Source organism: Schistocerca cancellata, chromosome 1, assembly GCF_023864275.1.
Source record: "Schistocerca cancellata isolate TAMUIC-IGC-003103 chromosome 1, iqSchCanc2.1, whole genome shotgun sequence".
Lineage (NCBI taxonomy): Eukaryota > Metazoa > Arthropoda > Insecta > Orthoptera > Acrididae > Schistocerca > Schistocerca cancellata.
This window is the reverse complement of record NC_064626.1, coordinates 224,830,712-224,902,800: the sequence shown is the minus strand read 5'-3', so window position 1 is coordinate 224,902,800 and position 72,089 is coordinate 224,830,712.

Below are 72,089 nucleotides of genomic sequence, written 5' to 3'. Positions count from 1 at the left end.
GCTCGCGTTGGTCGAGATCCAATGACTGTTAGCAGAATATGGAATCGGTGGGTTCAGGAGGGTAATACGGAACGCCGTGCTTGATCCCAACGGCCTCGTATCATTAGCAGTCGAGATGACAGGCATCTTATCCGCATGGCTGTGACGGATCGTGCAGCCACGTCCCGATCCCTGAGTCAACAGATGGGGACGTTTGCAAGACAACAACCATCAGCACGAACAGTTCGACGACGGTTGCAGCAGCATGGACTATCAGCTGGGAGACCATGGCTGCGGTTACCCTTGACGCTGCATCACAGACAGGAGCGCCTGCGATGGTGTACTCAACGACAAACCTGCGTGCACGAATGGCAAAACGTCATTTTTTCGGATGAATCCAGGTTCTGTTTACAGCATCATGATGGTCGCATCCGTGTTTGGCGACGTCGCGGTGAACGCACATTGGAAGCGTGTAACGTCATCGCCATACTGGCGTATCACCCGGCGTGATGGTATGGGGTGCCATTGGTTACACGTCTCGATCACGTCTAGTTCGCATTGACGGCACTTTGAACAGTGCATGTTACATTTCAGGTGTGTTGCGACCCGTGGCTCTACCCTTCATTCGATCCCTGCGAAACCCTACATTTGAGCAGGATAATGCACGACCGCATGTTGCAGGTCCTGTATGGCCCTTTCTGGATACAGAAAATGTTCGACTGCTGCCCTGGTCAGCACATTCTCCAAATCTCTCACCAACTGAAAACGTCTGGTCAATGATGGCCGAGCAACTGGCTCGTCACAATACGCCAGTCACTACTCTTGATGAACTGTGGTATCGTGTTGAAGCTGCATGGGCAGCTGTACCTGTACACGTCATCCAAGTTCTGTTTGACTCAATTCCCAGGCAGTCTACTCATTAAGATGTATAACCTTAGTGCAATGTCCTTATTTGAAAGTATTGGTAAAGTTAGATGCAATGTTCTTTCATGTGTGCATGCATGTGCAATAAAACAGACACTGCTGGCGATTTGCAGCCGTATTAAATCATGAAATTCACTCTCAGACTACGAACACTTGACCACCACAGCTATACAACTTACTGGAAACAAATGAAAATCATTTGTGCCGGGCCGGGACTCGAACCCGTATATCCTAGTTTACAGAATGAATCGCCTTAACCGCTTCGCCTATATGAACAGGCTTCATGGGGAGACCCAGACTTCCGTATGTCACAGTGGCTGTTACCCGTAGCGTTCTCACAGTGATGTAATTCCCGCACAGCGAGAGACTGACTTCGTTTTTTCATGATATTGCCTTGCCTTTGGCGTGTAATAAATTTGTGCAGTGTCTATAAAGTTCCTTGCAATGTTCCTTTGGAAAGCATGCATGTCCAAAGGAACAGACACTGCTGACGATTTATAGCCGTATTAAATCAGGAAATGTATTGGCAGATTATCAATTCGGGACCATCACAGCTGTACTGTTTACTGGAAACAAGTGAAAATTTGTGCCAGAGCGAGACTTGAACCCAGATTTCTCGTTTTACAAGAGTGGTCACTTTAACTGTTTTGGCTATCCTAGTATGCTTCACAGACAGACTCGAACTTCCATATGTCTGCTTCCCATAGTGCTCGCACAATATTGTGATTTTCGCACAGTTAGAGAATTACTTAGTTTTCTCGTGAGGTTGCCTTAGCTTTTGCATGAAATGCGTTAGTGCAGTGTCTGTGTCTGACAGTGTCTGTGAAGTTCAATGCAGTGTTCCTTCGGACATACTCAATAAGTCTCTCCCTGTGCGAGAGTAACATCATTGTGCGAGCGCTATGGGAAGCAGACACTGAGACATTTCGAAGTTTGAATCTGTCCGTGAAGTGTGCTCGGACAGCCGAAGTGGTCAGGGCGAAATCCCGTTTCGCGTCCCGGTCTGGCACTAATTTTCATTTGTTTCCAGTAAATTGTATAGCTGTGGTACTACCGTATTCGAAGTTTGCGAATACATTTCATGAGATTTTAACATAATAAGCCCAGCACTAAAGTTAGTAACAATGTATAAGGGCCGCCCGGAGTGTCCGAGCGGTTCTAGGCGCTTCAGTCTGGAACCGCGCGACCGCTACGGTCGCAGGTTCGAATCCTGCCTCGGGCATGGATGTGTGTGATGTCCTTAGGTGAGTTAGGTTTAAGTAGTTCTAAGTTCTAGGGGACTGAACTATGTATAAGTCTTCAGGTAGCGGAAATTTCCCGGTCTGAATTCATCCACTGTTTGAGAATGAGAGAAGTTGACACACAATTTCAAACTTTTTCGAAAGATTTTTTCGCTGATACTCACCACGAAATGATGAAATGAAAATCTTTATCGATTATTGCTCTTTCATTTTTGCTGTTCCTGGAGTAAAACTTCGGCATTAACCTTCACATTTTAATTTATTACTCCTTCAGTACCAACCATATTAGCAACGCATTCTGCAGGCAGTGTCCACGTATCCCACTGAATGTAACTGCAAAATTATTTCACTCTAGTATGAGTAGTTGAGGAGAAATAACGTCATAAACTTTTATATGCGTGCCCAGTGCTTGACAATCAGAGCTGTTTTACAGGTGGATATTCGATTTTTGATAGAATCGGGAGAAGGGGAGCGTTGTTTCCGACATTCTACTAGTCTCATACTCCTTGCAGGACGAATATTGCGGAGAAATGACTTAGCCAAATTCTAGAAGCTGTTTCCAGAACGAATCTAGATCGAACTACACCCATGTTCAGTGTGGCTCATGATACTTTTATCCTCTGTTAGTCCTATGACATGGGTCCCACACACATGAAGAATATTCTATGTCGAATGTATGTTTAGTCCGTCGTAGACCGACTGTGTTTTACCAGTATCCTACCAAACAATCGTCTGCTCTTTCTTTACCTATGATTGAGCCCATGTGATCATTCTATTTCATGCACACGCAAATCGTTACATGTGAGTATTTGTATATTTTTCTGCGGTGCGTTCACTGTTCCTGCGAAAGGCAAGAATCCAGGTTGGAGGCTGTGCACGGCATAGTTTTGATCTTCCAGGAACTTTCAAAATGATTCAGGTTCCGCAGTGGAATGCCGGAGTCATTTGAGTAATTGAAATTCTCCTTCAAAGAATTTTTTGTCTGGCCGTGTCATACAAAATTGTTAAGACTTTCGTGTCCACTTGTTGACAAACTGCCTATTGGCTTCTGTCTGGGTTCTTCAGCAGACGTTCATCTGATGATTTTACTGACGTTTCACCATCACGAGTGGCTGGCATTGTCAAAACTTCACCCTCCACCGGCAATGGAGGGTGAAGCATTGACAATGCAAGCCACTCGTGATGGCGAAACGTCAGCAAAATCATTAGATGAACGTCGGCCGAAGAACCCGTGTCATATTTCACTGAAAACATCGGTCTAATACGAATTTTTTAAAAGCTCGATATTCACTTTCAACTTCGCACTTCATCAGCAGTCATCATCCCCGGAATTTATAGCTACATGTGTACCACAAATAGTATGCAAGCGGCATTGGTAAATGCTGAAAAATTTGTTACTCATCTCGCACAAGCATTCTCACAAAATTGCGAGAGTGCAAGTTCGTAAAAGATTAGAAGAAATGCGATGTGCGTTCAATATTTAATTCAACACTTTTCTGAAAGTTTGTTGGTTTCATTCAGGATTCCAGTACATCATTATATCTCTCACTCCTTTGATTACAAAACCCTATTTTTCAATATAACCTCCGTTCATTGCACGGCCACGTGCCACCTCACTGAGAAGACCTGTACATCCGCATGGTACTACTCTACTGGTCGACGGGTACTACTCTACTCGTCGACGGCGGAGCCAACGTCGTGCTCCAACAATAATCTCCCCATCATCCACGTACTGCTTACTGCTGAACGCATCCTTCATTGGGTCAAACAGATGGAAGTCGGAAGGTGCGAGATCCGGGCTGTAGGGTGGATGAAGAAGAAAAATCGGGTGTGCAAACTTGTGTGAGGTCTTGTGTTGTAATGGAGAAGGAGAAGTTTATTCTCTTAATGGTCTTCTGCGGCCAGGAACCGAGCGGGCACACACCTTTGAGTACCCTAACTGGTGGACAAGTGTGTAACCACTACCAACACGGACGCCCAGTTGAACAGCGTGGCGTTTGATTGTGATCCGTCGATCACCTCGAATGAGAGTGTCCGCACGTTCCAACATTACAGGAGTGACAGCTGTGTGCGGCCGACCAGCACGTGGGAGATCCGACAGCTTTGCGCGACCTTGTGATGGTGGCAGACGCCTCTCCCAACGACTCGATGTGCAGACACTTTTCAGGCACCTACGAGTATATGTGATGTTCCGGTTTTCCGCCAAAAGAAACTCAGACAGCTCTCTGCTTGGAACGAACCTCTGTTAAAGACGCCATTTCGAAGACTACGTACAGCACTATCACCTATCGGAATTACATGAAACTATAGGGGCTGAAGCGAGAATATTCCACGATATCCCACACGAAATTCCGCATGTTTTCAACCGAAATTGGCCGAGAAAAATATGTTGCATTACCTAATGAATGCCCCTCGTGCTTTATTTTCTTCAACGTGCAGTTCGATTATGCCCAGGAGGAAAAATGAGAGAAATTTAGTCTTCTGTTCCCGGCTATGTACTAGAGATGAAGGATGATAATTATAGTGTTGCACTAAGTACTCTACTCGACGCGCCACACTGCTCCTTAAGGAGTACAGACCTATCTGGAGAAATGATAGCCCTACATCTGCACACAGTCTACACAAGCCAACTTTGGTATCACTAAGGGTGCGTCCCACTTCTAATCCTCTATCATTCCTCCTTTCCTTGTTCCACTCTCGACTGATAAATGGGAAGAACAGCTGTCGGTAAGCTTCTGTATAAATTCTAATTTCCCAAATTTTCTGATTGTCGTCATTTGTGAGAATTATGTGGGAGGAAGCAATGTGTTTTCCGACTTACTTTGGAACGTACCGTTTTGGAATTTCAGCAGCAAACCTCTCCGCGACAACGCCTCTTTTGTGGCGTCTGCTACCGTAGTTTGCTGAATAACTCTGTTATGCTCTGACACTTGCTAAACGATCTGGTAACGGAACGCACCAGTCTTCATTGGATCTCTCTCTCTCTCTCTCTCTCTCTCTCTCTCTCTCTCTCTTCCTCTTTCCCTCTCCTACCAATACAGAGCAATACAGAGGCTGGTGAGCAATACTCAGTAATCGGTTTTGTAATCCACTTGTTTAATCGATAAACTTCTTCCCCTACGATTCTTCCAGGGAGTCTTGATTCAGTCTGGTATCTGCTTTTCCTATGGCTTGTCTAATGTGGTCACTCCAAATCAGGTCGCTCCGAACGATTACTCCTAGGCAGACTGCGGCTGTTAATGTTTCCAGTGACTTCTCGCCAACACTGTAATCGAACAGTAATGAATATGTTCGCCTGCGTATGCCCAGTACGCTACATTTGCTTTCAGTTACTGCTCTAATCGTCGATCCTGTGCAGGTCTTCTTGCATTTCATCTCCCTACAGGCAACATCCTCGCCCACGTCAAGTCCCACGGCCCTGTAACAAACTCATGACGCATCCAAAAAGTTACTTTTACATCTGTCTATTTTTTTGCATTATGAATGACGTATTGAGTTCTGTTTGTATGAAAGTTCTGAATCAAAATACAAATCTGCTCCTGTACTCAATAACTTCGTGCTTATTTCGATATCAGTCTGTGTGACGTCTTCTATTTGGCACTGGATCTCATGGGCGAGAAGAGCGAGCTGAGTTTGGCAAGATCTCTCGACGATGTCCCATGTACCCTGGAATGGTCAACTTAAGAATGTAGCATCGAATACTTATGTCTTCTGATGATTTTTTTATTACCTGTACGAATGTATTAGTAAATTAGTCGGTTATGCTTAGATACAACTGTACAAATTTCTGGCCGCGCGGGGTAGCCGTGCGGTCTGCAGCGCCTTGTCACGGTTCGCGCGGATCCCCCCCCTCCCACCCCCCACCCTCGGAGGTTCGAGTCCTCCCTTGGGAATGGGTGTGTATGTGTTGTCCTTAGCGCAAGTTAGTTTAAGTTAGGTTAAGTAGTGTGTAAGCTTAGGGACTGATGACAGCAGTTAGGTCGCATAGAACTTACCACAAAATTTCCAAAAAAATTGTACAACCTTCTGAAGTTAAAGCATCAATAACTGTGTCACATTTTTCTAATACTTAATGTAAGGTTTATAACTGACACAGCAACCAGCCACAAATATGGTTTAACAAGGTTTAATAGGATCAAACCATGCCCATTTTCGGAGTTCTTACAAATTCATCTGTATATTGTGTTTACTCGTTTCGTTTTGTTATATCGCTGGGGCCTCGTTTTGTATCCGTTATTGTTTTGCTGCACTAGTTTAGACAGAAAGTCTTGGTTCACTATGTAGTAAAGTTTTCGACAGATTTATTTCTTATGACGTTTGTCTCAGCATTTATGAAAAGGTTTTAAAAATTATTAAAATGTGAAATGTGGTGAAAACTTACACGCTGTATGCTCTTGCTGTGAGACGAAATAGTAGCGTGCTTTTGTTGTGAATTATAAATTAAGACATTGGACCATATTTTGTAAATGTTTATCGTGTGTGCTGCCATTAAATAGGTAATAGTGTGGTGTGAGATGTTCTTCAAGTAACTGAACAGCACTCGCTTAGTGCACATCGTCTTCAAAATTCGCAACAAAAGCAATTTCGTCACACAGAATCACAGGGCATTTCACGTTTTAATAACTTCTAAAACACTTTCATACATGTTCTGATAGAGGCCATAAGAAACAAATCTATCGTAAACTTTGCCAAACAGTCACTTTCTGTCCATCCTAGTGCAGAAAATAAATAACGGATACAAAAAGAGGTCCCAGCAAGAAAACGAAACGAAACATGTAACTACCGTGAGAAGTTACTCTTTCAGTTTTAAAGATTATAGAATCACAGCTACGTTCTCAACATGTCAATTTTCTACAAAAACAGCGAATATTTAACGTTTCTTTCAATTACACCGTAGATCTGTGCGTAGATAGCTCATCTAGTCACACCACAATTTGGTTTTTACAATTGAGTTGGTTTTTCAAGTAGTTATTTGTACAAGATCATAAGTCGTCCGATGTTCAGGGCATGCTACTACAATCAAGTCATAGCTAGTGAAGTAGCATTGCATGCTAACTAACCTTTTCCATTTCCATGAAACGTATTCGGAGTTACGAATAAGAACAACCTTCAACTGTATGAGGGAATGACGACAGTGAACCGAGCGGTTCAAGGCGCAACAGTCTGCCTCGAGCATGGATGTATGTGATGTCCTTAGGTTAGTTAGGTTGAAGTAGTTCTAAGTTCTAGGGGACTGATGACCTCAGATGTTAAGTCCCATAGTGCTCAGAGCCATATGAACCATTTGACGACAGTGAAAATTTGTGCCGGTCTGGGACTAGAATACGGATTTCCCGCTTCACCCGAGCGGTCGCTTTAACCGCTTTGACTGTCCGTGCGCGATTCACGGCCAGACCCAAACTTCAGTACGCACATTTTAACTGAAAGTCGCTGCCTGGTATCGGCGTATAAAGCGATATAGCACTGTCTGTGTTGTTAAGTATAACGATGAAATGCTCCTGCGGACATTCATGCATCGTTCTTCTAAACAACACAAGCACTGCTATGCTATATTTACCATTTCCAGTTTGAGATTTTTTCTCTGTTTATTATTTTGTATCGTGCCATTGCACTGCAGGTACAGCACTAGCGCTCACGTTGATTACCGTGTAATTTTCAATTGTGCTTGCCTTCACGTCTAAGGCACGTTTCAGCCAGACTGGAACAGTTTACCCTACAGTGTGGCAACAGCGAGAGTCGAGCTAATGGGTTTCGAGCCAGAGTACTCACAGACGGTACGGCAACTCGGTGCACAAGCATGGGGCTCATTTAAAAGCGGGCCAAGCGAACAACCAATTGATCCGTCAGAGCATTTGGCGCGCGCTTAGGACACAGCAAACACGCCAGCCCTGATGAGAGCTGTTATTAACCCGTGCGCCACATGTTTGTCCGGCTGAATTATATCCGTATTCTCTAACAGCAAACGAGTGCGCTGTTGTATTTGCCTTGCTAATTGGTGAGGATGGGCGGAGCAGTCGGCGCACAAACCAATTAAAATCGCTACGCTGGTCGCGATAGGGAATTTCTACTACAATTATGAAAATTTTAATTAATGTTTATTTTAATTTATCGATGGAATTGATATTGGCTGCTGCGTTTATTAGCCGTTGTGTCGACCTGATTTTTCTGTCGGTTCCGATAATTTTCAATGAGAAATGTCTTGTGCCTAGTGAAAGTTCCATTTTTGTACTTTGCAGTAACATTCGTGGATCATGTACACCTCTAACGGCATCACCATCAGTCGACAGGCCGATCAGCATACTACCTGCAATATCTAAAGCCCTAGAATACATCGTCCATGAACAGCTGACGGATTACCTCAAAACTCATAACATCCACAACAAATATCAGTCAGGCTTTCGAAAGCACCATAGTACAGCAACTGCATTAATCAAAGTAACTGATGACATTAAACATGCTATGGACAGACGTGAAGCTACCATCCTAACACTGCTTGACTTTAGCAAGGCTTTTGATACAGTTGACTTTGATATATTATTAATTAAAATGAAACAGCTGAATTTCTCAAACAGCGCTATACACTGGTTCGACAGCTACCTCAAAAACAGAAGTCAACAAGTCATTTGTGGGTCGGAAAAGTCATCATGGAAAAACGTGCGCTCTGGAGTTCCCCAAGGCTCCGTCCTTGGTCCATTACTCTTCTCACTGTACATTAATGATATTTCTTCAGTGATTCACTCCTGCAACTACCATCTATATGCCGACGACATCCAACTGTATATAAGTGCAAGCCCCAAGAACATTGCTGACGCAGTAGCGAGTATGAACGCAGATCTTTGCTCTGTTTCTCGATGGGCACAGAACCTAGGTCTGAAACTAAACCCCAAGAAATCCCAGGTCATACTTATATCTCATCCAAAGTTAATAAGTCGGTACTTTCGCGAAACAGTCCCTCAAATACTCCTCAATGGTACCCAACTACCATACCAAAAAACAGTAAAAGACCTTGGAATAATCTTGGATGAACACCTAAACTGGGAAGAACAAACAGTCACAGCTTGCCGGAAATCGCTCTCCTCCCTACATGCAATTCAAAAATTTAGAAAAATATTTCCAACCCATGTTAAACAAAAATTAGTCCAAACACTAGTCTTGCCTAATCTTTACTACTGTGATGTAGTTCAACACGGCACAAATAGTGAAAATTCGAGATGCCTCGAGCTAGTGATGAATGCTGGCGTTAGATACGTATGCAATATACGGTTGTATGATCATATCAGTCCTTCATACTCCCAGCTAGGTTGGATACGCCCACATAAGGCACGAGATCTCCACACGATGTGCTTACTTCAACGATTTCTTAGCCACTGGTGCCCCCAATACTTATCTTCTCGCATTAAACACCTATCATCATTCCACAACCGCAATACCAGATCGGATACATCTAGCATCTTGGCTGTACCTTTACATAACACAAAATCTTTCTCTGTGTCATTCTCCATCTCAGCCATACGACTATGGAACGCGCTCACCTGTGATCTGCGTCTTATCCAGAACCACTTAACATTCAAGAGGGAACTCAAGACTCACATATTAGGGACGGTATAGCCACCCTTGTCGTGCCCCTCTCATCTTTTTCTTTCTCCTCTCCATCATAGCTTCGAATTTTACCATTCTATTTCTCCTCCTCTAACTTATCTACCTTTTCTATATCTCTTTCACCCCATTCTATCGTCTTATGTCTCTGCTTGATGAGAATAACTCACAAGCTGCAAGAATATAACGAGAAAATTCCCAACTAGCAATAGGACTGACATTCATAAAAGAAAAAATGTGTTCACTTTCCTATACATAGTCATTACTATTATTATTATTCTTGATTATTATAATTATTTTTTGATTGTTATAATTATCATTGTAGTACTTTTATAATCTCTCATTTTTTCTGTAACATTAATACTGTATAACATGTTATATGTCCTTAATGTTCTGTAGAAACTGAAATTTGTTGAATCTGTGTATGCCTGGTTAGGTGTAAGAGAGGGCCTGAAGGCCCTAATCTTGCCAGGTAAAATAAATGCATAAATAAATAAATAAATAAATAAAAGAAGCTCTGGAAAGCCGTAGTGTTACTTAGATTATTCTCCTTTGCATTTATCACGAGTTACGACCAAACTAAAATAATCTTTCCTTATACTAATTAATTTTCTAGCAGGATACCGCCAGTTACGATTACTTGATGCACATTCAACAGAAAACCGAGGATTTTGTGTATATCGGTTATGGCGACCACAAAAATGGTTCCTATGGCTCTGAGCACTATGGGACTTAACTTCTGAGGTCATCAGTCCCCTAGAACTTAGAACTACTTAAACCTAACTAACCTAAGGACATCACACACATCCATGCCCGTGGCAGGATTCGAACCTGCGACCGTAGCGGTCTCGAGGTTTATGACTGAAGCGCCTAGAACCGCTCCGCAATATGGCGACCACATTGAGTGCTATCCAGAAGGTAATAGACGTTTTGGTCTATCGCGGCTGTGGGTGGGGCTACAGACTTCGTCTTGGTGCCATGAAGTTCCTACTCTCAGTAAGCATCCAGCGGTGGTAGCGTGTGGTCTGTGTCTCCGCTACTTTGCCTTCGTATGACACTGTTAAAATGTACGCTGGAGTAGAAAACCCCGCCGCTTGTGAGGTGCGTTCTGTGAAGGTTCTTGTTGGCCAAAAACTTCAAACCAATTGAAAATTACCGCTATCTTTGTGATGTGCACACAAAAGAAATAACGGGTCACAGCCGAGTGAGGTAGGGATTGATTTTAAAAATGGCCGTACCAGTGTTCACGATGGAGATCTCAGTGAGAACTAGCGTTGTGACTGACGCACAGGTGATGAAAATCAACGACGAAACTCGTGAAAATCGTTGTTTCAAGATTTCGGAATTTTCGCAACATTTACCCCAAATACACACATCAAAAAAAGTTTTGCATCACCTCGGTTTCCAGGGTTCCGGAACCTGTACAGGAAATTGGAATAGAGATCAACATAAACATCATTTCCGCCCTTTTTATTGCTCATGAAAACCACACACATTGCATGTTGTACCACGATACAGCGAGACCTTCAGAGGTGGTAGTACAGATTGCTGTACACACCGGTACATCTAACACCCAGTAGCACGTCCTCTTGCATTGATGCATGCCTGTATTCGTCGTGGCATTCTATCCACAAGTTCATCAAGACACTGTTGGTCCAGATTGTCCTACTCCTCAACGGCGATTCGGCGTAGATCCCTCAGAGTGGTTGGTGGGTCACATCTTCCATAAACAGCCCTTTTTAATCTATCCCAGGCATGTTCGATAGGGTTCATGTCTGGAGAACATGCTGGCCACTCTACTCGAGCGATGTCGTCATCCTCAGGGAAGTCATTCAAAAGATGTGCACTATGGGGCACGAATTTTCTTCCATGGAGACGAATGCCTCGTCAATATGCTGCCGATATGGTTGCACTATCGGTCGGAGGATGGCATTCACTAATCGTACAGCCGTTACGGCGCCTTCCATGACCACCAGTGGCGTACGTCGGCCCCACATAATGCCGCCTAAAAATAGCAAGAAACCTCTCCCTTGCTGCATTCGGTAGCCAGTGTGTCCAAGGCATTCAGCCTGACAGGGTTGCCTCCAAACACGTCTCCAACGATTGTCTGGTTGAAGTCATATGCGACACTCATCGGTAAAGAGAACGTGATGCCAATTCTGAGCGGTCCATTCGGCATGTTGTTGGGCCCATCTGTACCGCTCTGCATGGTGTGGTTGCAAAGATGACCTCGCCATGGACTTCGGGAGTGAAGTTCCGCATCATGCAGCGTATTGCACACAGTCTGAGTCGCAACACGACGTCCTGCGGGTGCACAAAAAGCATTATTCAACGTGGTGGCGTTGCTGTCAGGGTTCCTCCGAGCCACAATCCGTAGATAGCGGTCATCCACTGTACTAGTAGCCCTTGTGCGGCCTGAGCGAGGCATGTCTGTATCTCCTCCATGTCCGAACAACATCGCTTTGGTTCACTCCGAGACGCCTGGAAACTTCCCTTGAGGAGAGCCCTTCCTGGCAGAAAGTAACAACGTGGACGCGATCGAAAAGCGGTATTGACCGTCTAGACATGGTTGAACTACAGACAACACGAGCCGTGTGCCTCCTTCCTGGTGGAATGACTGGAACTGATCGGCTGGGGGGTGGTGGTTAGTGTTTAACGTCCCGTCGACAACGAGGTCATTAGAGACGGAGCACAAGCTCGGGTTAGGGAAGGATTGGGAAGGAAATCGGCCGTGCCCTTTCAAAGGAACCATCCCGGCATTTGCCTGAAACGACTTAGGGAAATCACGGAAAACCTAAATCAGGATGGCCGGAGACGGGATTGAACCGTCGTCCTCCCGAATGCGAGTCCAGTGTGCTAACCACTGCGCCACCCCGCTCGGTGAACTGATCGGCTGTCAGACCCGTTCCGTCTAATAGGCGCTGCTCATGGATGGTTGTTTACATCTTTTTGCGGGATTAGTGACATCTCCGGACAGTCAAAGTGACTTAGTGTGTGACACAGTATCCACAGTCAAGGTGTATCTTTAGGAGCTCTGCTAACCGGGGTGATGTAAAACTTTTTTTTTTTTTTTTTGATGTGTGTATCACGGAGTTTGGTGCATGAAATTGTGGCGGAGAAGCTTGGTAACCACAAATTTTGTGCTAGGCGGTTTCCCAATATACTAATGAAAGACCACAACAAACATACTACGAGAAAGTTATCGATCGCGTCTTATCTGGATACGAGACTTGGCTGAAGCATGGCAATTGATGGTAGTTATGAAACAAAAAGGCAATCGATGGAGTGGGAACATGGAGTGGGAAAACGCAAATTCTTCCAAGAGACCAAACAAGTTTCTGCAAACGCTGTCAGCAAGAAAGATTATCGCTACTGTGTTTTGGGATTCTCAGGGTGTGATTCTCGTTGATTTCCTTGACTGTGGCACTACAATTAACTCAGAAAGTTACTATCAAACACCGAGAGAGTTAAGATGGACGATGCAAAACAAGCACCTGTGAGGTCCTACAAGGCCTTGGAATGCAAGAGTTTGGTCATCGACCAAACAGCCCGTATTTGGCGCCTAGCAACTACCACCTCTTCCCAGCGGTGAAGACCCTGTTCTCTACACAACGCTTTGATACTGACTCCAAACTGCATGTCGGCACAAACCAGCGGTTGCAACCGCATGCGGCATATTGCTAATGAGACGGTACTGAAAACCTTGTGCAACCGTTTGAAAAGTACCTCAGTTTGAATAGCGATTATGTAGAAAAATATATTAAGAGTGTACTTTTAAATTACATGTAATAAAATCTGCTTTTTCCATATCGTTAATTTGTTTGTTTCAAAACGTTTGTTCCTCTCAGGTTAGCTCTCGTAATAACAAGTCGTAGAACATTTTTTACGCGTTTCGAACTCCATAAAAGATATGTATTGCATAAATAAAGTATTAACTGCTCATCAAAGATACTGTCAGAAGCTCTTTTTTCCTCTTTTAGTTGAAGTGCTACGAAGATACAATACAACACAACACAACACAACATATCATATCAGTAGCCATTAAGTGTTTCACACTTGTAGCCTGAGACCGATAGTATAATACGCGCTGGAGTGTGATGCGTCACGGTTCTGGTGTCATAAATACCATTGTATAATGTGGTGGTGTGTACTTGGTAACTGGAAAATGTTAACGTATACCGGAATTAAGAAGTTTTAACAGCAGCTGAGATCGACGATAATTAGTTCATTTGGCATGCGATTGCTTTGGAATGGGCCACGACAGTAAAACATCTCGGGAAGTTTTGATAAATGAACGAAAATTCATCATGTGTGAAGTAGACCTGGCTCGGTATTTCAGTTATTTTGCTTCAGCATAGTGCGCCTATATGTCGTGTTCAGTACGTGCTTTGTCCTAATAATCTTTTCAGGCACATTACAACTTCTGGCAATACTACAGGCTTGTTACAAATTACAACTTGAACTTCACGTTAACTCGGTGTTATCTTCATACTTCTTACATATCGTACAACATCTAGATTCACTTTCGTGCAACAATGAGTGATGTGGTCAGTGTGTAATACGATGTTAGTAACGGCTAAAGTAGAGAGTCGAACCCCCCTGTATAAAACAACTCCAAACGTCTGATTGTTTTAGAACAGAGTCGCTGTGATGAATATTTGACATTAGGCACATCAGCGTGCCACTGGTTACACGTCTCGGTCACCTCTTGTTCGCATTGACGGCACTTTGAACAGTCGACGTTACATTTCAGATGTGTTACGACCCGTGGCTCTACCCTTCATTCGATCCCTGTGAAACCCTACATTTCAGCAGGATAATGCACGACCGCATGTTGCATGTCCTGTACTGGCCTTTCTGGATACAAAAAATGTTCGACTGCTGCCCTGGCCAGCACTTTCTCCAGATCTCTCACCAATTGAAAACCTCTGGTCAATGGTGGCCGAGCAAGTGGCTCGTCACAATACGCCAGTCACTACTCTTGATGACCTGTGATATCGTGTTGAAGCTGCATGGGCAGCTGTACCTGTACACGCCATCCAAGCTCTGTTTGACTCAACGCCCGGGCGTATCAAGGCCGTTATTACGGCCAGAGGTGGTTGTTCTGGGTACTGCTTTATCAGAATCTATGCACCCAAATTGCGTGAAAGTGTAATCACATGTCAGTTCTAGTATAAGATATCTGTCCAATGAACACCCGTTTATCATCTGCATTTCTTCTGGGTGCAGCAGTTTTAATGGTCAGTAGCGTATGTGCAAAATTCTGTCCAATTGGTCTTTAAATCGTCAAAATCCCGGGCTGGCTAGAGGGCCCTATCCATTACGCTCCAGACTTTCTGTATTGGGGAGATATCCGACGATCTTCTGGCCAAGGCAGTAGAAACTCTCGTCCTGTGCGGAAGGACGTTATCTTGCTGAAATGTAAGCCCTAGATGACTTGCCAAGAGGGGCAAATATCATTGTACTTTGTTGACGCCGACCTACACAGTGAGATGTGATCTTCTTAATAAAATAAGGGAAATCAGAGCTTGCACGGAAAGACATAGGTGTTCGTTTTCTCCGCGAGAATTATTGTGAAGGTGGTTAGATGCATCTTCTGCCAGGCACTTAAGTGTGATTTGCACACTAGCCACGTGCATGTAATTGTACCGCTTTGCTGTGAGTGTGTGGCAACCAAAGGTGTCCTGCTATGAAATGAAATGGCGACCCAGAACATCAGTCTTGTTTGTTGGGCCGTACGGCATGTGACAGGTTGGGATCCGACCGCTATCTGGGGCACCTCCGGATCCGACCGCTATCTGGGGCACCTCCGGATACGTTTTCGGCCCGGAATCTCTTTGAAAGGAGTAGAATTGTTTCAGTGATGAGCCCCGCTTCGAACTGAGCCCCGATGATCAGCTGAGAAGAGTGCTTTGAATCCTGCTCTTTCCCTAGTCAAATAATGGACGGGCATCGTTAATGCTACCTCACCCGCCGGTGAGATAGCGTTAAGTTAACATAAATAAATTCTGACGTTGGTTATCTCTGGTTGTGTGGTGACGCTACAGTTTACGATGTATATATATATATTGTAACACTCCACCCGCCACTTACCTGGTTTTGGCGTGTGTTCACCCCAGCTAATTGACTAACAGATCAACAGAGAGTGCAAGACTGCCACAATATCGGATAACGCAAAGAAAGTAACAAGGCCCTGTGGCTCCTCATTGAACTGCAGTGGCAGTGTTGACATTAATTGATTCAGAATTGATCCCTTTTAATTAAAAAGGGGTGCAGATTGATGTTATATTCAGATATTGAACACCAGATGCAAATGTTGAACATTAAATTAATTAAGAAAGTGACTTGGGATTTCAGCTACTTGATTGAAAACAGATGCAGTCGATTAGCAGAAATTTATTTTCACTCACGACCTTCAATCATCACATTACATGACTCTCCTAACAGGCAGTGGGAATAAATTGCGTTTACATGGAGTAAAGCGTGATAAATTAAACTTAGTTCCTATCGACTGACCCAGGCGTAATGCGAAGTGCGAGAAGAATTGTACAATACACCAACCATGAAACCCTCGTGAAAACTTCGCCGACCAGTGGCCTAACTCAAGCCGGAGCGGGCTCAACATCACCGAACTCAGCGTGGCGGGCCGGCGTCGTTGTGCTGCAAGGCTGCGCTCATCTATTCACTCCTAGCTATCTTGCTCAGTAGATAGCTGAACGAAAACTTTCTAACTGAAAACTCAATAGTTCCGTTTGCTAAGTCCTAAACTGCAGAGATGCTCACTCTCTCTCAGGCAAGCTGAGTAAAGAACGCCACGTCCACACTCTAGGGTTGTGGCCGTGCGGTTCTAGGCGCTTCAGTCTGGAACCGCGTGACCGCTACGGTCGCAGGTTCGAATCCTGCCTCGGGCATGGATGTGTGTGATGTCCTTAGGTTAGTTAGGTTTAAGTAATTCTAACTTCTAGGGTACTGATGACCTCAGAATTTAAGTCCCATAGTGCTCAGAGCCATTTGAACCCACACTCTAGGCAAGCTGGGAACGGAACACCTCTACGGACACTTCTGCCAGTCCGCTCTTTGCCTCAGTTCCCCCTCCAGCAAAATCACTTATGCCAATTACAGTGCAAGTCGGGTTAATTATGCCTCGCTTCCCAGCGCCGACCAATGCCTGCTCCGGGAAGTGAACAAATTCCCACAAAATTTCCCTTCCTCTCATCTTCTGCTATTTAGCTCATCCCAGGCCACCCATCAAGGTTAGCATCTGCTTAAAACACCAATTTTTCCGAAATTCTGACTTCCAGGAGAGTAGTTCAAATTCCTCGGTCCCACGTTCCCATCGGAGGATGGCGTATTTCATTCTGCCGCTCTTCACCTGATTTACTTCAGGCTCTGCGGACCGTGAATTCAGCATGAAGTTGCTATAGTCACGAACACGCATATTTTGGCCGCTGTTGACCGCTCCACCGTAGCTTTGCTCGGCTGTCTCGCATGTTTCACTGAAAACGGGACTACGGACATTGATCAACAGGCGTGCAAGTTCTCTGTCTGCTTCCCGGTACACCAGTATGGGGTCAACCACTCCCTCACTGTCACTCATCTTAAGGCAGCTGGAGGCCGCATCCCGTTACCGCTTTCTCACAGTTTGACTCACCCTAAGCTGCCTATTGTCGCTTCCCTTTGCCGCTCCCCAGCCACGCACCGCCACCCAGCCTTGGTCAACTCTGAATACTTCCCTGGGATAAACTAGCCTCCAGTAAATCGAAGTGTTTCCACAAATTTTCATGTCGCGTGAATTACTTTAAAACCATCACCCAACATTAATTATTCCAATACGTCCATACTATACCCTCTACCAGATGCATTGTGCCTTGTCAGTCATTTTTGTTCAGCCCTGCTGTTCACTGAATGTGAGTTAGGTGATCTTCAATGACTTCATGTAAGGGGCATAGCTCTTGCCATCTTACATAAGGGCATAGTTCTTGCCATCTTACAATATATATATATATATATATATATATATATATATATATATATATATGTGTGTGTGTGTGTGTGTGTGTGTGTGTGTGTGTGTGTGTGTGTGTGTGTGTGTGTGTGTAAATTTCCTTGCACAGTACCCTCTGTTTATATTTTTGCTCTGAAAATGATAGAGTATGCGCCTGTCATTATATCAGCGGTTGTCAAAGCGTCATCCGGCTGGATTCCCGTGAGTTGTGTAATTACCGTTCTGTATTAGATCCTTTTCCCAATTGTATAATTTACTTTGTGAATTTATTTCAACCTTCAACAGAGAGTGAGGTACGGCCAATTTCGACCCCTCTGCAGTCGAGATTATCACGCGAGAAAATAGACATACTTTACGTCTGGCGGGAAAGGTCGTACTTCAATTTAGTGACGACCGGCATTCAACGCACATTCTGTGTGGAATGTGAGTGATATTAAATACTTTTATATACACAACTGCGGTGTAAATTCTTCGCTGCTGTCTCTTGCATCACACATAGAGAATTTCACAGTGGAATTCCTCTGACAACAGGCATGCTGATTGCGCTGAAAACGAATTTGCGCGGACTGGCTGCGCCCCCTCTGGAGAAGCACGCAACTCGGCGAGCAGCGATGCCCCCTCCGGCCTTCCAGCTGTCTGCGGCCACTGGAGTCCCAGAGGAGCTGCCGATCGCCCATGTTCCGCTGGAAACAGCCAACCCGTATGGGTTGCGCGCCCGTTTCAGCGCTTCGCTAGTTCACTTGGCTCGCAAAATCTGTTTAACACGCAGGACGACTGCCGCAAATATGGCAGTTGGACATCACAGTTTTTTTTTCTCCTCTAACACAGTTTTGTTCTTGCGTTATCCGATAACCCTGCTCGCCTGTTTCATGTAATTTTTAGAAATGCATGTTACGACACTTTTTCCCCGCCAACTCGTATTGTTAACTCCCCATACCAAAGTCAATATAGACAGTGAAAAGCGACGAATGCGTTCGGGTATTGCAGTTACATAATACTTCAAATATGCTGTTACAGGAATCGCCGCAGTCCATTCAGTATACCGTGACGTTCCTAAAGCGTCCACTTTGCAGGCTGAAATCAGCGGGGCCCGCAATGTGATAAGATAAAATAAGCGAGATTGTTGCCGAATACCACTGAGAGCATATCACAATCATTATCGTCATGATCATCAACAACAACAATAACTATAACATCACATAACGAGTATCATCATCAGACATTTGAATTCCACTACTTGATAAACATCCCATTTTTACTTCTTTAAGGAGGGCACCACAGCCAAATGTTTATTGAATGAATGCGGCATTTTTCACTTAGATGTTATTTATTTTCACTACTGGTTTCCGCTTATGAGGTCATTTTCAAGTGACTATCTGTACAAAAAAGCATACTTATGTTACCGGTTCGTTATAAGAACTCATTGGTGTGAAGGTAAATTAGCGGATAGTATTACCTTTTAAAGTTGCTAAATGTATTATTTGGCAGCGACTTCACAATCTGTGTATCAGTTCGGGTTGGTTTACAAACTGTTCTAAGTGTTTTGACAGTTTTTATGTTTATTTTGTTCATATTAAATGGGAAAGAACCAAAGATATAATGTTGACGAAAAATAAAAGTGCTGGTGTCTATCTATCTTAGTGTATACATACAGGGAGGAACTAATCCAATAAAATAAAATTATTAAAACATGAAATGGGGACTTCGAAAATTTAAATTTCACTTAGTATGCAGGTAACATGAGTAATTTTATCTTTCAGTGTGGTAATTACGTAGGATTAATGTTATCTGTTAGACTGACTCTGTATCAGGAATTGCGCTCTGTAGGCAAACATTGTTTCTTGCGCACTCTTTCGCCTCAGAATTAACAGAACTTGTTTGGCCCCAGAATCTTATTTTATGCACTCCTTACCCTTTCTTTAATAATAAGACGGTAAAGAGAACGATCAAAGAAGGGAAAAATATATATAGACACTGCGCATGTCAGGTCAAGGTATGGACATAACAACATAGACGGAATATTTCGCTGCCCAAGCAATCACACACACACACACACACACACACACACACACACACGCGCGCGCGCGCGACACGTCCGACTCACCATCTATATATCGAAGGAAGGCAAAGTAATCCGTGTCTACTAGACTTCAGCAATGGAACAGTCCATGATGTCCTAGATCATTATTAGGTTTCGTGCTGAGTGTGAGGATTCAGGTACAAAAGTGCCAGGAAAATAACATTATTTAAAAACATCACTAACGATAAAAATCAAACTCCATTCGAAGGATTGTGACTTGAATACAGCAGTCAGACGCAGGTATGTCTATTTACGTTTAATGACAACTCATTTAGGACTTTCTGTAGATCGATCGTCAGATGGATCTTACCAACCTTTCATGCTGTGGTTTTGCTCTGTGGTCGTTACTTGTTTTTGTGGTACGAGATCAACATTTTTTTCTTTAAAATTCAGTAAATATACGGAAAAAATTTTGATTCCAAGGATCGCACGGGAAGTGGTTTTAAAGCTGAGCCGGCTGGGGTGGCCGAGCGGTTCTAGGCGCTACAGTCTGGAACGGCGCGACCGCTACGGTCGCAGGTTCGAATCCTGCCTCGGGCAGGGATGTGTGTGATGTCCTTAGGTTATTTCGGTTTAAGTAGTTCTAACTTATAGGGGACTGATGACCTTAGAAGTTGAGTCCCATAGTGATCAGAGCCATTTGAACCATTTTTTTAAAGCTGATTGACAAATAATCTGGTGACAGTTCACGTGCTCTGTGTTCTAGAGATACGCATTCGTCGAATATTTCTATTATACCTTTCAAACCTCACAGCATCGCTCGTGCGCCATGTATGTTCTGCACAGACCACAAATTATCGGTGTAATAAGAACAGCTATTTTTATCAGAATGTCTTTCTATGGACAAGAAAACATATTTCATTTTGCGCGTAGACGCGAACGTCATACGAACATCGCATATGATGTTTAGTATTACAACTATTTTCAGTCATTGTACGCAGTGCGACTTGTGGCTAACACGGCATCCTTCAGTCCCTCCCCGCAGTGAAGTATACACTCATTCGGATGCATCTGGCTCCACTGGGACTGCGTCACATGCATTGGTTACACACTCCTGTAATGTTTGTACATTATCATTGTGTTGGGCATACACCAATGCATTTAATGTCCCCACAGCCAGAAAGACAACGGGTTCAGGACCGGTGAAATGGGATACAACCCTGCTGGACCTCCTCAACCGATCCATCACCCACGAAACGTTGCGAAAATGGAGTGGTGCCCCGTTGCGCATAAACCACAGACGACGTCTTTCTGTAGAGTAGCTTCCTCCAAAGCATGTTTACGACTGGTATACAAAATTCCTGGAAGTTGGTTGCATAGCAAAGGGAAGAGCATTGGTCGGCCACACGTCTGATGAAAATGTCGAGCGTGTTTGGAATGCGTTCACACGGAGCCCTCAGAAGTGCTTCAACTTCCTCAAATGACGACGCAGCGTGCTCTGAAACGACGCCTGCATACGAAGCCTTACAAATTGCAGTTATTGGCCGGCCGAAGTGGCCGCGCGGTTCTGGCGCTGCAGTCTGGAACCGCGAGACCGCTACGGTCGCAGGTTCGAATCCTGCCTCGGGCATGGATGTGTGTGATGTCCTTAGGTTAGTTAGGTTTAACTAGTTCTAAGTTCTAGGGGACTAATGACCTCAGCAGTTGAGTCCCATAGTGCTCAGAGCCATTTGAACCATTTTGCAGTTATTGCAATAACTGGGCCCCGCGACCATAACAGAAGCTACGGATTTTGCATTTTAGATCTCCAGGATATTGCAGAGGATACATTTTTCCGAATGACTCATATTTTCGGACGAATCAACGTTTCATCTACTCATAAAATCCTGGCCTCGTAGTCGAATATGATAGAGACTCACCGAAATTGAATGTATTTTGTGCACAGTTTACGGATCTCTCTTTTACGCGGAGAAAACTGAAATGTCGCACCTCGACATGCTGGAAAATTGGTTGTTTGCTCAACTTCACGGAGATTCCAATGGTTCCAGTTTTATGCACGACAGCGCTGCGTCTCACTTTTACCTCGAAGTGCGGCGTTATCTTAACACCACCATTCCACAACGTTATATTGGAAGAGGTGGACAAGAACATCATGTTCATGGCTTTTGGCCTCCCAGGTCACCAGACCTCACACCTTTAGATTTCTTTCTATTGAGGTACACAACTGACTGAATATTTGTCCCATTTACGGGAACTGCTCTTCAAGAGCGGAGAAAGCGAATTCTTGAAGCTGGCGATTGAATAAACAGGGACCTGTTGATTCGTGTGTGTTTATCGAGCAACGCACGGTGTACATCTTGAGTGTTTCGAAAAGTGTCTGTGCGAACATAAAACTTTAACTTCTCTCTATTCAGTGACACGCACAACGTGTTTCCTTTATAGTTTGTCTATAATAAACAATTTAAATGTTTTCTTTCTTTTTGAATCGCCCTGTATTATTATTCTGCAACGATCCACCGGAGACCTGTGTCTCGTATACCAAAATACACAAAAAATACCCCTGAGGAACCTCAGAAATGTTGTCGGCTTGACCCAGAATATTGAGAAACTGAGCACTGTTGTTTCCCTTTCTTGGCCCACGTTTTCAAGCACAAGTAATCCTCTCTGTGGCTGAGCTTAATTAGGTTCCTGAAATGGAAGCCTTCTATCGAAGAGCTTCTTAATGGTTCACTGCGAAGGACGTACAAGTTAACAACATCCAAAAATACTACTTCTGATTGCGAGTGAGGAATAACAGGAAAAGTGCTGAATTTATTTTCTTAATAATCCTCAGTCAAAAGATTCTGTTCATTGGCATTATAATGAGCTTAAATTCTTTCAAGAAAACGCATGCACAGATAGGCTTCTCGGAAGCCGGCCATCATTAACGACAACTTATCACACAGTTTGCTTTTTAATAAAAGTTGGCAGCCTGTTAAAAAGTTACAAGGAAAAAAACCGAGTTGAGAATAACTTCCTCCTCTAATTTCACAAGCACGTGTTCTCAAGTCGGTGTTACTAAGTGACCTTTCCTCTGTGTAGTTCACTGCAGATTGTTAAAGGCTGTCAAGAAGAGAAGGTTGTAGTTCTTCAGTTTTGTTTTTTCTTTTTTTTATTATTATCTCAGTAAGACTGAATCAGTACCATTCGTTCGCGTAGTGCAAATTTCATTCCGAGTCTCTTATACATTGTAGAGTAAAACAAGAGAGAAAATAACAAAATGGTAAAACTTAAAGGAGAGATAAGATCTAAGGTCTCATGGGTTTCCAAGTAGAGTTCCACGTATAACATTACCTCTGATGTTCCGGCGTAACATCAAGCGCCAGCACGTCGGCCTGGAATCTTAAAGCAGAAGGGGCTGCGAGACGACGTCAGCCAATAGTAGGTTGACTAGGACAACACCGCGACAGGAACGGCCTCTATACGAAGAGAATATAAGCGCCCCTCCGTCTGTCTACGATCGTTCTAAAAGACGAGCCGTCATCCAAACGCTTTAGCCGTGACTTATGAGCTGTTGTGTTTTGCTTGCATTGAGATTGTGTAAGCCGAAGGACATTTATTATTTGCATGTCGCCTTTTGTTCGTGACACACCTTTGCGAATACGAAAAGTTAACTGTTGTCAGTTTAACTTACTGTAATAAACTCCATTAATATGATTTGCTTGAATTGTTGTCTAGCTCTCCGAGAATACTCCTTCCTAGGCACCCTATGTTAGAGGAGTGGGTGGGATACGACACCTGAGAATGCGCCTCTTTTAGGGACGTGGAAAAACTGGGGAGTGATACGCTATTTATTGTCTCTTGTACTCCGTGTCTAAATGGTAACAGTTTATTTCATATCCTGTGATAATGATTTGTACACTACTGGCCATTAAAATTGCTACACCATGAAGATGACGTGCTACAGACGCGAAATTTAACCAACAGGAAGAAGATGCTGTGATACGCATACAGCAGTTGACCGAAGTTGCCTGGTGAAACGTTGTTGTGATGCCTCGTGTAAAGAGGAGAGTACCATCACCTTTCCTACTTTGATAAAGGTCGGATTGTAGCCTACCGCGATTGCGGTTTATCGTGTCGCGACAATACTGCTCGCGTTGGTCAAGATCCAATAACTATTAGCAGAAGATGGTGTTCTCAACGACGAATATGGAATCGGTGGGTTCAGGAGGGTAATACGGAACGCCGTGCTGGATCCCAACGGTGTTGTATCACTAGCAGTCGAGATGACAGGCATCTTACCCGCATGGCTGTAACAGATCGTGCAGCCACGTCGCGATCCCTGAGTCAACAGACGGGGACGTTTGCAAGACACCAACCATCTGCAGGAACAGTTGGACGACGTTTGCACCTGCATGGACTATCAGCTCGGAGACCATGGCTGCGGTTACCCTTGACGCTGCATCACAGACAGGAGCGCCTGCGACGGTGTACTCAACGACAAATCTGGGTGCACGAATGGTAAAACGTCATTTTTCCGGATGAATCGAGGTTCTGTTTGCAGCATCATGATGGTCGCATCCGTGTTTGGCGACATCGCGATGAACGCACATTGGAAGCGTGTATTCGTCACCGCCATACTGGCGTATCACCCGGCGCGATGCTATGGGGTACCATTGGTTACACGTCTCGGCCATCTCTTGTTCGAATTGACGGCACTTTGAACAGTGGACGTTACAGTGCAGATGTGTTACGACCCGTGGCTCTACCCTTCATTCGATCCCTGCGAAACATTTCAGCAGGGTAATGCACGAACGCATGTTGCAGGTCCTGCACGGGCCTTTCTAGATACAGAAATTGTTCTACTGCTGTCCTGGCCAGCACATTACCAGATCTCGCACCAATTGAAAACGTTTGGTCAATGATGGCCGAGCAACTGGATCGTCACAATACGCCAGTCTCTACTCTTGATGAGCTGTGGTATCATGTTGAAGCTGTATGGGCAGCTGTACCTGTATACGCCATCCAAGCTCTGTTTGACTCAATGCCCAGGCGTATCAAGGCCGTTATTACGGCCAGAGGTGGTTGTTCTGGGTACTGATTTCTCAGGATCTATGCACCCAAATTGCGTGAAAATGTAATCACATGTAAGTTGTAGTATAATATATTTGACCAATGAATACCCGTTTATCATCTGCATTTCCTCTTGGTGTAGTAGTTTTAATGGCCAGTAGTGTAGAATACAGATATCGGCTTCGAATGTCGTTGAAATCTCCAGCACAAACCGCGCATCTGAAACTTTGCATTGGAAATGGGACGGCGTGTTTCCAGTCTTTAGCGGAGCACATCAGTGACGAGCTATAACCCTGCGTCGAACTGGGGCTCGAACCGCCTTTCGCGGACAGTGTACTACCAGTTGAGCTATCGTAGCGCACGTTGCAGATCGATCCAGAGCTTCAACTTGATTCAAGTCCCTCCACACGACTTCCAAATTTTCCGTAAGCACGAGAAGCTCCTTACATCATTCACCGTTGGGTCGGTATGTGATGCAGCTTCTGATAGTGCAGTTGGTAGTATACTTCTCGTGAAAGGCAAGTACGCGGGCTCATATTTGCATTGTCGGAATCCAAGAGGTTGGTAGCCACGCGGTCTGGGGCGCCTTGTCACAATCCGTGCGGCTCCCCCCGTCGGAGGTTCGAGTCCTCCCTTGGGCATCGGTGTGTGTGTTGACCATAGCGTAAGTTAGTTTAAGTTAGATTAAGTAGTGTGTAGGCTTTGGGACAGATGACCTCTGCAGTTTGGTCCCATAAGACATTACCACAAATTTCCTAATTTTTCCAAGAGGTTGCATCGCTACTGCTGCCGGCCGGAGTGGCCGAGCGGTTCTAGGCGCTACAGTCTGGAACCGCGAGATCACTACGGTCGCAGATTCGAATCCTGCCTCGGGCATGGATGTGTGTGATGTCCTAAGGTTAGTTAGGTTTATGTAGTTCTAAGTTCTAGGGGACTGATGACCTCAGAAGTTAAGTCCCATAGTGCTCAGAGCCATTTGAACCATTTGAACCATCTCTACTGCTGCTTGCCAGAGGGTTCATAATGTACGCCTTCCTTATTTCATTCGACAAAAACTATCGGCGATATACATTTGTATGAGCCAGAATTTCGAATTACTACTTATATTATGTTAACCGGGGACCTAGAAACGACGGAGATGCCCCGTCCCCGCCGCATCCGCAGTGGTCCGCAACCCCACGACGACTACCGCAGTCCACTTCACCCCTCCGCCGCCCCACACCGAACCCAGGGTTATTGTGCGGTTCGGCCCCCGGTGGACCCCCAGTGAACGTCTCACACCAGATGAGTGTAACCCCTATGTTCGCGTAGTAGAGTAATGGTGGCGTACGCGTACGTGGAGAATGTGTTTGCGCAGCAATCGCCTACATAGTGTAACTGAGGCGGAATAAGGGGAACCAGTCCGAATTTGCCAAGTCAGATGGAAAACCACCTAAAAACCACCCACAGACTGGCCGGCTTACCGGACCTCGACACAAATCCGCCGGGCGGATTCGTGCCGGGGACCGGCGCTCCTTCCCGCCCGGAAAGCCGTGCATTAGACCGCACGGCTAACCGGTCGGGCGAATTACTACTTACTAAGCGAGGAAAGGAGCTAAATGTTGTGTTGGCAGAAGAGCCAACACCGTGTTACGAGGGGAGACCGAAATGTACGTGTCTTAGCTTACGCAGGCTGGCGTGAGGAAGGAAGAACTATACTGATGTGAGGTCTGGAACATGACAAGGAATTAGAATTCAGAAAGCGGACGTAATTAGTTCGATACTTAACTTTAATCCATTAATGATGAATGTCGCTCTTGACGGTACATGATTCACAATATTATCTGTTCCGAAGACATATAGTAACTGAATATGGCGCCTTGCTATATCGTAGCAATTGACGTAGCTGAAGCCCATGCTAAACTGTCGTCTCGGCAAATGAGAGCGTATGTAGTCAGTGAACCATCGCTAACAAAGTCGGCTGTACAACTGGGGCGAGAGCTAGGGAGTCTCTCTAGACTAGACCTGCCGTGTGGCGGCGCTCGGTCTGCAATCACTGATAGTGGCGACACGCGGGTCCGACGTATACTGACGGACCGCGGCCGATTTAAAGGCTACCACCTAGCAAGTGTGGCGGTGACACCACACTAAATAACTTTCAGGTTTGCTGCAAGGAAGTAGTTAATGATTTGTCATAGACGTACTGTATATTGGTGATAAATCAGTGTACAGTTGAGTCCTGATCTTGGACGGATTGTTTATAATGATTGAAAACAACCATTATTCAGCTTCCTCCACAACATAGTACCCGCATCCTTGGCAAAGGTCGCTAACGCACGTATGTGTGATGGGAATCGACTGAAAGGTAAGCCATTTCGAATCCTGGTGGTGCAAAATTTTCATTGCCGTTATTTGGCTGGCAAGAAGTTGAGAGGTGATGGTGTAAAGTTTCTGATCACCAGTTTTTGCGTCAGTGTCGTGGAAGAAATTCGAAACCTCTCCACAGTGTCTCATGTGGCACTGTTGACAGTGATCCGTCTGTAGTATGGCTATGTTAAGGTGTGTGGCACGTTTGGTGCTATTCGAGAGGAGCAGGGTTTCACCCTATCCCTTCCCTTCATCCACAACAATACGAAACCAACACTACACTGTACAAGCACCCAGAACCGTCACCCAGGCGACACAAATACACTTAACGCTTCAAAGGAGTTGGAGCAAGGCTTTGCAATTCTCTCTAGAACATCAGTTACCTTTGTCTTCTTCTAATGTTCTCTGATCGAATCTTATCCCCGAGGCTGACTCATATCGTATGTCACTCTGTGGCTCGTATTGAATGCTTCAGTTTATGAGCACTTGTGTTAACCAGAGGCATGATTTCTGGGATGTAGATTGTAACTGGTAGTATAGATGTATTACAGACCATAATATTCAGGTTATTCTGGACGTCCTTGTTGGTCATGATAAATCTTAGTTTCTAGAAGGCTGCCCAGCTCATTCCCGTTCGACGAAAAATTTATTGATTGTTTTTCCCTAGCATAATTTTGTGGCCAAGGTAAATGTATTCATCAACTGCTTCCTCAGGCTGGTTTCCGACCGTCAGTGACTCATTTACTGGGCGTAGTAATTTTGTTTTACTGAAGTTAATTTGCAAGGTACTTACCATATAAAGCATCGCAAGGAAGTACACCGTAATTTTACTCCCCTTTTACTTCTTCACCCGTTATGGTATTTTCCCTTCCTGATTGGCTACATATATATTTTGGAATGCCATACGCCCATCCACCGTCACGAGGCTGAAACTCTCTATCTGCCATGCTTCTGACTGCTTATCTGCTGGTCGATCTGAGAAATAAGATGCGGAACCGCGCCTCCACTCGGGAGCTCTCAGCCAGCGGGAAAGGAGATGTTCTTCGGACGAGCTCTAGCATCACATTAATCATGGAATTATAGCAGACAAAGAACTAATCTGACTTTCTCCCTCTCTCCGCGGCCGCTACTGTCTCCTTCCCTGCTCGCGAGGAGGTTTTAAATTATTTTTCCGTTAAGAGGCATTGACTCGACTTCCTGCAGTTTCTTTCACGTCGTTTCCGTATCCGTTCATCGTCGGCGGTTCCAACCGCAGCCGCCGCCATCTCTCTAATTGCATTTCCGTCGCGGTTGTTTTTCCACTGCACCCGCTTCCGGCTTTGTTCTGCTGCCGTCAGCCTGTGAACGCTCGGTGTGCAAGACCTACGGTTGGTTTCTCCCTCGCTCCACCTCTCTCCCGCCCTTCTCCACTTTTTTTTCACTTCCCTTTCTCTTCATTTCCCTCGGCCTCCCGAGTCCGCAGTAATTATTTCGGCGTTGCGCTCAGCTCTCCGTCTTGATTCGATGCGCCTAATGATAGCAGCAATTTTCTTTTCTTCTTGCGCGCGCGCTCGCTCGCCGCTCCTCTATTGATTCATGTTTTGCCCGCTGAGCAACATGTGGCAGGGCGGGCTAGCGGCTGGCCCACAGGCAGAGAGCCTCCCCTCACACAGAGTTCCCCCTACCCACCTGCTATCCCCACCACTCTCCGCTCACCCCACTCAGCTCGTTATGAGCGAGGGGGTCCGCAGCGGCTCGTCAGCGATTTTATTCTACAGATGCCGCGACGCCGCAACGCAGCGCCACTGCTGAGTCTGAACGGATTTTCCTTCATCCTCTTTCCTCCCCCCTCCACCTACATTTTTTTTCTGTCCGTCTATCGCGTAACTAGCGCGGCCGTGCTCTGCCCACTGCAATCTTCTGCTCGTGCCCCACTGTGCGCGCTCAATAACGTTCAAGCCCCAGACTGTACCCCAGATGTGGCGATCAGCGCATCCCCACTCGACGGCCGCTGTAGTTCCCATCTGCGTCTACCTCGCATTCGACGCTGAATGGCAAACGGTACTCGAAACACTGAGTCGCTTTCCTCGTTTCTTTCAGTTTCTGTCCTTTTGCAGCGTGACTCAAATATTATAAATAGCGGCTTTCGCATTTGGGTCGTGGCAGCAATGTAGAGTTGCTAACGCTGCAGAACGAAGACAGTGACCTACGTGCAATTTTGCCTTTTCACAGTCGTATAGTTTTTGAATGGACAAAACAGTGTTTTGCAACGGAACCGTTAGTGACAGAATGATAGTTTCAAGTTGGTTCTCGTGAAATGGGACTTCACCTCTGAGCGACGATCTGTTGTGTGCAATTATCTTTCAAAGACGTTATTTTTTAGTTTTATTGCATCTTTGGTCTGTGGCTTGATTCGATTCGCCTAATTCCTACTATAATTCCTACTGTAATTCCTACTGTAATCCTACTGTACTCCTACTATAATCCTACTGTAATCCTACTGTAGTTCCTACTGTATTAACGTATCGTGTAAGCTGTCAGCAACAAAATTAATGTTTCTTTGTATGTCTGTTCTCTATCCGTTCAAAAACCATTCATTCGATTGCGATGAAACTTTGGTGAGTTGTTCTCCGTACACCCGCGAAGGTTCCTAGGCCAAGAATAAGAGTAAGATACATAGCTCACGAGATATGACGTCATAAACAATGAGACAGCAAGGTGTGAAAGATGTCTGAGCACTATGGGACTTAACTTCTGAGGTCATCAGTCCCCTATAACTTAGAACTACTTAAACCAAACTAACCTAAGGATATCACACACATCCATGCCCAAGGCAGGATTCGAACTTGCGACCGTAGCAGTCGGCGGTTCCGGACTGAAGCGCCTAGAACCGCTCGGCCACCGCGACCGGCAAGGCGCGAAAATAAACAGATTTATGCACTACTATTTGAAGATGAAAGTACTTAGCGACTGGCAATAAACTTTACGTAATTTATAACTTCTAACCTTCTCGAAAATTTTTCTAACTGAAACCCCCTCACATGATGAAAGCAAGAAAGGTTATCGCTACATTTTCGCTATAAATGTCGTAATATTGTCGCATCAGGTTTGACGTTTTATTGTATTACTTCGTTACTACTCAGTCTGTTTGCAACATATTTTGCATACGGTATGCGCGTAAATCACTAAATGTACCGGCAAATTTATATCACTGTGTGACACCTAGTTCAGGATGTATAACGTCATTAACATTGAGATGAGTGAGAAACTGCCGTTTCAGTCACGACGTTTTGTTTCATTAATTCTTTACCACTAAAGCTATTTGCAACAAATTTCCCCAACGAATTTTTAAAAAAAAGTATATAAAACCACGGGCGTATTCAAGTGCATCGTTGTGTCAAAATTTCAAATCAATCAGCCAAGAACATTCCGAGATTTGCGATTAGGAACATTTACATTTTCTGTTCGTTTGTTCTTAACAGCAGATCTCAGAAAGCTCTTGACCGATTGATCTGACATTTTGACACAACTATGCATTTTAATACGGGCATGTTTTTGTGTACCTATTTTTTGTACGTATTCAGTTAAAGCATCTCATATGTGAAGGGAACTCGATAATATACTTGTAGCAGTACTATTCTCATGTTGTTGTTGTGGTCTTCAGTCCTGAGACTGGTTTGATGCAGCTCTCCATGCTACTCTATCCTGTGCAAGCTTCTTCATCTCCCAGTACCTACTGCAACCTACATCCTTCTGCATCTGTTTGGTGTATTCATCTCTTGGTCTCCCTCTACGATTTTTACTCTCCACACTGCCCTCCAATACCAAATTGGTGATCCCTTCATGCCTCAGAACATGTCCAACCAACCGATCCCTTCTTCTAGTCAAGTTGTGCAACAAACTTCTCTTCTCCCCAATCCTATTCAGTACTTCCTCATTAGTTATGTGATCTACCCATCTAATCTTCAGCATTCTTCTGTAGCACCACATTTCAAAAGCTTCCATTCTCTTCTTGTCCAAACTATTTATCGTCCATGTTTCACTTCCATACATGGCTACACTCCATACAAATACTTTCAGAAACGACTTTCTGACACTTAAATCTATACTCGATGTTAACAAATTTCTCTTCGTCAGAAACGCTTTCCTTGCCATTGCCAGTCTACATTTTATATCATCTCTACTTCGACCATCATCAGTTATTTTGCTCCCCAAATAGCAAAACTCCTTTACTACTTTAAGTGTCTCATTTCCTAATCCAATTCCCTCAGCATCACCCGACTTAATTCGACTACATTCCATTATCCTCGTTTTGCTTTTGTTGATGTTCATCTTATACCCTCCTTTCAAGACACTGTCCATTCCCTTAAGCTGCTCTTCCAAGTCCTTTGCTGTCTCTGACAGAATTACAATGTTATCGGCGAACCTCAAAGTTTTTATTTCTTCTCCATGGATCTTAATACCTAATACAAATTTTTCTTTTGATTCCTTCACTGCTTGCTCAATATAGAGGTTGAATAACATCGGGGAGAGGCTACAACCCTGTCTCACTCCCTTCCCAACCACTGCTTCCCTTTCATGTCCCTCGACTCTTTTTAACTGCCATCTGGTTTCTGTACAAATTGTAAATAGCTTTTCGCTCCCTGTATTTTACCCCTGCCACCTTCATAATTTGAAAGAGAGTATTCCAGTCAACATTGTCAAAAGCTTTCTCTAAGTCTACAAATGCTAGAAACGTAGGTTTGCCTATTCTTAATCTAGCTTCTAAGATAAGTCATAAGGTCAGTATTGCCTCACGTGTTCCAACATTTCTACGGAATCCAAACTGATCTTCCCCGAGGTCGGCTTCTACTAGTTTTTCTATTCGTCTGTAAAGAATTCGCATTAGTATTTTGCAGCCGTGACTTATTGAAGTGATAGTTCGGTAATTTTCACATCTGTGAACACCTGCTTTCTTTGGGATTGGAATTATTATATTCTTCTTGAAGTCTGAGGGTATTTCGCCTGTCTCATACATCTTGCTCACCAGATGGTAGAGTTTTGTCAGGACTGGCTCTCTCAAGGCTGTCAGTAGTTCTAATGGAATGTTGTCTACTCCCGGGGCCTTGTTTCGACTCAGGTCTTTCAGTGCTGTGTCAAACTCTTCACGCAGCATCGTATCTCCCATTTCATCTTCATCTACATCCTCTTCCATTTCCATAGTATTGTCCTCAAGTACATCGCCCTTGTATAGACCCTCTATATACTCCTTCAACCTTTCTGCTTTCCTTCGTTGCTTAGTACTGTGTTTCCATCTGAGCTCTTGATGTTCATACAAGTGTCTTTAATTTTCCTGTAGGCAGTATCTATCTTACCCCTAGCGAGATAAGCCTCAACATCCTTACATTTGTCCTCTAGCCATCCCTGCTTAGCCATTTAGCACTTCCTGTCGATCTCATTTTTGAGACGTTTGTATTCCTTTTGCCTGCTTCATTTACTGCGTTTTTATGTTTCCTCCTTTCATCAATTAAATTCAATATTTCTTCTGTTACCCAAGGATTTCTACTAGGCCTCGTCTTTTTACCTACTTGATCCTTTGCTGCCTTCACCACTTCATCCCTCAAAGCTACCCATTCTTGTTCTACTGTATTTCTTTCCCCCATTCTTGTCAATTGTTCCCTTATGCTCTCCCTGAAACTCTGTACAACCTCTGGTTTAGTCAGTTTATCCAGGTCCTATATCCTTAAATTACCACCATTTTCTCAGACTATTCTCATAATATCATTGATTTTGAACAAACAAAAGATGTTTTTCACATTATCCAGGTACAGTATGTAACGGTTAACCATAGATAAAATATTTTGTACGTTGTCTGGGCCGGCCGGAGTGGCCGAGCGGTTCTAGGCGCTACAGTCTGAAACCGCGCGACCGCTACGGTCGGAGGTTCGAATCCTGCCTTGGGCATGGATGTGGGTGATGTTATTAGGTTAGTTAGGTTTAGGTAGTTCTAAGTTCTAGGGGACTGATGACCACAGCAGTTAAGTCCCATAGTGCTCAGAGCCATTTGAGCCATTTGAACGTTGTCTTGACGAACCCGATATATGTAGTATTTGCTGTCAAACGTGTCACACGCTAAGTGGTGCTGATTGTTAATTTTTAATTGCGATCAGACAGCATTTCTTTTATGTGTCAAACGTGTAACCACTACGTGGTGTTATGAATTTGAAATTCTAATCTCATAGCATTTCTCTTACTTTCGAATTGTGCCACCCAAATGAAAACTGTGTGGGCTAAATTTGGAAAATCCGTGCTTCAGACATGCGCCTTGTTCATGTGTAGGGAAAACATCTGACTTTTTCGGGTACGCACCAGACCAAAAAAAGTATTGTGTATCCAAAACCATTTCAGTAAACAGATTATAAAACGAAATACCTTTTACCTTTCTTTGGCATTGTAACGTATGCCGGGTACAGCAAGTCACAGAAGAATGTCGTCAGTACTAATTCAGCTATCGGTTTAAGTCTCATTCCTGGTACTACCTGGAATTTCCACATATTCAGATATGTTGAGCATGGACTTCGAAGACACTACGTCGGCTGTGAGGAACAAACCTAACTCAACGTAATGGCGATTCTGTACGATCTTCATTATTACGAAGAGTACTATGTTCTTATTGTCTGTAAGCAGCTGTGTTCTGATTGTGCTCTTGAGAGTTTGTACAGATGTCTCGATCTTAATCAGCGTTCATGTTTTATCCCTACAAGATGTAAATCGCGTAGCAACTTACGGCGGTAGATATTTTTAATATTTACAGGTAGTTGTCGCCAGCTTCTACTTCAGTTGTGTTTATCATGTAGATACGAATCACGTTGTCTTTCGCAACTGGGTGTTCATTTCGTTTTTAGCCCAACATGTTCCGCCTATTCATAACAGGCACAATCAATGGTCTGTAATATAAAGAATTATTTAATCATACATATTTCGTTGGGGAGATCTGTGCTGGTAGCAAGCAGCACATTTAAATTATCCAAGTATTAAATTATCTATTTATATTTATTAATAACTGTAAATAGATAATTTCAGTATGTTTCCAGTGAATACGCTATAGATCTTCTGTCAAATTTGAATGACTAAATAATTTTATTTACATAAGGGACAATGAAAATGTTTCCGTTCGAAGATCATACTAATTCCTTGCCTACATGTCGTTTGCTTATATATCCACAGCAGATTCGCGCTATGTTGTATATACGCTGAAGCAGCGCTATCAAGTGGAAACCTTTTAATCACCCCTTACATTGTAGACGATTGGTGATGCCTAGCCGGCCGGTGTGACCGAGCGGTTCTAGGCGCTACAGTGTGGAACCGCGCGACCGCTACAGTCGCAGGTTCGAATCCTGCCTCGGGCATGGATGTGTGTGATGTCCTTAGGTTAGTTAAGTTTAATTAGTTCTAAGTTCTCGGGGACTGATGACCTTAGAAGTGAAGTCCCATAGTGCTCAGAGCCATTTTGTTTTTTGTGATGACTAGTATGAATAGGTGAATCATGCATATCTAACATCGAAATAAACATCCAAAAGACGGAGTTGTTCTCATTACATAACAAACAATGACAGCAGACCATTCGCTGTTCGCCATTCAGATCGCCTGAAATGAAAAGGAAAAAAAAAAAAAAAAAAAACAAGAATCTATGGAGTCTATAATCTGGGTTGATGTCATATAAGTCCCACTTCCATTTAACAGGATAAGCGAGTGAGCACCACTATCGTTATAGAATAGACAGTAACACAAATGCGATTCGAGATCACATTTCACGTTGTTATGTGGGCTAATTAATCAGGACTATATCGAAACTTAAAAGCCAGTTACAAAGATTCTCTCTTAGAATCTGTATTACCTTAAGATTCGATGACAAACCTTGAAGTCCAATTTTTTTATTTTCTCTTGCATTGCACACTTTTTTTTTCTACAGCTTCGCAATGTCTGTTTTCCGTAGCAAGCTGCAAGGTAATCAGTGGCGACTGCGAAACTATTTTTTAACAACAGTTTCATTTCATGATTCGATTGCAAAGCTTGAAATCCAACAACACGGCATTTGTTCATTCGGGATTTATTTTCACAATAGTCTCATCTTAAAGGTTAAGTCTTGGCAATTCGATAAGAAAAGTTAGAGATTTATGAAAACAAATTGAAGGTGGAATATGTGGTATTCCAATTGAGATGCTTCCGTAAGGAATCAATGGGGAACCTCGATGTAGACTGCACCATTGACCATTGCATAGGTAGAAATACGCCATCTACAAGATGTAGTTTTCAAACTGTGATAATTTGGATTACTGTCTCTTAATATGCCGATTCTAACAATTCGATTTTGTCCGTAAAATACTTATCTCAGATTTCTTCTAGTATTGCCAGTTTCGAAAAAGCTGCTGTCCTTTTCTCTTTTCATTCTGTACTTCTTCTTGTGGAAGACTGTTAGATGTCACTGCCATATTGGCCTTCGTCACACCGTCCCACGCTCCTCGGGAAATATTATGGGAAGCAGTATCAAGGATACAGCGGCGCTAGTTTAAGCGCCTAACGCCTGTATCGCTCCGGTGCCTGATAAAGTCCTCATCTGTATTGATGGAGTGCATATTGCGCCGGGTATCGCGCCTGCTGTCGTATACAGGGGTTATATCTATAGTATTCAAGTCATACACATCTATATTCATAGTCTAATCCGGCCGCTAGTACCGGCTGGTGTATAGAGAACGGCGATCCACAGCCGTACTGCATCGCGTTCTCCAAGACATCTTCTGCCGCACATAAGTTGCTTTTATTGAATAATGCGATCGTGACGGCTAGTTTTTCAAAAAAAAATAGTTTATTAAAACGACAAATTGCAACATGCGATATTTTTAGTATATTATTGTCATGGCCCAATGTTTGGTTTTGCTTATTAAACTACAGGGTTATTACAAATGATTGAAGCGATTTCACAGCTCTACAATAACTTTACTATTTGAGATATTTTAAAAATGCTTTGCACACACATACAAAAACTCAAAAAGTTTTTTTAGGCATTCACAAATGTTCGATATGTGCCCCTTTAGTGATTCGGCAGACATCAAGCCGGTAATCAAGTTCCTCCTACACTCGGCGCAGCATGTCCCCATCAATGAGTTCGAAAGCATCGTTGATGCGAGCTCGCAGTTCTGGCACGTTTCTTGGTAGAGGAGGTTTAAACACTGAATCTTTCACATAACCCCACAGAAAGAAATCGCATGGGGTTAAGTCGGGAGAGCGTGGAGGCCATGACATGAACTGCTGATCATGATCTCCACCACGACCGATCCATCGGTTTTCCAATCTCCTGTTTAAGAAATGCCGAACATCATGATGGAAGTGCGGTGGAGCACCATCCTGTTGAAAGATGAAGTCGGCGCTGTCGGTCTCCAGTTGTGACATGAGCCAATTTTCCGCGGGCTACGCGTGAAACTTGCCCGCACGCGTTCAACCGTTTCTTCGCTCACTGCAGGCCGACCCGTTGATTTCCCCTTACAGAGGCATCCAGAAGCTTTAAACTGCACATACCATCGCCGAATGGAGTTAGCAGTTGGTGGATCTTTGTTGAACTTCGTCATGAAGTGTCGTTGCACTGTTATGACTGACTGATGTGAGTGCATTTCAAGCATGACATACGCTTTCTCAGCTCCTGTCGCCATTTTGTCTCACTGCGCTCTCGAGCGCTCTGACGGCAGAAACCTGAAGTGCAGCTTCATCCGAACAAAACTTTATGAGTTTTTCTACGTATCTGTAGTGTGTCGTGACCATATGTCAATGAATGGAGCTACAGTGAATTTATGAAATCGCTTCAATCATTTGTAATAGCCCTGTATGTGGTTTTTTATCACATAGTGCGTTTCACATAAAACACGCATTCATTCTCTCACAATATGTAAGTCAGTGTAAAATATTATGCGTTGGTCTCTGTAACGGACGTCGTATTACAATATAGGCATCCTCTTTGAAATCCACATGTCTGTAACATCGGCTTTGTTTACTGTTGAAATTTCGGGGCAGCACTTTCCAGGAGGATTCGACAACATGTTACTTCCCCCTCATCTACGAGGGTGAGTCAAATGAGAACCTTAAATTTGTAATAACAAATCGAAATTTCGCGACATTATCCTGTAAGTTGGTAAGCGTGCAGCATAGTGCAGATGCACACATACCGTCGCAGTATCAGTATAAAGATGGCCGTCCCACTTGCGACTTGCACCAGGGAAGAACAGCGTTCTGTTATTCGGAGCCGGCCGTGGTGGCCGAGCGGTTCTAGGTCCTACAGTCTGGAACCGCGCGACCGCTACGATTTTTGCGTAGTGTAGGTGTGAAACCTATTGAAATTCATCGACGAATAAAGATTCAGTACGGTGATGCATGTTTGTCACAGCAGGAAGTCTACGAATGGAGTAGGAAGTTCTCAAATGGTGTGACTTCAGTGGAAGATGCTCCTCGTCCAGGCAGGCACAACAAGTTGTGACTCCACAGAACATTGCAGCAGTTGAAGCCATAGTGAAGGAAAACCGCCGAGTGACACTGAATGACATTGCAGCATGTTTACAGATTAGTCATGGGTCAGCATACCATATTGTGCATGATGTGCTCCAGTTCCACAAAGTGTCTGCAAGATAGGGGCCACGCAGCTGACTCCTGAAATGAGAGAACGACGTGTTGATGCTTGTGAAGAACTTCTTCGGCACTTTGAACGAGAAGGTGATGGCTTCCTTGCAAGAATCGTTACTGGGGACGAAACCTGGGTTCACTTCCACAACCGGAAACGAAGAGAGCGAGTAAGGAATGGCTCCATTCCTCATCACCAAAACCAAAGAAGTTTCGAACAGAACCATCAGCAGGGAAGGTTATGCTGACTCTCTTTTGGGACGAAAAAGGCCTCATTTTGGAGCACTGTCGCCAGTGCATTATATACAGATCTCGTAAAAAATCACGTGCGGCCTGCAATCAAATCAAAGCGACGTGGATTGCTGTCAGCAGGTGTCCTTTTGCAACATGACAATGCAAGGCCCCACACTGCCCGTACAACAGTTGCAACTACCACAGACCTGCATTTTGAGCGTCTTCCTCATCCACCATACTCACCAGGCATTGCCCCAAGTGATTTCCATATGTTTGGACCACTCAAAGACGCAATGGGAGGAAAGAAGTTCCGTTCTGCTGAAGAGGTACGCTACGCGGTGCACGAGTGGTTGCGTAGACTACAAAAAGAATTTTTTTCTAAAGGAATTCATGCACTTTGTAAGCGCTGGAGGACTTTCATTGGGCGTGAGGGAGATTATGTTGAAAAGTGATACAGCTTTGTACCACTCCTGCACAATAAATAATATTTTTTTAAAAATTTAAGGTTTTCATTTGACTCACTCTCGTACATCTCGCGTATTGACCACGAAGAGAAAATTAGAGAAAATAGAGCCAATACAGATGCTTACCGACAATCATTCTTCCCACTCACTATTTGCGAGTGGAACAGAGTTGGAGGGATCAGCTAGTGTACCCTCCGCCACACACCATTAAATGGCTTGCGGAGTATGATGTAGATGTAGATGTTGTGTTTGACAGCAGGAGCCCCATTCGTAAGTGTTAGACCTGTTGATCTACACAGTGCTACTCCGACAGATCTGTGTCGTTACGTGATTCGGAGAGTATATCAAGAGTGCAAACGGAAAACGTTCTGAGTGCCAAAACTGACATTTCTCAGGAAAAACAAAAAACAACTGTTTGTACATGACTGATTTGCAAGCAAAAACTGAGGAGGTTATCCGATGCCACAGAATTATGCTGCTCACATCACCGCAAACAAAAAAAAGTTCGAAAACAAATACCTCATTAACAACGTTCTACGTGCCATAGCAGAAAAAGTTTTTCAAGGTGATCCTTACAAAGAAGAAAACGCTAATGATTCATAAACAGCGCCGTTACTGGTTTGGAACCGACAGGTTATTGTTTATATTAGTTGTCGGCTATTTTTGTCCAGCAAATAATGCAATTAACAAGAAGTATAATGTGAACAGCCATTTGAGGACGAACTATAAGTTCGAAACTGGTAATGGCACTATTTGTGTAAATAAGCAGTATTCTAACAGTGGATAGTAGCTATTTTATTCTTTGCAAGAATCAAGTTGTATTTTCTGCACAGCCACGGTCTTAGAAATACCAACAGGAAGAAAGTATTTGTTCCGAGAGCCATTACTACGTTTTATCTGTGATAATATAACTGTAGAAATATGGTTCGAGGGGCTCTAAGCACTATGGGACTTAACATCTGAGCTAGCCGAGTGGCCGAGCGGTTCTTGGCGCTTCAGTCTGGAACCGTGCGACCACTACGGTCGCAGGTTCGAATCCTGCTTCGGGCATGGATGTGTGTGATGTCCTTAGGTTAGTTCGGTGTAAGTAGTTCTAAATTCTAGGGGACCGATGACCTCAGATGTTAAGTTCCATAGTGCTCAGAGCCATTTGAACCATTATTTGAACTTAACATCTGAGGTCATCAGTCCCCTAGACTTAGAACTACTTAAACCTAACTAACCTAAGGACATCACACACATCCATCCCCGAGGCAGGCTTCGAACTGCGACCGTAGCAGCAGCGCGGCTCCAGAGTGAAGCGACTAGAACCGCCCGTCCACAGCGGCCGGCTGCAGAAATACATAATGGTTTCAACTACTAGAACTGTTCTCAACAAAAGCTAAATCTCATGTTCTTAAAATTTTGTACTTCCAAAGAGAAGCACAGCTTAGTACAAAGATCGTGTGGCGTGTACTAAAGCTTTTTTGATAGATTTTCTTAACTGTTTGGAACCCGGGTCAAGTCTAAGGGCATGCTACAGAGAACCGAGAACATTTTAGAACTGAAAACGCATTTTATGAAAAAATGCCACTTTAGAACGTTTCCCAGTCGCACTCTTTATATGGCAGCGGTACTGAAGGTATTTTATTATTTTATACAAATGTATCGTGTCTGCTGTGAACAGCACAGGTTCTTTTAGACGGGTGTTTCTTTCCCATTTTATTCCCGTTATGGACTGTACTGATTTAACATGGCTTCATTTCACGTAGGTATGTTGTGCACTGCATACACATGCCAGCCTCCGAACGGTGTATTCTTTCAGGTTCTGATGTAAATTCTTAATCGACACGACCGTCAACGTGGATTTGACGTTTTACGCGTTAACCTATTCTATCAAAATCGTTTTATTTTAACGTATTTTTGCGTGAACACCTAGGAACAGTTTACTGTGCATTACTGTTACGTTTGACATTTAGATAACCATAATGGTACACTTCCACGTTTTCTAGTGGTATTTTTTTCTCTGTCAACTAGGTAAACTTCAAATGGTACACTACTGGCCATTAAAATTGGTACACCACGAAGATGACGTGCTACAGACGCGAAATTTAACCGACAGGAAGAAGATGTTGTGATATGCAAATGATTAGCTTTTCAGAGCATTCAACAAGGTTGGCGCCGGTGGCGACACCTACAACGTGCTGACATGAGGGAGGTATCCAACCAATTTCTCATACATAAACAGCAGTTGACCGGCATTGCCTGGTGAAACGTTGTCGTGATGCCTCGCGTAACGAGCAGAAATGCATACCATCACGTATCCGACTTTGATAAAGGTCGGATTGTAGCCTATCGCGATTGCGGTTTATTGTATCGCGACATTGCTGTCGAGATCCAATGACTGTTAGCAGAATATTTAATCGGTAGGTTCAGGAGGGTAATATGGAACGCCGTGCTGGATCCCAACGGCGTCGTATCACTAGCAGTCGAGAAGACAGGCATCTTATCCGCATGGCTGTAACGGATCGTGCAGCCACGTCTCAATCCCTGAGTCAACAGATTGGGACGTTTACACGACAACAAACATCTGTACGAACAGTTCGACGACGTTTGCAGCAGCATGGACTATCAGCTCGGAGACCATGGCTGCGGTTACCCTTGACGCTGCATCACATTGCGCCTGCAATGGTGTACTCAGCTACGAACCTGGGTGCACGAATGGCAAAACGTCATGTTTACAGCATCATGATGGTCGCATCCGTGTTTGGCGACATCGCGGTGAACGCGCATTGGAAGCTTGTATTCGTCATCGCCATACTGGCGTATCACCCAGCGTGATGGTATGGGGTGCCATTGGTTACACGTCTCGGTCACCTCTTGTTCGCATTGACGGCACTTTGAACAGTTGACGTTACATTTCAGATGTGTTACGACTCGTGGCTCTACCCTTCATTCGATCCCTGCGAAATACTACATTTCAGCAGGATAATGCACGACCGCATGTTGCAGGTCCTGTACGGGCCTTTCTGGATACAGAAAATGTTCGACTGCAGCCCTGGCCAGCACATTCTCGAGATCTCTCACCAACTGAAAACGTCTGGTCAATGGTGGCCGAGCAACTGGCTCATCACAATACGCCAGTCACTACTGTTGATGAACTGTGGTGTAGTGTTGAAGCTGCATGGGCAGCTGTACCTGTACACGCCATCCATGCTCTGTTTGACTCAATGCCCTGGCGTATAAAGGCCGGCCGGAGTGGCAGCGGTTCTAGGCGCTACAGTCTGGAGCCGAGCGACCGCTACGGTCGCAGGTTCGAATCCTTCCTCGGGCATGGATGTGTGTGATGTTCTTAGGTTAGTTAGGTTTAAGTAGTTCTAAGTTCTAGGCGACTGATGACCTCAGAAGTTAAGTCGCATAGTGCTCAGAGCCATTTGAACCATTTGAACGGCCAGAGGTGGTTGTTCTGGGTACTGATTTCTCATGATCTACGCACCCAAATTTCGTGAAAATGTAATCATATGTCAGTTGTAGTATAATATATTTGGCCAATGAATACCCGTTTATCATCTGCATTTTTTCTTGGTGTAGCAATTTTAATGGCCAGTAGTGTATGTTACCGCACTGTCAGTGTGTAAAAGTCTCCGAGGTTTCGGCCACTGGTGCAAATGACCTTCCTCACAGTTGCCTTTGCTAGCTGGTGAATGAGAAAAATTTTGGTTCTTATATACTGGCGGAAGATGCTGTCTTCCGTAATCTTGTATGGTACTGAGGATGAGGAGGGGGGGAGGGGGGTGTTAAATGTCCTTTATTGGTGTTTACATTATTTCTTTTCATTGGTGGAAATACACGTTTGTGATTGATGTTTCCTTAATTGCTTGCCACTGGTGGAATGAGGAACTAGCGGCAGTTGTGACGTAGCGCTGTTTGCTCGCTGCCTAAAGCCAGCTGAGGCTTGCCGTGTTCTGTGTACCTGCGGCCGCTGCGGCCTCCAACGCGCCTGTGTGTGTTGCTTCGCTTGAGCTGCCGCTCCGTACCGCTGTTACTGCAGGCAGTCAAGACGCGGGAAGTCTATATCCGTCCTCTATAATCACGTTGAAGGATCCCTCGGCTATTTCTGTCACCTCTCTTATCTTCTCCCTGAAGGCAAGAGAATGTTCCGCCAGATCGCGGGTTTCTCGAAATTTTGTCTGTTTTCCGCTCTCATCCTGGTGTCCTGTCGCCGCTGACTTGGTGTGTTGTCTTACAAGAGACCCTTTGAGTGCAAGGTCGTAAAAGGCCAATGATGTTTACGGCATTCGACCCCACACATATTTTCCACCATGCAACCAAACAGGAGGTGGCATTGGAGGTATCCAATGGTGAGCATAGCACGAGACCATGGAGCGTAACTGAAATGCTTAATCAACAAGCAACTCACAACAGTGCTACAGTGCTAGTGAAGTTGATACAAAGCACACCAAAGGCAACGATAAGGAGAGCGAACATTGCATTATAACGACAACAATAGTTGCCGAAGCTGACATTTCGTTAGGAAGGAAACCAACGAATTTGGCAGAGTGAGAAAGAAGTGGCCGATGAAATATTAGAGTTTCCGAATAGTGTCGTGTACCCTCGACTGAGCGGACAATGTATATGAGGAGTGCAATGATGAAAATACGTGCTTAACAAGTGAAACATGTGTCGAGCCATGTAGCTCATCATCCTTGTCGGACAGGGAACCACAAATCCCGTCTCTAGTGAAATTTAGTGACGGACAATCGTTGTCCAAGAAGGAGGTACTAAACATAATTACGCAAATGGATGATCATCCCTAGCATAATAATAAAACAATGATGAAAAGATTTCGAATAAGTCCGCAACAGTATGACCGTGGAGTGCATAAGAAAAACTACGGATATTCAAGGGAGGAGAAGGCACACTTGTTACAAAAACTGGTCTCTGTGCGTTTCAAGGGCGCTCGATACAATTTACATGGTGTTTATGGTAGTGAACTACTACTTTAAGCTCATCAACTTGAACGCTACGTAGCCAGCCGGAGTGGCCGTGCGGTTCTAGGCGCTACAGTCTGGAACCGAGCGATCGCTACGGTCTCAGGTTTGAATCCTGCCTCGGGCATGGATGTGTGTGATGTCTTTAGGTTAGTTAGGTTTAATTAGTTCTAAGTTCTAAACGACTGATGACCTCAGAAGTTAAGTCGCATAGTGCTCAGAGTTATTTGAACAATTTTTGAACGCTACGTAGATTACAGGGAAGTAGGGGATGGTCGCATAACTTCAAACATTACTACAGAACTGGAAGATGTAAGATAACGAAATTTTAAACAAAGCGTCAACTTGGCGATGCACAGCAAACTGCGGAACCTGCTCGGAAATTTGTAGAGGAGTTAAACAAACTTATCCCATCGTTCAGTAGGGAATTTGTACTCAATTCCGACCAACCATTATTTCAAGAGGAAATGCGAAAAAAGGAACTCTGGGAATTAGAGATAGCAAGAGAGTTGTACCAAGATCAACTAACATCAGTGCCGTAACACATTCACATACAATTGGCTCTGAGTACTATGGGACTTAACATCTATGGTCATCAGTCCCCTAGAACTTAGAACTACTTAAACCTAACTAACCTAAGGACATGACACACACCCATGCCCGAAGGAGGATTCGAACCTGCGACCGTAGCGGTCGCGCGGTTCCAGACTGAAACGCCTAGAACCGCTCGGCCACACCGGCCGGCCCTGCGTTACAGCAAGAAAGAGTAGGAAAATGGGTGTAAGAGAACTACAAGTATGGTATGAGAACAGCTTATTCCAAATAGCTGGTCAAAACAAGCTGCTTTTGCTTGATTCTTGATGTGCGTATAAAAATCGTACTTCTTTAGAGTAGACTATTCCTCCTGTAAAATGTGTGACATTGCAAATCATACCGTCTGGATCCACTGGTGAAATTCAGTTTCTGGATGTTTGTTTTTTCCGTGCCTATGAAACAAATTGTCGCGTTATCCGCAGCTATGCCTTAAACGGTAGCTAGTTTCACGATAAACTCCAAGATAGACTGTTTCGCATTGAATTCCATACCATCACATTCCATCAGTTCTCATCACCTCGTTATACCAGTATGATTCTTCACTGTTTGTAACTCCCAAGGCGTTGGCCTTCTATCTTGATGATGCGAACCTTTGTGATCACTGTACCGTTTTTCATTTGGTGTCCATAGTGCAAGTTAATGGTTTGTTCTAAACATTTCTAAACACACGTTCCATAGAGAGTTGATCTCTGCACCTGCTGGACACTCATTTTCTGCCACCTTCCCGATGCACATGGTGAGTCGTCAGCAACTAATATTTTTCTTGTCGTAATTGTTAACACAACACTTTCAAATGAGCCTTACTAAAGGCAGAACTTGCGACTTCTCTCTCAAGGGATCCGCTGTTAGCCAGATATATCTCTCCTGTTCAGATATCCTTGTGCTGATCGGTCGCCCCGTTTCGCCTACATCAGGGCTTCACAACATACGTGCTCGCGGAGCAAGCTGTGAGCAGCAAGGCGCGAGCACGGAGCAGCTCGAGCACGCTACCCCTACTACCGGACCAGAGCGGAGAGCGGGGAAAGTCACGTGGGGCACACAACAGCTGCCGCCAGTCAATGTAAATCCGCGGCCACCTGCAGGGATATCACTCACGAATTATTACTGCGACAAATGAAACAAATAAGGAGAATGTACACATGCCACATAATTTTACTAGCTTAGTGTATGCCTCTACATTCGCATTAATTTGTGAACTGTTACACAATAAAAGGTGTCACTGAAGTGTGGGATTCTCGGTTATCTTGTACTTTTTGCCCTTTACAATTGCGTCTATGTTCGGAGTAATTGCTCTTGTGCATTTCAATCAGACAATGCGTTTCTCAGGCGCGTCTTGTTACATTTCATTGCAGAGAACAGTTGTTCACAAACATACGTGGAACCGAACATTGATATTGTTGTAGCCGCCAGTTTGTGCAAATGAGGAAATCTATCCTGAGGGAAGTGTCTGTAGAATTACAAAATGTTTTTCTTGTTCTGAAATTTGTCTCTGTATTCTCTATCACACTGCAGGTCAATAATTTCTTGCTGCAGCTCAGGACGAATCTCTTAAATATTCGCTGAATATGGAGAGAAGAGATCAAAATCACTGTCTAGTGCTGTCAGATCTCGAAAGCGCTGATCAACTAAACTATGTGAATAACGTTCACAGTCTTTGTGAACATCTTGCATGGATGATAATTTAGGAAAATGAGCTAGGTTTCCTGTTTCCAGCTGACTCACCCAAAGCGTCAATTTCATTTTAAAAGCTCGTATTCGATCTATGAAATGAGTAATTAGCAGATCTTTACCTTGTAGTAAAATGTTCAAAGCATTCAGATGGCTAGTTATATCTGCTAAGAACGCGAGATCACATTCAAACGTGCGCGCGCATTTCCCCTCTCTTCCCTCCCTCCCTACTCCGCGACCTTGCACGTGCCTGAGCAGACGCGAGTACTCGCGCTCAAAACCGGCCAGTTGTTAAGCCCTGGTCTACATATATAGCCAAAAGAATTTTTGCTAACTGTGACAACGGCCGCGGAAGCCATCGCTTACATTCAAGGTGGTACTTCCTACCAAAAAGGGGCGTCAATAAAGCACAATTAACCAAGAGCAGATTATGGTGGGAGCATGAATTTTTCATCACTGTCGAGAGCGTGAAGATAAAATTCGTCTAACAATAGAGGGCTCAGCGACGTCAGAGGAACAATTTTTTCTTGCCACACTCCACCCGTGCTGAAATAGAAAAAAAGCTTTGCATGTATTATTCATTAAAACGTACCCTTTACAGATAGTACGTGAGGTTGGACAGAGTAGTAGTTACCGCGAAGGCAGTATGTGGACGAGGCAGTGAGATGCGAGGCGGCGACTGTGATTGGCGGCGGACCAGCAGACACGTGGAAACGGCAGAAGCGTTCCGGAGCGGCTGGGCGCCTCTTGCTGTCCGCTTTTTGCCGGCTTTCATCTCGCCGCGCGGCGGCTTTCCATTCTCTGCGAAGCCGTACCGGCGATCCAACTTCGCTGCCAGTGCTTACCCAGGCCGCAGACACAGAATGGCGCCGTAATTAATTTTGTTAACACAATAGCCTCCGGCTTCGTGTCTGCCTCTCCGCAGACGAGAGCGGCGCGTGTTATTGGTCCAAATTGAATTTCACAGGGCGCGTGTTATTAAAATGACCTCTCGCTCTTTAATGGCGTACGCGGCGTATTTTTCAGCCGCATATGCGTGCAATGGCGGTAAGGATTCCACGAATCTTTCAGTAATCAAACTGTAGTCAAATCTGTATTATCAAGACAAACTTACCACTAAGGGAAAATGGAAACTCACGAGAGATGCGATCAGATTAAAATGGGCGGCAGGCATGGACGCTAAGGTTAAGTTTGAGTATCGAAGGAGTGAAGGTAATAAAAGGTAATAAAAGAAGGATTACAAATCTGGGAGAAAGTATATAAAATGACAGGATTCGCTGATACCTTTGCTATTCTCTTTGAAAGTGACGAAGAATAACAGGACGTGATCAGAGTAACGAACAGTCTAACGAACACATACTATTGGTTGACAGTGAACCAGAGGAGGACAGAACTAATGAGCAGCAGTAGGAATGAGTTTGGAGACGGGCTTAACATCGAACTTGAGGGCCACATGGTAGACGAAGAGAAGCAGCTCTTCTACTTTGGAAGCAAAGTAACACATGACGGACGAAGCAACTAACGCATAATAATCTGACTGTCAAAAGCAAATCGAGCATTCCCTTACAAAAGTAGTCTACTAGTGCCAAAAAAATTGGCCTTATTTTGAAAATAAATTTCTAACGATGTACGTCTGAAGCCCAACATTCTAATGAAGTGGATGATGGCCTGCGGGGAAATCGTAAAAGAAGACACTTGATGTTACAGAATAATGCTGAAAATGAAGAGGAACGATAATATAAGAAATTAATAGGATATCAGTAGAATGACTGAGGAAAGGAGTAAGGTTAATATCAAGAAGAGATAAGATGATAGAACACGAGTTAAGAGATCGAAGAATGGTTTTCATAGCGCTATAGGGTACTATAAAACGTAAAAATGTTAGGTCGAATGCCGAATCTACAATATACACACTGTCTGAAGAAAAGCATGACAGAAGACCTGTGTGCCGGCCGGTGTGGCCACGCGGTTAAAGGCGCTTCAGTCTGGAACCACGCGACCGCTACAGTCGCAGGTTCGAATCCTGCCTCGGGCATGGATGTGTGTGATGTCCTTAGGTTAGTTAGGTTTAAGTAGTTCTAAGTCTAGGGGACTGATGACCTAAGATGTTAAGTCCCATAGTGCTCAGAGCCATTTGAACCATTTTTGAAGACCTGTGTAACGTCATACGCATACAGGTCATTAGCGGGTACGTAAATATTAGAGTGGCAATTCTCTGTGACGGGGAGAATCTCCACCAGAGCGTTTTAGTGTCGTTCGTGTTTAGTGTTCTTACGAGATCTGGTAGGATATACAAGTTGGTCAGAAACAGTCTAAAAAGCTTGTAGGGGTGTTGCAGAATAGATTTTGCTGAGAAATAATTGTTAAGAAAAAAATTCGATATGTTGCGCCGTTTCAAGTTAATTAGCATTGAGGTTAGCCAATCAGGCCATTGCGCGCGCAAATACAGGCGGCCCGTAAGATACAATTAGTGTCTGCTGTTTTCATAGCGTAGGTGATAGCGCACTAGACTCTTCAGCCCTTGGCTCGGATTCGATCCCTACTGCGGCCCCAAGTCCGGCTTTTGTATCGCTCTCTTGTTGGGTTTTAGGAGATCAAACGAAGAACACGTCTAGCGACACCGTCTCTGGTGGACCACTTGAATTTGCGTTCGCAACGGCCTGATTGCTTAACTTCAATTACGTCGGAAACGCCGCACAACCTACCCTGCAACACCCTTACAAGGTTTCCATAGTGTTTCTGTGTACACTGTATAGGACGCACGAATAGCGTCAGATGTTGTGCGATTAGCGTGAAGAACACAAAAACGCCATGTGCTCGTGAGACATGCCGTTATCAGCAACTGACAGGTTTTCAAATGGGCTCCTTGTGGGTCTCCATTTGTCCGGCTGGTAGAGTCGTGGAATGTTCAGATTTTTCGGTTATTCGGATTTGACACTGGCCCTAAGTTGGAAAGCAGGGGAGCAAGAAATTTTGAAAATTTGTGGTAAGTTCTAGGGGGCCAAACTGCTGAGGTCATCGGTCACTAAGCTTACGCTCTACTTAATCTAACTTAAACTAACTTACCCTAAGGACAACACACACACCCAGGCCCGAGGGAGGACTCCAACTTCCGATGGGGGTGAGTCGCGCGAACCGCGACAAGGCGTCACAGATCGCGAGGCTACCCCGCGCGGCAGGGAAACAACATAGCGGGTATATTCGTCTAACCACTACAACGGAGGATCACCTCATTGTGCACTTTAACATTCCGGAAACATCCTGCGTCATCCCACACCATTGGTTGGAGAACCAGCAGCCAGACTAGCGAATTGCCGTCCATTGCTTAAGTTGCCGTTAACAACACATTAACTGGTTACGTTAGGAGTTGTGCCCTGACTGGATAGCGTGGACTGCTGATGAATGGCATCGCATTGGCTTCAGCGATGAAGTGCGGTTCTGCAGTACCGTCATCGGTAGTGGTGATTTAAGGTACTCTGACGTCACAACGGTAATTCACGGAAGTCTACGTCCTCAAGCGTTATGTCTCATACGACAATATCGTGCTGCCATTTTTCAACAGTAAAATGCTCGTCCGCACATGACACATGTCCCTATGAACTGTCTACGTGATGTTCATGAGGTACTCCCGTCGCCAGCAATATCCTTAAATCTCTCCCCGATAGCACATGTGTGGGACCATCTCGGTCGTCAATTCCGTCCCATCAAGGATATCAAGGATCAGTTAACAGTTTTGAGCCAACTTGCTTCAGAAGAAGGTGCAACGGACTTACGTCAGTCTTACCAACAAAACGTCCCCGCCAGAAGGGATGCAGCGTCATACTGATAAGTTAGCTCGTACTGCCAGGTAAATTTGTAGTGATTTTGTGATTACTGAAATAACATCTCATTATCTCTCAACGCACGAAGATACCTCTCGTTCCCTCCACCATTTCTAGATGTTTCACTTTTTTGTCAGCCGTTGCATAATAAATAATTAAGAATGATGGATTAGGTGCTACTCTGCCATGTAACAATATAGCATTTGCAATGTTATCTCAGTCACATTAAATTATTGATGAAATTTTTCTTGCCACGTGAAATAAGTGCAAGTTTCATTGCTATCGACGATTACTTGTAGCCTACCTCCTCTTCCACTTCAAAAACAAGCATTCTGAGCCAGTTTTCCATAATGGTTTCTTCTTTACGGCAGCGATATGACCTCGCACATATGTCATGTAACTTACTTACGACTTCACGCTTTAACCAATTGGAGCAAATAGAAAGAGCGCACTAAAGTCGCACATCTTTCAGGAAAGGACTGACACAAAAAGACGGGAAGTTTTTTCCATGCATTTGGTAATATACTAAGCTTAAGGCGTCCCTGGGAGGCTAATAATTAGCAGTGAGTAGAGCTTGTTTTAATAACAACCGGTCGGTTCCTTTGAGACCTGCTTGCCTTTTGCAGATAGCAGGGGAGGTACAGAGATTAGGCGCAAAATCTACTTCCCCGTCTGCTCATGCAGAGCCACGTAGCCGCAAGGGGGAGGGTAAACAGCTTCCACGCGGAGTGGCCGCTCGGTTAGAGCCGCCATGTCTCGGATTGCGCGTAACCTCCCACCGGAAGTTCGAATCCTCCCTCGGGCATGGGTATGTGTGTCGTTCTTAGCATAAGTTAGTTTAAGTAGTGTGTAAGTAGGGACCGATGACCTCAGCAGTTTGATCCATTAGGAATTCACACACATTTCAATATTTTGTAAACAGCTGTAACTAGCAGGCTCGTCACTCAACACAGCATATTACCTGATCCGATCCGTATGCAGAGGTGCATTGTATCTCTGCAAAACAATCTATTGTGTGTGTTGCGGATGAATTATGAGAACTTGTAATGGTATTCTACATTGTGGTGACAAGTCATCGGATACCTCCTAATATCGTAATGGACCTAGTTTTGCACGGGGTAATGCGGCAGCTTGACGAACATGGTCTCAACAAGTCGTTGGAAGTCCCCTGCAGAAACAATGACCATGCTGCCTCCATAGCCGTTCATAACTGCGAAGGTGTTGCCGCTGCCGGATCCTCTGCACGAACAGATCTCTTTGTTATGTCCCATAAATGTCCGATGGGAATCATTTCGGGCGATCTGAGTGCCAAATCATTCACTCGAACTGTCCACAATGTTCTTCGAACCAATCACGAACAGCTGTGGGTCGGTGACTTGGCACATTGTCATCCATAAAACTTGCATCCTTGTTTGGGAACGCGAAATCCATGGACGGCTGCAAATGGTCTTCAAATTGCCGCACGTAAACATTTTCTGTCAATGATCGGTTCAGTTGAACCAGAGGTCCCAGTCCATTCCATGTAAACACAGCCCACGCCATTATGGAGACACCAACAGCTTGCGCAGTGCCTTGTTGACAGTTACGGTCTATGGCTTCGTTGGATCTGCGCCACATTCGAACCCTACCATCAGCTCTTCGCAACTGAAACTGGGACTCACCAGACCACTGTCTTCCAGTCGTCTAGGGTCCAACCGAAATGGTCAAGAGCTCAGGAGAGACGCTGCAAGCGACGTCCTGCTGTTAGCAAAGGCACTCGCGTCGATCGTCAGGTCATAACAGACACGGTCATCGTATGCCCAACATTGATGTCTGCGGTTATTACACGAAGTGTTGCTTTTTTGTTAGCACTGACAACTCTACGCAGATGTCGTTAAGCGAAGACCGTCGATCACTGTTTTGTCCACGGTGAGGGGTGATGCATGAAATATTGTATTCTTGGCTCACTCTTGACATCTCGGAATATTGAACTCCCTAACGATTTCCGAAATGTAATGCCCCATGCATCTTCAACTACCATTCCGTGTTCAAAGTCTGTTAATTTCTGTCGCGCGGCCATAATCACTTCGAACACCTTTTCACATGAATCATCCGAGTACAAATGACAGCTCCGCGAATGCACTGGCGTTTTATACGTTGTGTACGCGATACTACTGACATCTGTATATGTGCATAGCGATACCCCTGACTTTTATTAAAAAAAATGGTTCAAGTGGCTCTGAGCACTATGGGACTTAACATCTATGGTCATCAGTCCCCTAGAACTTAAACCTAACTAACCTAAGGACAGCACACAACACCCAGTCATCACGAGGCAGAGAAAATGGTTCAAATGGTTCAAATGGCTCTGAGCACTATGGGACTCAACATCTTAGGTCATAAGTCCCCTAGAACTTAGAACTACTTAAACCTAACTAACCTAAGGACATCACACACACCCATGCCCGAGGCAGGATTCGAACCTGCGACCGTAGCAGTCCCGCGGTCCCGGACTGCAGCGCCAGAACCGCTAGACCACCGCGGCCGGCGCAGAGAAAATCGCTGACCCCGCCGGGAATCGAACCCGGGAACCCGGGCGTGGGAAGCGAGAACGCTACCGCACGACCACGAGCTGCGGACTGACTTTTATCACCTCAGTGTATTAACGCACTGGCTACTGGCGTAGCATATCAAATGTAAAGTTATTATTGTGCGATAAAAATAAGTTGCGATTTCTGAAAATTCCATGTACAGTGAATAGAGTAGAACGGTGTTGGCCAACACAAGGAGAACGCGCCACGCTTCCATTACGTCTACCTTACTCATGACAGGTTCGATTTTCTTCGACATAACACTTAGGCCACGAAATACATCCATTATCTGTCATCGTCGTCGTATAGGAGCGGGGTAACTTTTTATCTACAAATCAATGGTTTTTATCTGTAGCCTGACGGAAAATGATTCAGCAGCGTAATGAATTGATATTACGAAATCGCTTTCAACGGGCCTACACTTAAGTGTGGTAGATATTTATATAATTGCCTAGTTGGATTTCTTCGAAGCAGCATGTGCCTATGTGCCTTCTATCCATTAGTACAATATCAATTTACAAAGCTTTTTCAGCAGTACTGTACCTCTTAACTTAGAGACAAGGGAATAGCTTTCTTTCCACGTGTTAAGAGAAGGTTATTTGGAAAACATATTGCAACTAATGTATTTAACTCTTTTCAGTGTCGCCTTGGAATATACTCGTAGCTTTTGTGATTCTTAAATATAGTCTGTGATGGTTCTTTTACCAAACGGGGAAAGCACAGAAATGTGAGTAGTTGATTTTCTGCCTGACAGCTTTAGATTTTAGATGCGACGAGTTTCGGAGCCTGTTGGCACCAACAGCGATGCCCAGTGATCAAAACAATGCATAGAGTTGCAGCTAGCATTGTAACTGGAGTCGTCGTTTAACTGCTGTCACTGCACGCGTAAAGGAAAAGTAGAGGCTCTTCTCTTGTTAATGGGCGACTATCTCCGTGAGCTTTAGCTGCGGGGCTACTTGATAATACTCAACTAAAAATCTAGAGAATGCGTCTTACATCTAAGTCTAACACAATTCGCCCAAAGTACGTTCTACTTTACCAGAGACCATGACCCGTGGCTTAACGACAAGGACTTCATATGAAATCAGCCGAAATTTGAAGTGCTTGAAACAAGACTAGCTTAATTTACGATAGGTTTGTGGCTCGAACGGCAACGGAGTCAATGAATGTACATATCTCGACCTCGAATGTTATTTTGCTAGTGGAATAATGTTGGAGAGATGTTGGCGCTCTATTTCAAAAGGTAGTCCTACTTTGATCATGAAAAACGTATAGCGAACAGTTTATAACGATAAATTGTTGATGGTGTAGAGCAACCAGCCACAAATTGATTTCAGGTTACTTTATTAAAAAATAAGAAAGTAACCTGAAACCAATTTGTGGCATGTTGCAGTACACCATCAACATTTTTAAATATAACAGCAACGTTCTCTAACCATGTCCGTACATGGTAAAATTGCAATATGTTTATAACGAGCAGCTAGAAAAGGCATTATGTTTACAACGAGCAGCTTGAAAAGAAGAAACCGACAAATGCTCTGAATGTCTATAACCACATTTAATATATCAAATTGCTTTCCAGTGTAATCAAATACTTCAATGACGGCGTAGTCTGATATGCGGGAGAGATAACATTAATATTCGTTTCATAAATTTAAACGACTGTTCCTTGATGCATTATAATTAATACTTATTTTCTTTCCAGACGCGATTGCCTTTTTGTATTAAAGGCACGTTTGCCTTTTCGTATTAAAGGCACTTCGGTGGACTTTTTTCTCGAATAATACAACTTTTATTTTACTTGCGATACAGATTCGGAACAATTCACGCCGTAATTTTTACACAGATGTTCCTTACAGTTACTCGCCTGTCCTGCCAATATCTGAGATTCATCTCATCTCGTCGTAGGTTACAGGATGCACTTCCATTTCACCTAAGAAAATGCCGGACATACTCGCTTCGAGATAATTTGCTTTTTTTGTTTCCACACTTCATTTTTCGTTCACTGTGTGGTGCGGATCACTTAACTGCTAATCTGGCAAGAACTTCAGCTTTAGAGTACGATAACTGTGGTAGTTTTTACCGTGCACAGTTTGTTCAGCAACTGCTAAGAAAGAGCAGAATGTTTCAAAGAGGGCTCTGCAGACAAGTGGAGGCAAATTGGTGGGGGAGGGGGGGGGGATGACTAGAGCGAGCAGCAAACAAGAAATATTGAGCTGAAAGCTGTTGTGGTAGAAGGTGGACTGTTAACTGGCTCTTGAAATTTGAAAGGATTATTATTTCTCTGAGACGCTGGTAAAAATCCATCCGTAGTCGGATTTCTCGCACACATTGTCATTTTGAGACGATGTCTGCGTTATTTAGTGGTTTAGAGAGGATTCTGCTCTTCTGAAAACGAGTATTTCTAATACAGTGTTCAGATAGGAGTGTTTGTGCTGAAGATAAATAAGAAGGGTTGCAATGTTCAATCATACGATATATCAAACAGAGAGAAAAAGAAAGAGAAAAATGAAAGAAAGAAAGAAAGAAAGAAAGAAAAAGGGGGATGGGGCTGGTTTGATGGTTGCCTAACTGGGTGGCGATGTCTGCAGAGAGATCTGTGGATAAAAGCCTTCACCGATGTGGGTATCAGAGGGTTTACATGTGGATATCCGCAATAACAATTACTTTGTGGTTAAAAGTTAAAAGTACGGTGTTAGCATTATGATTTTCGTTTACTTTTGAAATACAAACTATCAATAATAGCAACTGTTATTGTTTAACTCATTATTATTAACCATTGAGACGCAGAGCCACGATATTGGCTTGAATGTGCAGAATTCTGCAGAAGAGTAAATGCAATGTTGACATTTGCAAAGGCCAAAGATGGCGACATGGTGCTCCTATTTGTTTCCCGCACAACTATACTGCGCTTCCGTCTTACCAGCAGTTGTCTTATGAGTGAGGCATTCCTGTTTTGACTACAGTACCAGAGGTCACGTACCAAGTCGTAAAAATCTGCATGTAGGCTACGACAGAAATAATGTTCAGTGCAGTTAACGTGATTTGACATTACGATCAGTTAACATTCATTTGATAAACTATGCGACTAACATTTAAAAGTATGCAAGCTGTCACCACAAATTATAACAGACTTCATTTGGCGTACCAATGTTCAGCAAATATTCTGCGCAAAATTTGTTTCAGTAATTACACTGACCGCGTAATTACGCCGACCGCATTAGGAACACAAATATTTTTACAGACGCGGACTCAGAGAAAAAATGAGGGAGAGACTTAGGCATACGGTGACAACGCGAGTAACATTTTTTCTCATCTGCGTAGACTTCTGTCTGTAGTTCATGATTTTCATCTTCCGCTCAGCCCTAAGAAAAATCGTTTTCCTGTGGGTGTAAAATTTATAAATGAGTAAAATCACTAAAAACTCTGCTACACTCAACTAAAAGAGTTACGAGGACGTAATGGTTGTTTCCGCTCCGCGACCATTCATATAGCGCCGCCTGTATCGTTACTGTTCCACTGCTCACCGGTTACAGAATTTCCTCTGGGGCATAATTAGATCTGGAGCGCAGTAAATAGTTCTTTACTGGCAGCGCCAGCAGATTCAGTCGCCATCCATTGTTCCCGATTCGCACATTTCCATGTCCGCGGCGATGCGGTGGCTGGTTTTATTTCTGCCGCGTGCGGTCGGCCTGGAACATGTTCACGCCGTGTTATTAACGATCGATAGCAACCGGACCCTACTCGGCATAGACAGCAAACAGAACTGCTCTCTCCTCCCCCCGCCCCTCCCCCTCTCACCGACTAAAGCGACGAACTCCATTAGCGTGCGATGGGTTAATAATGCACACGTTATAATACACTGTGTTTGAACGAGAAGCTGCTAACTTCTGGTCAAAAACTTAGTCATATTACTGACGATATATGGACTGCTCGTTAACATCAGATTTCTGAGGAGCAAAGCACAGTATTTGTCTATAAAGTACATAGCAATGTTGATTTACAATTAGCAAACATTCTATAGAATCAATATAAGTTTTGTATTTGAAAACCGCATATCCATGGGTGTACTGCAGGTTTAAGTGCAACACCCGCCAGGTTGGCTGACAGCGCTAATGTGCTGCTTCCTGGACTCAGGTAGGCGCGCCGGCCCCGGATCGAAACCGCCTGGCGGATTAACGACGGAGGCCGGAGTGCTGGCCAGCATGAATGTGGCTTTTAGGCGGTTTTCCACATCCCACAAGGTGAATACCGGTCTGGTCCCCACGTCCCGCCTTACACCACTCACAGACATCTGAACACCTTCGCACTATTCCATGGATTACACTAGACGCTGACCGCTGGGGTACACTAATTCCTTCCCGAGGGGTATAGGGTGGCGGCAGGAAGGGCATCCGGCCACCCCTTAAATTAATCTTGCCAAATCCGATCAACCATGCTGACCCTGCGTCACTGCGGGCAAAAGGCACAAGCAAAAGAAGAAGCAGACTGCAGGTTTACATGCAGAGTGCGATAGTACTGCGATAGATTAGTGATTTCATCCCTTGGAATGTGCTGCGAGACAACAAAACCATACATTGCAAAAAGATAATAATAATAAAAAATATCACTTTCTCAAAGTCCCTAATTGCTTCCATTGCTACACATGAGTTTGAAATTTAACTCAGAGATGCCTAGAGCCTTCCTCTGTAACAGTACAAAAGTGTAGCCCCCTTGCGACATCACCCTCGGGCTTAGTGCCGCTTCAACCAGCAAGTTGTTGACACATGCAATCATCGCAATTCTGCCCAATGCCATCGTGGAAGTATCGCACGATTGGAAGGTCTCTTCACGGCCTGTCATCCACATTTCACGTCTTCGACACCTCTTAGCTGAAGTTTCCTGCCCTCAGGCGTTGGAGCAGCCGCGAGGCACCATTCAGCTGAGTGAGTGTCGAAGTTTCTGACAGGTGCATTTCTAACGCGCTCAACAAATCTGCGTTGGTGGCAACGAGAGTGTTGCCGAACTGAGCAGCACATGTCATTGTTGCACACCTTTGTTAACACGTGACAGCTGGGCTGAAGACATACAAATACTGTTTGCTGCTTCGGATCACGTTCAAATTTCGTCAGATTGTTTTGAACGGTACCTTGTGGTTCCACCCACATACCAGAGCAAAAACTGCGGTTGCACTACACTCCATAGGGGTCACATCACGTTTAGTGGGGTTGCAGCCCCACGATGTTCTTGGAATAGGGTTGATACGTCTGGGGAGGGGGTCACCAATGCAAACGTTGTGAAGAACAGCATCCTGGCCGGCCGTTGTGGCTGAGCGATTCTAGGCGCTTCAGTCCGGAACCGCGCTGCTGTTACGGTTGCAGGTTCATATCCTGCCTCTGGCATGGATGTGTATGATGTCCTTAGGTTAGTTAGGTTTAAGTAGTTCTAAGTCTAGGGGGCTGACGACCTCAGATGTTAAGTCCCATAGTGCTTAGAGCCATTTGTACAGCATCCTGTTGGTCATCGCACTGCGAACTGTCGTTTTTGATGGCGAAATTTGGAAATTTGTGCGAATCAGCTGCCCCAAGGGAAGGAGCGGTGTTTCATTGGCGCCTTTTACGCCAACTCCTGAGGGCTTCTCGTGTCGATTTTGAGAGGTAGTGTGTGTGAAATGTTTTCCTCGGGCAGTTATAAGAAATCCGGGAGATTTTGACACCGGCTGTCGCGGTTCTGACATTCATCGCAGAGGCATCAAAGAAAGGGGTTAAATCTGGGTAATAGGCCTGTGACGTCTTTCTCATCGTGTGCCATTTCCAAGATCGCACTTGGTAGAATTGCAGTGAAATTTGTGCCAGTATGACAGCATTAACCCACTTCACACGTCACATGAACTTACGAGCTCAGGCCTATTTTTCGCAAGAGTTAACAGCTTGCTGTGTGGAGCTTTGTCGATCCAGAGGGTGACGTCACAGTGAGCCACGCTTTTGCACCATAACAGAGGTGGGTTGTAGGCATCTTTGAGCCAAATTTTAAAGTTGTGCGTTGGAATGGAAGACAGTTAGGGTGGTTCGAAAAAGTGATCTTTTAATTCTGTTACGCAGAGTAGAAAGGAACAGTTGAGTAAGGCGGAGCAACTCTCAAATTACTGGCAAAATTGCGATAGCAAATTGAAAGCCTTAAAAGCGAAAAGTCACTATGAATAACATGATGAGCGTCACTGAAAATGAGTTACAGAAGAAAAGAAAACGTTTTTTAGTATATACAGCTCTAAGCTCGTTAACATCTCAGCAGAGCATTTATTGGCAGCGTGGAGACAGGTGGCAGAAATTAGGTCTCTGTAGCCGCGACACGACTTGGAACAAGAGTCGTAAGAAAGTCGTGGAAGAGCTTTCGCAACCGCGGTGAGAGGGCGGGGAGAAGACTTTGTTAAATTGCCAGGCAGGCAGCGGCGGAATGGGACGTAAAGCCGGTGAGACAGAAGCGCAGAATGTGCCGCGGGACATTAAGTACGGTGGGCCGTTTATCCGCCGGGCAGGGCAGCGCGTGCGGAACTAATGCCCTGCCAGAGCCGCCTAGGTATTCCCCGTGCAGCGCGGGCTCGCACAGGCATCGGGTATCAGCAGTGCACTGGCTAAAGCAGTAAGTCACCTTGCCCTCACCACAGTGTGCGTGCAGACGCGGGAACGACTCTGTAAGCTAGGGTATTCGAGTCTCTCCGCCATTATTAGTTTTCTTTTACTTCCTTTACTATCACCTTCAATGGTTTCTTTAAGTCTGTGGTTCCCAACCTGGTTGTAATTACCCCCCGAGGGGTGAAAATTTGGAAATTTGTGGTAAGATGTTATGGGACCAAACGGCTCAAGTCATCGGTCCCTAGGCTTACGGATGACTTAATATAACTTAAACTAACTTACGCTACAGATAACACACACACCCACGCCCGAGGGAGGACTCGAACCTCCGACGGGGGGAGCCGCACGGACCGTGACAAGACGCCGAAGTCCGCGCGGCTACCCCGCACGGCCCCTAGGGGTAAAATGAAATTTTGCTGCGCTGTAAAAACTAAACGATTCAATTCTCTTTCAGTCACGAAACTAACATTACTTTCAAAATATCATTACTATTATCACAATTTTGTAATACTCTAATATTGATTTTATGAGTTACAATACTTACTTTTTCTCAATTAGTAACATTAATGCGGTGGAGGATACAGGTTCCTCACATAATCCACCTACTACAAAGATATGCTGCGATTTGTCCCGTACATCGCTAATGATAAAAGTGAGACATATATAGAGCAAATGTTAAATATCACAAGAAAATGTCTTCTTCAAGTTATACATAGTACTTGCAGTAGCCCATAAGTTGTTTCATGACTCGCTTCGAAATAGATGAAAGAATTAACTGACAGCAGGACACAGCTGTAACTACATAAGGGCTACTATAGTGCTGTACACAGTATAATTGTTATTTTTGAAGTGGCTAGACACAAGGCATTAATTGCCTAAAGTCTTCCATTTTCTGCCAGTTCAGAAGGAAGGAGTGCAGCAATCAAGTGATTTACGAACAGTAAGTACATTGCACACATGTGAACTCGTTTGATTTTAAGTGAGGTTGCAGTGCGCAGTTCAAACAAATGTCGTAATGGAGAGGAGTAATGCAGGGGAAGTATGTTTTGAAAAAAGTATCTATCCTCACTGTCGATAGTTAGTTTTCTTATCTGAGAAGGAGTTGTGGGTAGCACTTCCGATGCACCACGAATTCTTTCGTCATTCATTCTAACATCCGCCACCCCTCCCCCCCCCCCCCCTCTTCCACGACAACTTCACGCGCATACACACCAACTAGATATCACTCATCTTTTATAATTTTAAAAATAAAAGTGTATTTTATAATACGTTTTCCTTATTTTTACTAACGTTGTAGTAATTGTGCGTTAACTGCCAGAAATACCTCATACGTTGAGTGTAAACGAGATCGAAACTCCCTGAACACAGACAGGGTGTCTACGTGGACAAGAAAAAAAAATTCCCGGATTTTTCCCGGATTTCCCGGTTAAAAACACAATTTCTCCCGGATGAAATTACGTATAAAGCGGGTGAAAATACATCCGTGGTAAGTAACAGTATGCTTTCCCTTGGAGCTGTAAAACCTATCATTCCTTTGAATCGTAAAGGACATCCCAGCACTTTAGGAAACGAAATCCAGGAAAAACATTGCGTATGGAAAGTTGTTTGATGCGAGACAATATGCACAAAGTTTATTTTCGTATTGCGAAAGTATATACACAAATTACAGCACGGTAGGTTCCGAAACTCTAAAATAGAGATTGCGTTGAGCGATGTACTTTTGTCAGCCAGTCATAGCTCGTGTCACGTGATCTCGCTAGCGAATGACTGCAGTTATTCAGAGCAGGAGGCCTACGAGAAAGACAGGCCGCGGCGCGTACGTTACGAAGGTAGGCCGAGCTCGCTCAAATCAGCAAAGTGCGTTTCTACACCGGTTAACTCGTAAGCAGATGTGTATGTACGAACGAGAATTGCATCGTCTATTGGCAGCCACTGTTATTAGCCCTAAAATGATAGGAAGTACGTAGGCCTACTAACAGGCTCTAATTTGGCAATTAAAATCGTGCCAAAATGATTATCAGTTGCGTAGAAAAGTCGAGGTGTTCTGGCATGAAGAGACTTGTGACATTGCTCAGTAACACATTATGCACAATTTTTGAAGGTCAATTACACTTTTTGCCATCGATTGCATAATTTTTTATCTATGAAAGAACAACATTAAATATGAAAACTAACTTGAAGCTCGGTCTTTTTTTAGTGTGTGTTACACGTTAAGTCATATCAAATACAAATGTGCCGGTAAAATTTTAAATAGTGGCATAAATGACTTATCTTCTGGGCCCGACATTTTTCAAATGGCTGATCCTCAAAGTGTTACGTTTTGAATGAGAGTTATAACGCCCTGTGATTTAAGAAATTCGCTGCACTGTCTGCACATTCTCACACGTAACATAAATCATCTTGCGCGGAAATTTACTTTGTAAGTAACGCATCTCAAGCCACTATTCGTAATATTTTCTGGTGATCTTTTAGAAATGTAAACAATTGTGACGTGAGGCACATCGAATGCACATTAATTGTTACGGACATACTGCATAATCTTCGACCTAAAGCCTTTGAAACTTTTCGGTGTCGGCAAACTGCTATGTGCATTGTGTAAATTACCCATTTCTATACAACTAAACTTTTATTTTGGTGTTATTCTCTGATTTCTGTTTCATTGCTGTAGTATTATTCAGCAGTAGTGGACTAAAGTTCTCTGGCAGCGTATCAGATCTTACACGTCAAACCTACAAAACTTTAACCGAAATCTAAAACAATGAAAAATCCCGGAATCCTAAAAAATTCCCGGGTTTTTCCCGGATTTGTCCCGGATGAAAAAATTCCCGGGTTTTTCCCGGATCTCCCGGATGTCCCGGGCCGTATACACCCTGACAGAGGAACTCTATTCGCGATTAGAACCAAAGTATCAGACGCTACTAGTAGCAAAGCATTTGTCCAGAACAACAATTAAAACCCAGAAGACGTAGTTGTTCAGATACAACATTGGAAATGTTCGGATACTTGCTCATGACAAATGGATGATAGTTAAAATCTTGCATTTTTTTATGCACTATGCCAAAATTTAATTTATTTTCGTACTTCCTATGGTTAATAAATATGACGGAATCTAAAGTTGCTGACTACTTCCTGTTTAGCACAAGAATTCGTCTCGTAAGCAAGTCCAAGAACCGAAATTTCCTTGGATACGAATGCTTAAGACTGACGTACATATTCTAAATATTCCTGCGAGAATAAATCTTGGAGACTTGCTGCGAGCGATCTGTTTACATCTCTGTTTAAACAGTACCTTGATAAATGTAATTCAGTAATTATAGGGTGTTTATAAATTAGTTATACAAAAGTTACCTTTAATTTTGATAAAGATAAATAAATTATAGAAACATTTGATACAGCAGCGAATGCAGTATAACTTAAAGTTTTATTTATAAATGTTCAGCGTGGCTACCCTCCCGTAACACGACAAATGTCCCATCTGTAATCAATTTCATGCCAAATCATCTGAAGCAAATTTTGGTGTGTTATGATAGTATGATGGAGCGTCATCTTGCTGGAAAATAAATTCCGTGCCAGTGTCCTGTTGTATTTGAGGCATTAGGTAATGTTCAAGCATGTCCGTGTACGACGTGCCAGTTCAGTTGCTTCGTCGGAGACTGCTGGCAGACCCTGACCTAGCGTCCCATGTGATACACATCCATTTTCGTTGTAACTATTGTACAAATTAATAACAGTTTCACTTTGAGGTGCTGGCTTACGATCTTTAATCCTGAATCGTATCTGAGCTGCAGTAGTGGAATTGGATTCATGAAACCATTAACAACACTGCGCACGGTCTCCACCGTTATACGAGTCCATGATGACTGTTGGAATAACTCATCCGTGTGTGCCACCTGTCGGGAACCTCGGGTGTTCTGAGGGAAAAAACTTGAAGATACATAGCATTCAGTGATTTATCAAACATTTTTCTAAGTTATTTACCCTTTTCGCAGTTAAAGGTCACTTTCATGTAACTAATTTATAAACACCCCCAAGAACCATTTGACATCTCTGCTAGCATTATATTGGCCTTCTCATGTCTCAGAGAATTAATATTCCTTTAATAACAACTTCTCAGGTTTTCATTCCTCGAAGTGAAACAATTAACAAGTAGACTAATACTGCGCTGGCCATAATACAAGCTGACTGATCCTGTAGCTGCATACATCAGGCTGTTTCCAAATGTAGCAATAATAAGCAGAACGTACATAACAAAGTAAAGGCAGATTTTTCCAGTTGTACTCAGGCAATAAAAGTGTTCTTTTGACTCCTGGGAACAGCTAAGGACAGTACACATATCAGTAGAGATGCTGTAAGTTGGCATACACAGATTTCAGTTTCATGTCTCTTCGTGGGAAGTTTGTTCTCTCTGTCCAACGAAGACTCTCAACACAAGCAAAGTGCTACTAGTTGCGTATGCATGAAGGAGCTCTTTAAGCACTTCAGTTTTTTTTAAAACTATACTTTCATTAGCAACTTGTTGTCTCTACTCAGTTAGCATAACTTAAATGTTTATGAACGCAGCAAGCGCAGATAACAAGTTCTGAAGTTTTGAATATTCATGCTTATCCGCAACGGTAGACTCAGCGAATAATGTCATAAGGATTTCGTTCAGAATGATGAGGATCTTTATCATATAGACAGGTCATTATTTTGAGACGAATCGCCTGTTAGTTTGCAAGTATTCCACCTTTCGTATCATACATGCCTTCAGCAAAGTTTATAGGACAGAAATTAAAGCTTTCTCGCGTTGCTGCCTTAAATGCATATTAGTATTCAGAGTATAAAATAGTAATTTCCGTCGAAATATTGCAATTGTAGCGGTTCCCTGCCACAAGCGGCAGCCAGCAGCAATACGAGCCGAACATTTGCAACAACGTTTACCATACAAGCAATTAAGCGCGACGATTAATTGCATATAACAAGGGAATAACATGATTTGATCCTCGAATAATGGAATGTGAATTAAACCGTACACAATTACAGGTATAATTCGAAACAGCTTGTCTGTTGCAGCCATCCCCTGAATATGAAACTGTACCAACATTTGGGAGATGATTCATTATCAACTTTCGCGCTGGGAATTGTCCATTACTGTAACATGTCTGGCTCGATAGCAAGACCGAGGTGCAGTATATGTTACTATTCATTGTGTTTTTCAAATAAATCACGGCAAACATACAACAGTTCTTTAGAATTGAGGTAATGCTACACCTAAGACAACGCTGCACATATTCTGATCAATCTTCCGCGTAGTGCTTAAGTGTGTCATCAACTCGTGCCAAATTTTCGCGACCGAGCGAGGTGGCGCAGTGGACTCGCATTCGGGAGGACGACGGTTCAAACCCGCGTCCCGCCGTCCTGATTTAGGTTTTCCGTGGTTTTGCGAAATCGCTTCAAGCAAATGCCGGGATGGTTCCTTTGAAAGGGCACGGCAGATTTCCTTCTGCTCCGTCTCTAACGACCTCGTTGTCGATGGGACGTTAAACACTAATCTCTTCCTCTCTCCACCACCAAATTTTCGCCAAAAGTTTCTTAGAAAATGCAAAGTTCCCTGATACGGAAGAGAATGTGCATATCGAGTTTGAAGAACGTGAAACTCGTCGACTTTCATTAAATGGAAAGGAAACGAAATAAAGAGGATGTCTGCTTAGTTAGTTGATACAGTCTTCATACTGCTAAACTGTACTAACATTTCGTAAATATGAACAGCACGAATTTTTTTTAAATTGCATTCTATGTTTTGTATTTGCGAATCCACTTCCTCTCCTCAAGATCTGTTCAAAAACTTCTCACACTGTGCTATTTGCGTAAACATGTCGTTATTAAATAGTAATACAAAATTGACTTTGACTGTCCTGTACTAGCACACAATTCAGGTATCCGATAGATGGTTTCTGTGAGTATAATCCACAGGGTAGTTGTAGTTAAACTTTCGCTACTTGATAGGCCGCCCGTGACAAATGAGTTATCATAGAACCGTGAAATTTATTGCAAACATTTGTAAGGACATGTGGAAGAGAAGTAACGAATAAACCACTGACAGAAACACATTCTAATTTCCAAATGAGAAAGTAACATTTGTTAATTGCGTACCATGTTTACGTTCCAGGTTACAAACGTTGCTCAATGTGACGACCACCTCCACTCACGATAGCCTGGAACCGCACTAGAGATTGCAATACTGCTGCCCGAACGACGATGAACCACTGAATGTTCAGCTATCGTGAGACAGCTCGTGCACGGCCTGAAGATCGCGCACTGCGCCCAGATTTCTCAGACGTGGGAACAGTAATTTCTCTAACAATTTTTGGCGCAATAGACCGACGACCTCTCCCCGGGGCAATTCCCAAAACGCCAGTTAATTAGAAATTCCGAATCATGTTCTTCAGTCCCGACTTAGAAACAGGACCTCTTCCTCGAATGCTTCGATACTTGCGAAGAGCAGCAGCAATGATGCTGTTATTTTAATAAAACAGCTTTAATACCAAAGTCCTGCTCACATTGTCCGGACCCATGGTGGCTGTCTAGAACTGTAATTCACACTGATGCTTTTGTATCAATCCTAAGTCGCCGTTCTAGTACCGGCACCTATCGGTGAGTCATGACACTAACACTACTAACAACGAAGAGTCTGAAAATCATTCCTACATAGTTGCGTACGCACATACCGTAAATAGTTTCCCGTCCACACTGATTCAGGCAGCGAAAGTTTAATTATAAACATCCTGCACACCAAGGAGGAGAAGTTAGAAATGCTAGTCATCTATGGAGAATGTAAGCTAGTAGAACAGTAGTAGTTTTTCCATTTGTTTACGGTCACCTCCAGCAAGTGGACGGGTAACGTCATCCTCGTTACTTGCATTGTGTGCTAGCACAACACACCAAAAGACAAATTTGTGTGTTACGTTTTTAATAATGTCGTGTTAAAGTGAATGATATGCTACGATAGCTTTTCGAATAGGTCTTCGGGAGAGGAAGTGATTGCCGAATAAAAAGAAAAGACACTTTGCTGTCCGTATTTCCGAAATGAACAACGATGCAAGAAAGGCAGTCATGCTGATTTACATCCCCCTGGTATATAAACAACATTTGCTCGATACATTTTTTTTTTTTTTTTTTTTTTTTTTTGCTACTGGACAAAAAGTTATCTGGGATGGTCAAGGTAAATCTGACACCCTGCATATACAGTATAGTGGATAACATTGAGAGATTCGCTAGACTGTTAGTAGAAGATACTGTCATAAACAGGGAAGTCGGAAACCTTGGAAACTGCAGGGAGGATCCACGTCCCACGCAGGGTTTGGCAGTTGCCACTCGATATAAATAAGCGCAAAGTAGCGCGCCGACAGACTGAAAGAACCACTATTTCTCTATTAAACAAATGTCAATAAATCACTAGAACCAACACAAGCGTATAACATCTACGATTGTGAAACTTCCTGGCACATTAAAACTGTGTGCCGAACCGAGACTCGAACTCGGGACCTTTGCCTTCCGCGGGCAAGTGCTCTACCATATGAGCTACCCAAGCACGACTCACGCCTCGTCCTCACAACTTTACTTCTGCCAGTGCCTCGTTTCCTACCTTCCAAACTTTACAGAAGCTCTCCTGCAAACCTGCCAGGAAGTTTCATATCAGCGCACACTCCGCTGCAGAGTGAAAATCTCATTCTGGAAACATCCCCCAGGCTGTGGCCATGCCATGTCTCCGCATATCCTTTCTTTCAGGAGTGCTAGTTCTGCTAGGTTCGCAGGAGAGCTTCTGTAAAGCTTGGAAGGTAGGAGACGAGGCACTGGCAGAAGTAAAGTTGTGAGGACGAGGCGTGAGTCGTGCTTGGGTAGCTCATATGGTAGAGCACTTGCCCGCGGAAGGCAAAGGTCCCGAGTTCGAGTCTCGGTCCGGCACACAGTTTTAATCTGCCAGAAAGTTTCATATCAGCGCACACTCCGGTGCAAACTGAAAATCTCAATCTAGGAATGTGCTTCCAGAAAGACTTGCAAAGCAACTATCCCGTAAAATTAGTTGGAGGAAAGGCAGATACAAGGAAAATAACTTACAAAGCTCTCGTGCGACCGATCCTTGAGTACTGCTCATCGGTGTGGAACCGGGTAGCATGAACAGACGACATGGTGAAGATCAAAAGAACAACAGTTCAAATCCCATTCTCTCTAGTACCTTAATCCTCCCTACGTTGCCATCATTAAATTAAAAATCTGCATCATAAGTTCCAATTCTGACAATTGTAGCAAATGAAAATGCGGTTTTAGGGAATCGTTTCCATAGGAGCGAATTTAGAGACTCCTTCGAATCCTGGCTTTTTCCAACAACATACTGTTTTAGAAATTCAGGATCGACCAGAAACCTGTAAATCGGCTTGACAACGTCCAGGATACAATTTGGGGAGGGGCGTGGGGGTGAGTTGGGTTGGATTGTTTTGGGGGGGGGGGGGGAGAAGACCAAACAGTGAGGTCATCGGTCTCATTGGATTAGAGAAGCAAGTCAGCCGTGTCCTTCCAACCATCCCGGCATTTGCCTGGAGCGATTTAGGGAAATAACGGAAAATCTAAATCAGGATGGCCGGATGAGGGATTGAACCGTCATCCTCCCGAATGCGAGTACAGTGTACTAACTACTGCGCCACCTCGGTCGGTATACAATTTGGAAGCCTCGCTTTGTAAATGTAGGTTTTGTTATCCCTCTATTTTCAGTAGATGTCCTTACTTCGGAGATAACCTCGTTGCTGATTTGTTGCTGTTTCTCACATCTTGCATTCACTAACTTCTGAAGACACGGGTTATCCGGTTTTCTTTACACTACCTGTTTTTGCGTTACTGAATGATGAAAGAATTGAACAGTTGCGTGAATCTCCGTCAGTAGCACAAGGCAAAATAATAATTCCTTCTTCATAAACCACGCAGCTTGTTCGTTATTGTTTCTAAGATACGGTACAGAGTCACGGATGATCTATACAACCAAAGAGTATATATATCACGGTCCTCTAGATGTATCCCGTGCAAGTTTGCTTGAAAATAATCTACGGAATCTTCGTTCACCGAATTAATATTGAAGTTTTGCTCCAAAACACGGGCATGGCAGGACGCTTGTGTCACACATCCAATTATTTCTCAGGTGCTTAGGATATGATTTCATCATTGAAACTTTGGAAACTTACTTTCCATGAATTCTACTAACAAATAAAAAACAAAATGAAAATTAACATTTTTCGGTCCTTCCACCCCTTAAGCAACTCGCTTTAGCAACCGTTTTAGACGGGATGCAAAAATTATCTATTGAGATGCGAATTATTGCTTGCTCGCTGTATGTTTAACCTTTTACACTTCCGCAACTCTAATGGAAAAAGGGTGACGCAGTTAATCACTGTGACGGACAAAGACAAGCGTTCGGCCTGTTGAGAGAAACGTAATTAATTTCGTGCCCGTTCATTCGTTGTGATGACACTGCCGAGCACCTAGCCCCTTCCACTTCTTCAGGGGCGCTCGGTATTGTGCAGGTGGACGCACAGCAACCGGCGAGACGGGAACAACGCCGCTAGCATTTTATGAGCGCCCTCGGTCGAACGCCGAGAAAACAACTCTGGGCTCTTCATATTTTAGTAGCGGTCATTAGCCCCAGCGGAAAACAAACAAATTTTGGAGAGCAAAAACAAAGAGTGAACAGCCCACTCAACTGAAAAAACAAGCACGTTATTCTCGCTACGCTGCCGGAGCAAGTGTTCCAGCACAAAATGATGGAGCGGCGAAGATGGGCTGGTGAAGGCGGTAAACGCAAACGTACGCATCTGGTGCAACTTACCGCAGGCAAGTGCGAAATGTCTTCAAGGTCGCTCCTCTGGTATTTGAACTATGTTCTCACCCCTATAATCTATGCAAGGTTGCGAATAATGTTAAGAATGTCAGGTTGTTCCACGAAAAGTAAATTAGCTTCTGCTACCAGACGCTTTATGAATGTTGTCGTATTTTGGTAAGCACAATGCTTTCCGAGAATTTATTCTCATTTTCAGGCACTAGTTCCTAAGTATCATTATTACCGTGAGAGCTGCTGCATTTTAAGTTTTGTTTCGTCTCTTTTTCCTTTTCACTCTACAACAAAAGACAAACCCATGTTGACTATTTAAAACTATGAAAGTCTGCATTTAAACTGTGGCAGTATTTAGTTAGTGTATAACAGATGTTCGCCTAAGCAGTAACTCGCTCTGAGACACTATCGTCACACTACTCAAGCAATTTACAGAAACAAATGGATATGGTAAATATTGCACATTTTCTAGAGGAGAACATGGGTACGTCAAAAATCACAGATTACGAGATGAGCTTTTCATCTTGAGATAATGAAAGCTCAAACACTACGCATCCGATTAAAAATCGAAAAAATACGGGTTAATATTGTTAAAAATTTGGCGATATCAGTGTTGACCACCTGCGCCACCCTCAGTATGTTGGGTGGGGGAAAATTTGAAATCTTAAATAGGAAAATCCTATTTTTCTTGCACGATCGAATTGTACAGTAAAAACAACGTAACTTCTGTATGAAACAATATTGTAGTTGGGCAATAGACGCTGCTGTAATCAACAAATACTCAACAGCATCCCAGACCGGTACTGTCTACAGACAAATGCACTGGATCAGCAAATGAAAGCCAGACGTGTTCAGTAATTACGAAAAAAGCTTGTTTGATGTGTGTGCTCTCACCTTTCATCAGTATGCTCTCACATCCCACCAACGGGGAGCTTGTTTGTAAGAATTACTTCACAGTAAGTGCTCAAAAATGTCGCCCCCCACTTCGATGTATTTATTTACCCGCATACGTAATGACTCGACAGAATTGAGAATTGTTTCCGTTGCAGTCTGATGACGTTTATTGAGATAGACTGAATCATGTTACCGCGCGTTGTTGGCGCTTCATTATAAACTTCAAGTAACCTCACAAATAAAAGTTGGGCGAAGTAAGATCTGGCGATCTTGCAGGCCAAGACACTAAACGATTGTACAACAGTTTCCGCACTGCTACAGAATAATATGCTGGACAATCATCAAGTTGAAACCACATTCTTTGTCGCAAGTCCGAGGAAAGGTGTACAAGTAGTAAAGCAATAATGGTAGATTGTCCTCCAAGAAAGTTAGATACTAGCACCTTTTCAGTTGCCGTCGATAAAGAATGAACACACGAGTTTATCACCAATTATTCCACATGAAACATTCACATTTCACGAACGCTGATGTTCAGCTTGGTGTTACCAATGTGAGTTTTCCGCATTCCAGTAATGCATACAGCGGTGATTAATCGTACTGTGGTTCGTAAATGTCGACCCGTCACAGAATAACACTCGAGCAAAGAAACTGGGTCTCTGTATTTTGCTGAAGCGACCACTGGCATAATGTTCCTCTGTGTTGGAAACAACTGCCATGAAGCTCCTGGTGCAGGGAAATATGAAACGGATGACATTTCGAACGTTTCAAAATTCGGGAAATAGTGGTTTGACTACTTCTCGATTCACGATTTAATTTCCGAGTGCCAATGTGAGGGTTATGATTCACTGCAGCTAAACTCGCAAGTGCATTATTCTATCCAGCAACTGTTCTTCGACCCTCCTTTTTTCGTGGCTGTACAGTTCCCTCGGTGGATAACTGTGGAATAACCCGACAAAAAGAAGCATGCAATTGCACAATGTTTGAAAAACTTTGAGCAAAAAGGACTTGAGCATTATGACCATTCCCTGCAATTTTCCCTTAAATGTAAACAGTTTCAGTTTTCCCTCTAACTAATAACGCTGTCATATTACGAAATAACATATTTAAGAAGTGATGGATGACGTACACGCAGTTAGATAAAGTCAAATAATGAATGAATAAATGAATGTTTAAAACGGCGCTGTGGAGAGAACTGCAAAATACTGAGTCCTTTGCCACACATTTCTATTGTTGTGTTTTCGATCCAATGAATTTTTCTCGAGATAATGCGTTTTGGAAGTCAGTTGCGTTATTTGCCGGTTACAGCGCCATCCGTCGCCCAAGGACAAAAGTATTACGTATAAAAGTTACGCATTTTTTCCCGCAGAATCCGAATCTACAATAAAAATGGGATTTAAGATTTCAAAGCTGTCTCTCCCCTCAACCCTTTCCAACTTGTTTGAACATTTTACTCTTATTTTGATGGATACATTACACCAGTCGTTCCCAACCTTTCTTAGACCATTACCCCTGAGAGCAACCAAACATTAGCTAGTACCCCCGCCATTCCCTTCCATCTCTGCCGTCCGTTGTGCGCCCCTCTCCCCCATATCACCACTAACTTTAGCACATAACTAAACTGTAGAATGAAAGACTTTTCTGGGAACACCTTTATTTTTAAAATGATGAAAGATAAATTATATTCAATTATCGTGTGTTTCCGGGTGGAGGGGTAGGGAGGGGGGGGGGGCTGTTAGAATGAATGAGAAAGAAATTCGTAGTGCATCGCAAGTGCTACTCAAAACTCCTCCGATAAGAAAGCTAACTGCCCACAGTGAGAGAAGACACTTGTTACAAAACATACTTCCGTTGCATTAATCCTCTCTATTGTGGCATTTGCCTTACCTGCACACTGAATCCCCATTTAAGATCAACCAAGTTAAAATATGTGCAACATACTGTTCCTAAATCACTTGACTGCTTCAGTCCTTTCTTCTGAACTGACGGAAATGGGAAGGCCTCAAGCTGTTAATGCTTTGTGTCTAACCACCCTAATATTAACAATAAATAATGATGATAATAGTGTGTACATCACTATAGTAGCCCTTATGTAGTTATTGCTGTGTCCTGCTTTCAATTAATTCTTTTATCTGTTTCGAAGTGAGTAATGAAACAGTTTGTGGACTACTTCAGGTACTATCTGTAACTTTAAGATTTTTATTGTGATATTTAGCATTTGTTATATATATATCTCCCTTCCATCGCCAGCAATGTACGCAACAAAGCATAACATGTGTGTGTAGTGGGTGGATTACGTGAAACCAATAACCTCCATTGTATTAATGCTACTAACTGAGAAAAAGTAATTATCAATAACTTGTATAATCAGTATCAGAGTCGTACAAAACTGTGATAATACGGGGTGTTCAAAAAGTCTCTCCGCAGTGCCGTATGATTGTTAGCTGCGCGTGCCGTATGCCGCAGTGAATATACCGAAATGAAACTCAATGAAATACAAGTTATCAATTTATTGAATGTTCATTTATACTACAAATTTTCACATTAAATGTTGAAAGTGTCCCCCTGTTGTTGAATACACAATTCAGATCATCTAATCATGTTTCCAAACACAAGCTGTAACA